Source organism: Erinaceus europaeus, chromosome 14, assembly GCF_950295315.1.
Source record: "Erinaceus europaeus chromosome 14, mEriEur2.1, whole genome shotgun sequence".
Lineage (NCBI taxonomy): Eukaryota > Metazoa > Chordata > Mammalia > Eulipotyphla > Erinaceidae > Erinaceus > Erinaceus europaeus.
Window position 1 is genome coordinate 63467417 of NC_080175.1, and position 72089 is coordinate 63539505.

The 72089-nt window shown below is 36.8% G+C and overlaps 1 protein-coding gene across 1 annotated transcript; it reads left to right on the plus strand.

The window, feature by feature from the left end:
- Positions 1-34217: 34217 nt before the first annotated feature.
- Positions 34218-34942, plus strand: LOC103111945 (BBSome-interacting protein 1-like). Its single transcript, XM_007521287.3, has one exon. It carries the CDS (start codon positions 34285-34287, stop codon positions 34492-34494), a length of 210 nt encoding a protein of 69 aa, XP_007521349.2. The 5' UTR covers positions 34218-34284; the 3' UTR covers positions 34495-34942.
- The last annotated feature ends 37147 nt before the right edge of the window (positions 34943-72089 follow it).

Below are 72089 nucleotides of genomic sequence, written 5' to 3' on the forward strand. Positions count from 1 at the left end.
GGATGCAATTTTATTTGATATGGATTGGGAGAGGCATACGGGAAAGTGGGCCCTATCCAAGGGTTCCAGGAGTGGGGGAAGTAGGGGCTCTATAGTGGAGATGTGAGGTTCCTGCTGTCTTAGGGTTCCAAAAGACAATCGATAGTTAATGTTATCATCACATTATTTGGTAATTGGGTTAACTTTGAAAAGTCCTTTTGTTAGGGTTTGCTGTACAGTACCAAGTATCTTGTATATAGCTGTGCTATTGGATGCTTCTAATCTACTTGGTCTAGGCTTTTAAGAGAGTCCGCATATCAAATACACAGCAAGGACTCCATAACACCCAACCAAAAAGAGGTGTGTACTCCTATGTTCATAGCAGCACAATTTATAACAGCTAAAACCTGGAAGCAACCCAGGTGCCCAACAACAGATGAGTGGCTGAGAAAGCTGTGGTATATATACACAATGGAATACTATGCAGTTGTTATCAAGAACAATGAACCCACCTTCTCTGACCCATCTTGGACAGAGCTAGAAGGAATTATGTTAAGTGAGCTAAGTCAGAAAGATAAAGATGAGTATGGGATGATCCCACTCATCAACAGAAGTTGAGTAAGAAGATCTGAAAGGGAAACTAAAAACAGGACCTGACCAAATTATAAGTAGGGCACCAAAGTAAAAGCCCTGTGGTGAGGGGTAGACATGCAGCTTCCTGGGCCAGTGGGGGGTGGGAGTGGGTGGGAGGGATGGGTCACAGTCTTTGGGTGATGGGAATGGTGTTTATGTACACTCCTAGCAAAATGTAGACATATAAATCACTAGTTAATTAATATGAGAGGGGGAAAATCAATTGTATGTCTCAGTTTTTCAAAACACAAACTGAATCTTTTTAATATATAGATTATATAAAATTTAAAATTATAGATGTATCTATCTTCCACCTAAGGAAGATGGGTCCTGAAATTGAGGCAGCTTGGAATGTTCTGACCACAGAATGTGAGCTCAGATCTACAGGGATGCAGATGTCACATAGGCTCCTAAGCTGGATATGGGCCTTAAATCACATCAAATCTATGAGATTTAAAACCAACAATATTTATACATCTTTCCCATATTTGGTAGCTACTCTCTTCTCTGATTCAGCTTTCTGTTCCTTTTGCCAGCCATGGTATCATCTCCCACGATAATAAATTGGATCTACCTGTATATCAGATGTGAGGTTCATGAAAAAACAAACAAACAACAACAACAACAAAACTAGTATAGTCATGGTCTTCTTGGAATATAACTAAAATAGGACTACTAACTATCTACAAAACAGAGACCTGCAACTCTTCATCATTGCAATAGTCCAAACAATTTTTCTGGTTCTGGATTTTTTTTTGGTATTTTTTTATTTAATTTTGTATTTATAAAAAGAAAACATTGACTAAACCATAGGATAAGAGGGTTACAACGACATAATGCCCACCATCAGAACTCTGTATCCTATCCCCTCCCCTGATAGCTTTCTTATTTTTTAACCCTCTGGGAGTATGGAACCAAGGTCATTGTGGGATGCAGAAGGTTGAAGGTATGGCTTCTGTAATTGCTTCCCCACTGAACATGGGCATTGACAGGTTGGTCAATCCATACTCCAAGCCTGTCTCTCTCTTATTCTAGTGGGACAGAGCTCTGCGGAAGTAGAGCTCCAGGACACATTGGTGGGGTTGTCTATCTAGGGAAGTCTGGTCAGCATCGAGCTAGCATCTGGAACCTGGTGGTTGAAAAAGGAGTTAACATACAAAGCCAAAAAAATTGTTGAACAATCATGAACCTAAGGCCTGGAATGTGCAGATGAAGACCTGGGGTGGGTGTCTTCCATTTTGAAGATAGCTAGTTGATAGTTATATTTTAGTTATATTCCAAAGGGCCTGTGGCTATACTAGTTTTGGTTTTGTTTATTTCCTCTCTGAGCCTGAAATCTGATATGCAGGTGGATGCAAGTTATTATCCAGGGAGATGATGTCATGGCTGGAAAATGGACCAGAAAGCTGGATCAGGGAAATGAGTAGCTCCCTAATATGCAAAAGGGGTGTAAATATTGTTGACTGTAAACCCCATTGATTTGATGTGTTCTGGGGCCCATATTCAGCTTAGGAGCCTATATGACCTTTGCATCCCTCTAGATCTGAGCTCACATTCTGTGGTCATGAGTAGGAACATTCCAAGCTGCTCCAATATCGACCCATCTTCCTCAGGTGTAGCATAGAGTATGTTGTCCAGCCTCCCTTCAGAGGATGGAATATTCTCTACCATTGTTGATCCAATGAGAAGGCAAGGTCCTTTGGAGGGCCCACAAAGCGATCCATTTTGTTCTTCCTGATAGAGATGAATGGTAACAAATGAGAAAGGGATTTATTCAAGGCCTTGGCCCATCATGTCTGTTTGGGAATCTCAGGACTCCCCGAATAGGGCCCCAGCTGATGGGGTGGCCTGACAGTCACTAAAGAGGAATTGATAAAGTATGCCAGTCCCTTGCCCTTATTCAGCTTTTTCAGTCATTACTTTGATAAAGTTAGCTTTGGAGTGAGTGATAGAACTGTAATAGGAAGTAGGTGAGGAGGGTATTGAAGTCTAAGTAGACACTATTTCTTTTTTTGTTGTTGTTGTTCTATTTTATTTACTTATTTTTTTGCATACACTTTTTCATTATCAACTTTATACTGACTCTCTATAGACTATTGTGTATTTTTGCTTTCAGGTATATATTTTGTCCTAATTTTATGGATACCTGTGAACATATGCTCTATTTTATGGGACCTGCTCTATATCTAGATTTTGGGACTTTGTTAGGAAGTGAACCACCTGGAATGGAATTAGAGAATACTATGAAAGGAAAGGTCTCACCGGAGTAATGAGAGTAAAGGGCTGACATTCCATGCCTCATGTCTCTGGAGTCAGAGTCTGAAGTGAAGCACGCTGAAGTGGTACTTGTTGCTTTGATTAGAAGGTCGGGATCAGCGGTCGCACTATCATTTGGTATGAATTGAGAGACACATGCAGGAAAGTGAGTACACTCTAGAGGTTCCAGGACTGGGGAAATATAGGCTCTATAGAGGAATTGGAGGTTCCTGCTGTCTTAGTGTTTAAGAATACAATAGATAGTTACTGCTATAAGCACATTATTTGGCAATTGATTTAACTTTGAAATATCTCTTTGTTAGGATTTGCTGTATCATACACAACATCACCATAATATTTCAACCAAGAAGATTTAACAATTATTAACATCTATGAACCCAATGAGGGACCATCTAAATACATCAAACACCTACTGGAAGAACTATAGAATTACATCCATGGTAGTATATTAATAGTGGGAGACTTCAACACCCCACTCTCACACTTAGTAGATCTACCAAACAAGAGTATTAAATGAAGAGATGGACAGACTAGACATCCTGGACATTTTCAAAATTCTTCACCCCAAAAAACTGGAATACACATTCTTCTCAAATCCACACAGCACATCCTCAAGGATAGACCACATCTTAGGTCACAGAGTCAGTATAAACAAATTCAAGAGCATTGAAGTCATCCCAAGTATTGTCTCAGACTACAGTGGAGTACAGCTAACATTCAACAACAAACAGAAAATTACTAAAAGTCGCAGAATCTGGGAACTTAACAACATACTGCTTAAGAGCCACTGGGTCAGAAAGACATTCAGGCAAGAAATTAAAATGTTCCTGGAAACAAATGAAAATGAAGACACAAGCTTTAAAAATATTTGTGCCACAGCTATAGCAGTACTGAGAGGAAAACTCATAGCCATACAATTACATATTAGAGAACAAGAAGAAGCACAAATAAATGACCTTACTGAATGCCTTAAGGACTTAGAGAAAAAGGAACAAAGGAACCCTAAAGCAACCAGATGGACAGAAATCACTAAAATTAGAGTAGAAATAAACAACATTGAAAATAAGAGCACCATAAAAAAGATCAATGAAGTCAAATATTGGTTCTTTGAAAAATTAAACAAGATTGACTAACCCCTTGCCAAACTCACTAAAAAATAAAAGGGAGAAGACTCAAATAAATAGAATTGTAAACATTAAAGGATACATCACAACTGACACCAAAGAAATCTGAAAACCATCTGAAACTTCTATGAAGAAATATACACAACCAAGCTAGAGAATCTGGAAGAATTTCTAGAAACATATCCCCTTCCAAAACTGAACCAAGAAGAATTTCAAAACCTAAATGCACCAGTCACAGACAAGGAAATTGAAACAGTTATTAAGAATCTCCCCAACAACAAAAGTCCTAGACCAGATGGCTTCACAAACTAATTCTATAAAACCTTTAGAAAATAGTTAATACCTATATTTCTAAAGCTTTTCCACAAGATTGAAGAAACAGGTTCTAGATGTTAACACTTTTTTCAGTCACCAGGTTCCAGATGCTAGCATGATGCCAACCAGACTTCCCTGGGCAGATGACCCCACCAATGTGTTCAGGAGCCTCACTTCCCCAGAGCCTTCCCCCCTAGGGAAAGAGAGAGACAGGCTGAGAGTATGGATTGACCTGCCAATGCCCATGTTCAGCGAGGAAGCAATTACAGAAACCAGACTTTCTACCTTCTGCATCCCATAATGACCCTAGATCCATACTGCCAGAGGGATAAAGAATAGGATAGCTATCAGGGAATGGGATGGGATATGGAGTTCTGGTGGTGGGAATTGTGTGGAGCTGTACTCCTCTTATCCTATGGTTTTGTTAATATTTCCTTTTAATAAATAAATAATAAAAATAAAACTATAGATGTCACAGTCAAAATAATCAAGTAGAAGTGATGTTGTACTATCTTGGCCTCACATCTCCAGGCAGACATGGAAAATACATACATATGAGCAGATATAGAAACTGAGATGATGCCAGGGCACCAAAGTTTTACCCAATGCTGTAGTGTTTGCATGTGTATAACAGTCCCGATATCAAAGGTAATATTATAGACTATATAGTTTATAGTCTATAAACTATAATAAACTATAATAAACTATATAGTTTATTATAGTCTATATATATTATAATATATATAGACTCCATATAGTGTCTAAAGCTGAGTTCAACTATATATTTTATCTTGTGCTCATTTGTTTCTTTATATGGAAAGTAATGTTTCAGCTGTGTGGTGGCTACCTAGTTGAGCACCTATGTTACAGTGCACAAGGACCCAGGTTCAAGTCCGCAGTCCCCACCTGCAGCAGGAAAACTTTGCGAGCGGTAATGCAGATCCTCAGAGCTATCTCTGTCTCTCTCCGTGTCTCTCCCTGCCCTCCATGTTTCTGGCTGTCTCTGTCTAATAAATAAAGATAATAAAAAGATTTTTAAAAGAAAGTAATGGTTCACTTTCAAGTACAGGATAGATTAGTGTTTTTTTTTTCTCTTTTATTCAAGAATTTATTTTATTTTATTTTATGGAAGTACTTCTCAGCTATGGTTTATGGTGGTTTGAAAGACTGAACCTAGGACTTTGGAGCTTCAGGCATTAAATTCTCTTTGCTTAACCATTATACCACCTACCCCCCTCCCAAGGATAAATTATTTTCTAGGCCATCAAATTCTTTGTTTCTGATGTATAGGTGATCCAGTCTGACCTCACAGAAGACATATGCAGTAAAAATATAAATAATATAAGAACCTGTTATGCTATACAGGATAAAGGTATTATGATATTTACTTTATCTTTTTGTCTTAGTAACTCCTTTTCTCTATTGTTTGCATATACTGTATACTAATATTAAAGATTGTAATTCCATAGTTTACTAGTATAAGAGAATAAAGTGGAGCACATCACAAAATATATATAAAAACATTTGGAAGACAAGTATATTGAAAATTGTGATTTATTTATTTCAGAAACTTAATCAAACTGAAATGCATTTTGCTCTTCCTTGAAGTTGGTTGTATTTATAGGTCTAGGTGTTTTGTTCAGTCTCCCACTTAATTGTCTACATGTTTTTTTTTTTCTTTTGGTTTTGTTTTGTTTTACACCTGACAGATTTTTCTCCAAATGCTCTGCCAAGATTGAATGCACTTTCTACTTATAGGCAGTGCTTGATTATCTCCCTGGATTGCTACATTACAGATTACCTCTAGCAGACTTTCCTTTACAGAACTTGTTGGCATTACTATCTCCTCTCGCAACTACATCATTTCCAGACATTCAGTCTGTTTCTCCAACCAGTGAAGTGTGTTTTAAAAGCCAAACTAATTTCTGACTGCCTTTTAAACAATTTTAAACACCAAGTAGTCACCATATCTTAATATTTTTTAATTTAAAAACATATAAGTTGGAATCTTCCTCTGTCCAAAAGATATTTTAACATAAATCAAAATGTTTAAGTACCCAATTCAAGTACATTTCATTATAAACCAGACTGAATATAGTTGCTGAAAGATAAATGCCATAATGTGTGAAAGAGCTAAGCAGTCTGCAAGCATGCAGTTATAGCAACATTTTATTCTTAAACATGTTAATTTATTTGATAGACCACTGAAAAATTGAGAAAGTAGGATATATAGAGAGGGAAGAGAAGGCGAGACACATCACAGTTTCTCCACTCATGATGCTACTCCCCTGCAGGTGCAGTTTGGGGACTTAAACTATGGTCCTTGCACAAACAAATTAATGATCCCCAAGAAATGTTCATTTCATATATAAGTGAAACTCCGAATATCTAAAGCTGACATGCTATAAAGGAGATAAGATGCATAATTTGTTGGATTAATTTACTTTCCCAGGTCTTCAAAAACTTGGGGTCCAATTGGTCCATGGCAGCATTCATAAGTCAGTCCTGCTAACTTGAGACTCTTTTTCTTTCTTTCTTTTGTAAAATGGTTTTTAAAATATGTTTTTATTTTCCCTTTTGTTGCCTTTGTTGTTTATCATTGTTGTTGTTATTGCTGTCATCATTGTTGGATAAGACAATGAGAGAAATGGAGAGAGGAGGGGACGTCAGGGGGGGGGGAGAGAAAGATAGACCCACTTCAATGCCTGTGAAGGGACTCCCCTGAAGGTTGGGAGCTGGGGGCTTGAACCGAAATCCTTATGCCAGTCCTTGAGCTTTGTGCCATGTGCACTTAGCCCGCTGCACTACCGCCTGACTCCCTGAGACTATCTTTTTCACAGTGAGAATGGCATCTTTGTAAAAGTACTAACAAAGTACTGTGAATGACAGTTTACATTTGTTGGTGAATTCCATTTACAATTTTATTTCACTGAGGTTTATACAATTACATAATGATTAATCCTTGTGTCTTTCCAGATTACTCACACCAATTTCTCCAATGTCTAAGATGTACAAGATGTCAAATAATGCTATGCATCAATAAGTTATCACTAGCTGGAGCTAAACAAAAACATATATGAATACATTGAATTGTCAACATAGACACCTATGAGTTAGAAAAACAATAACAATGGCTTAATTTCTGTGATTAAAATGCTCTGAAAAAATTTATAATAGTTATTTCTACATACATAATGTACATATGTACATAACTATATGAATATATAGTTGATACATATGTATATGTGTAATCACATACAAACATATAGACATTCTTAGTACTAGCTAGTAAATGTATAACGTTGGTAGACATTAAAGTACAAGTTGTATTAAAGGAGGCATTTAGATAAGTAAAAACTTTACTGACAGGAAAAAGTGGGTATATATTAGTATTTTATGGAGTCAGTTTGTGGTTTTCATCTTCTCTTTTATAACTTTTTGCTTGCTTGTTTGTTTGTTTGTTTGTTTGTCTTTTGCCTCCAGGGTTGTCGCTGGGACTTGGTGCCAGCACTACGAATCCATTTCTCCTGAAGGTCATTTTATCCATTTTACTTTTTCTTTTCTTTCTATTTATTTATTTATTTATTCCACTGTGTTGACCTTGTTTTTTTATTGTTCTTCTTATTGATGTCGTTGTTGTTTGATTGGATAGAGAGAAATGGAGAGATTCCTATATAGGCTAGACCATGGCAAACATTCTTCAACCAATATAGTCAGTATTACATATTATGTGACACACCATTCCATGCTATCAACTATTATCAATTATTTTTATACTTAGAGCCCTGACTCAAAGATCTTCCATTAGCTTGTTACCTCAACCAAGGTGACATCTATCTTTCTTTCTTCCTTTCTTTCTTTCTTTCTTTCTTTCTCTCTCTCTCTTTCTCTCTCTTTCTTTCTTTCTTTCTTTCTTTCTCTCTCTCTCTTTCTCTCTCTTTCTTTCTTTCTTTCTTTCTTTCTTTCTCTCTCTCTCTCTTTCTCTCTCTTTCTTTCTTTCTTTCTTTCTTTCTCTCTTTTTTTTCCCCATACAGCTATACGAGTTAGCTTAGAGCGACTGAGATTGAACTGAGCGGCTGCGTCCCACTCATTGGTCTGGCATCTCTCATTTGTGTTCAAACTCACTGTACTTCTTCTTCTAGCATTTGCCCTTCTTCCGTAGCCAGTCAACAGCGTCAGGTTGAAAGCTGTCAGGAGCTGCTTGTTGCTGGCTTTGAAAGTGACTGGGATCCATGTGGATTCAGTCGGCTAGGAAGGATCATCAGTTTCCCCAATAAATGGGTACTCACGGGATGCACCACGAGAAGGTCGATCCAATGCATCCCACTCACTGTACTAATATCCCATAAGTCCATGAAGTCAGCACCAATTCCCCATGATGGATGCTTTGAAGGGCAGCCTAATAGCCTACAAGTTTTTTCCTCAGCAATAAATTAAGTAAATGAACAAACTCTGGCCAGTCATCTCTAGGATGCTGACTGGAGAGTGGAAGGCCACTGGGCTGTCAGATATGGCACCATTATTGCTCTCCTTTTCCTCTCTGCTGAGAACACTACATTCTTTTCTCTCTGCTTAGGAAGGAAAGGAGGGATGGGGAGAGCTACTACTGTAGAGATAACCCTCAATTATTATGAAAAATTAACAAGAGAATCCTCTCTGAAACCCTCCTTCCCATTGGTAGTTTCTCCCCTGCCCCACACACTCTAAGTATTGCTACTGGGGTTATTGCTGGGGCTACATGATTAATCTACTGATCATGGTGGTCATTTTTAAAAATGTTTTCTTTGATAGGATGGACATAATTGAGAGGGGTAGGGCAGATTAAAGAAGGAGAGAGAAAGATCAGAACTTCACCACTTGTGAAGCTTCTTGCCTGCAGGTAGGAACTAGGGGCTTGAACCTTGGTCCTTGTGCATGGTAAAGCAAGTGCTCAAATACATGCACCACTGGCCACTCCTCCTCCCATTGATAGTCCTTTAATGTCCAAATCCCTGTCATCTTCTGTGGAACAGGGTAGAAGGAAGATACCCTTGGTGAGCTAGCTTTGCATTCCTCCATGGTCTTTGTGTTGGGGTAGTCACATGTCTATACTTTGTGTCTCTGTGCCAGTCTCCTTCCCTGGTTGGCTTAACCAGACCATGGAGGTGCTGAAGAGGAGGAGAGTCCAGTGCCCAATGTTGACACCTGGAGTGAACATCCAGTGACTTTCTGTACACACTAAGGGGAAGGCTGAAAGGCTCTGGAAGCTTTATGGGGAGAGGCATGGAGTGACAATAACTGCATACTTGACCAATTTTGCCTTGGGTTAGGCACTGCCAGTTAAGAGGCCAGACACAAAAAATTTAGTGATAAGTTATTTGTTTGCATGAAGGAATAGGGGAAGGAAGAGAACTAGTGAAGAATATGCCATCAAGTCAGTTCCCTACTGGGCAACTCCTGGTGGGGAACTTGGAGAGAGAGTGTAAGATACATGCCTTGATTTCCCCATCTGAGTGGTGAGGGCACTGGGTTATTTATACACTGCTAATGGCTAGTATGGACTGAGGGCTCCTGCTAGAACAACTAATTCTTAAGCACTTCAGGCTTGTTCTTTGAGTGGACTGAGTGAGTTTCCACAGTCAAAAATGCCCACAATGAGTGGGTCCACATCTTTCTTTCTATATGAGGAGTAGTACACGTTTGTAGCTAAGCAGTTCTAGCTGTCTAATTTTTTATTACAGAATTTTGGAAATCTGTCTGATTTCTTCTTTTTTGCTACTTAGTTTTCTCTTTCAATACAATCTGTGTTATTTTCCATCTATATCAGAAATTTACTAAATTAAACAAGTGCTACTCTTGTATTTCTTTTCTAGAAAGCCTACCTCAAATTTTAGCTTCTTCTGAGCTAACTGAAAGCCATTCAGTCAAATGTGTAAATATCCAAAATAACCTTCAATGTAACCAAATACTTACCCTTTATTCAATCTAAAGCAATAAAAAAATGTATTGTCATTCATTTAGCATCTTCTCTAGAGGACACAATAAAGTTGTTTCTAATCTTAGTGTGTTTTACATCTGAGTAAGCTAAATTTTTTCTCGAAACATCAAGTCCAGTTTCTTTTTTCTCTTGATATTTCTTCCCTCAGTTCACATTATTTTCTCTAACATTTTCCTGTAAGCAGCAAAAATCAAATAGACTACATCATCAACACTTGTGTTAAAATATCATCTCCCATATATCTAAATTTGTTATTTACAAATTTTGTCTTCCATGTAACTGTGGGATTTAATTTGTCTTTAACCAAAAATAGCATATTAAGAATTTTTGAACGCAGAAATTTGACGCAGAACTAAAAAGTTGGAAAACTTCAAGTTTCATAGTTATTATTAAGGAATGATGCATATGTAGCAATTTTTTAAATGAATCACTTTACAATATCAGAACAAACATTGCAAAAATAGCATCTCCAAATAATTTAATTTTGTTACTCTCTAGAACTTGTAGTTTAAGTATACACTTTTTATTGTATGTGATTAGCTATATTTTCTAAACTTTGACTTATTAATGGTTTATATGACTCTGAATATTTAACATAGCTCTACACTGTTTGGGCTGATCCTCTAAATCTGCAAGAAGATGCTAGTCAGAAGATAAACAAAAATGAAAGAAAAATGTTATTTTCCCATAATTATGCAAATATAAAATCACTAATATAGTTATCTTAAACTTTCATACATGTCAATCTAGAGTAGTGAGATGGTATGAAGAACATTTTGTATGATAGTTATGGAAACTTTTGTGTGTGTGTGTGTGTGTGTGTGTGTACCCACATCCCATTAAGTAGTGAAATGTGGAAATAAAAATGAAAAAGTCAGTACATTAGTGTGATTGAATTACAACAATTGGGATAACTATAGAAGCAAAAAAGTGGGATTAGGTGAGGCTATGTCACATTAGTAGTGACAATGACAAATATTTGCAAGATTGAAGTCCTAGACATTTGATGTTTCTCATCAGAAATATATGTCAGCAACATAAATGAAAAAGAAACTAGGTTGAGGAAAATAATTTTGCAGATACACTCATTTGGAGATAAGTACTTATGTGTCAACAACTATAATGTAAATTGCTACACACATACATACATGAGGAGGAATTAGAGCACATAATAAAAATACATGGCAGAATTTGGAGACATAACCTATGTACCAATTACCTCATAAAGAACACTTTAAATAATGGAAGATATTTTAATTGCATAAAATGGATAAGGGCAAAATATTGAAAACAGTGACAAACATTGACCTAAAAACATTTTTATTATAATGTGAAAATATAGAGAAGGAAGACCAGAATCAAAATCTAGGTGAAATCCCATTATTTATATTTTTTCATTGTTGAGCTGTATTAGTTCTTTATCGATGTTTGATATCAAATTCTTGTGTAATATGTAATGTACAAAAAAAATCTCCCAATTACTGGATTTTGTGGTTGTTATTTCATACTTTCTTTTCAATATGTAGAAGCATTTTATTTGTTTGATGCAATCCTATTTATTTACTTTTCTTTCATTTCACAAAAACAAAGTGTTTTAAAATAAGAAATTATGAATGAAGGATTTAAGAAATATGGGCGGTTTTCTAACTTTCAATAATAATATTTGTAAGGCCTGTGGAATTACTAGCTCCAATTCTTTGCAATTCCATTTATCTATACCCTAAAGAATGCAACATTTAATGCATTCTATTTTAGGGAGTTGTCTCTATCATCTCTGGTTTCTGGAAGCAGTCAGCTTCTTTTCATCATAAAATATTAAAACAGATGAAAACACCAATGCAGAGCACTAGACTATTTCTGTTCTTGTTTATATCTTGTGTTGTCAGTGTGGAAGAACATGCCAGAATGGTCCCAAATGAAGTATGAGAGTTATCAAGACCAGAGTTTTAAGGCTCCAGATGTCTTGGTCAGTCAAAGTCATAGAAATCAGTAAGAGTCCTATGGCCTCTCAGATGTCAATCTTAAGAAAAAAGAACATGACCAGAAGCTTTACACTGTCCTCAAGTTATAATACAGAGCTACTGTAATCAAAACTGCCTGGTACTGGAACCAAAATAGACACATAGACCAGTATAATAAAGCTTAAGATCCAGAAATAAGCCCCCAAATCTATAACCAGCCAATTTTTGAATAGAGCCAAACCATTAAATAGAGAAAGGAGAGTCTCTTCAATAACGGTGCTGGGAAAATTGGGTTAAAACATGCAAGCAAATGAAATTGAACCATCACTTAGCATCATGTACAAAAGTTTATTCCAAGTGGATCAAGGACATGGATATTGAGCCAGGAACTATCAAAAACATAGAAGAAAACACTGACATAACCTACACTTAAAAAAAACTTCCAATAATTCAAATCTAATAGCAATGGAAACTAAAGCAAAAATAAGCCAATCAAATTTAAGAGCTTCTGCTCAGCAAAGCAAAGATACCACTACCCAAATAGACACTGATGGTATAGGAGAAAATCTTTACACAAAACATGTCAGACAAAAGGCTAAAAGCCAAAGTACATAAAGAGCTCAGTAAACTAAACACCAAAAATAAAAATTAATAATAATAAAACTCCATTGCAAAATGTGGGCCAGGACATTGACAGATATTTCATTAAGGAAGAGATTGAGAGGGCCAAAAGATATATGAGATATATATATTGAGAGGGCCAAAAGATATATGACTCAAAGTCATTTATCATAATTTTTACACCTGTGAGAATGTCATACATAAGAAAGGACAGAAATGACAAATGTTGGAGTGGATTTGGAGAAAAAGGAACACTTGTTCTTGCCGGTGGGAGTGCAAAATAGTCCAACCATTGTGGAAAGCAAATTGCAGACTTATTGGGACATAAGGAATGGACCTACCCTACAACCCAGCAAATTCCTTTTCTCGGGAATTACACAAAGGAGACAGAAACACATATCAGAAGAGATCTGTGTATCCCTATGTTCATAGCAACACAGTTTGCAATTGCCATAACATGGAAGCAACCCAGATGTCCAGTATCAGATGAGTAGCTAAAAGAAATTGTGGTGTATATACACAATGGAATACTACTCAACTGTTAAAAAGGATGAGATTGTCTTCTTTGCATCCTCTTTGATGAAACTCGATGACCTCACATTGAGTAAAATAAACCAAAAAGAGAAGAGTAAATGACAAATGGTCTCAATTATTAGTAGAACTTGATAAAGTAGGGACAGGGAGAGAGAGCACAACATGAAACTTGACTTTTACATGGTGTACTGAATCAAAGCGCAGGACTTTGGAAAGGGAGGGGAGAGGAGGACAGAAATAAAACTTTGGGGGTTTATTACATAATATGACTGTATGCACATGTCAATGATTGCACTGTTAAGTGTTAACCACCTCAGTTTTTGAAAGCTATTCTTAACCAACAGAAGATATAATAGGCATATCAGAAGGGAATGAAAGAAAGAGATTGGACAGCATATTTGAGTGCATGTCTCACTGGTTACTGCATGTTTAAGAAAAGTTGTGGGGTCCAGTGGTGGTGCACCTGGTTGAGTGCACATGCTGTAGTGTGCAAGGACCAGGGTTCAAGCCCTGGGTCCCAACCTACAGGGGAAAGCTTTACAAGAAGTGAATTAGTATTGTAGGTGTCTGTCTCTCTCCTTCTCTGTCTTTCCCCTCCCTCTCAATTTCTGACTGAATCTATCCAATTAATAAATGAAGATAATAAGAAAAAAGAAAATTTGTAAGAAATTGGGAGATTGTATGCTTGAGTTGATGTAAAACTGAAACTAATGTGAAGAATAATTATATATGTATATATATGTATATATATATGTATGTTTAAGAATGTGTGTTATTTTAATAGACAAATGTTTATGAAGATGTGTGTAGTGAAGAGAAAAGTGAGAAAAACATGATATATTAGAGAACAGCAGTACTTTTCCTTAGCTACAACATATCTCTTTGCTCATTTTTTAAAAGACTTGTTTACTTTTAATGGCAAATCTCTCATTTGCAGTGATAGAACAAAGGATCTCAGGTTTTTTTTAAATAATATTTATTTTATTTATTCCCTTTTGTTGCCCTTGTTGTTTTATTGTTGTAGTTATTATTGTTGCTGTCGTTGTTAGATAGGACAGAGAGAAATGGAGAGAGGAGGGAAGACAGAGAGGAAGAGAGAAAGATAGACACCTGCAGACCTGCTTCACTGCCTGTGAAGCGACTCCCCTGCAGGTGGGGAGCCGGGTTCGAACCGGGATCCTTATGCCGGTCCTTGTGCTTTGCGCCACCTGCGCTTAACCCGCTGCGCTACAGCCTGACTCCCTCTCAGGGTTTTTAAACAATCAAGTTTAGTGAGCTGCTGGTTGTGCTGTTTCCATGATACTTATGATTCCTTTATTTAAACAAACATCAAGGTAATTCAGTGAAAACTTGAGCATCTATTCCTTTTTTTTTTTACTTTGATACGACAGTCTGCAATGTTATAAGTAGTAATTATATGAGGAATAATATCATGCAATAACTTTGCAAATGCTTAAAAAATCAGTACAAATTAAACTTGGGTTTCTTGAAGTACTATAAGATCTTTCCTACAATACTCATACATAGACATGACAGAAACAGTATCTTCTCTCCCTTTCTCTTCTCTCTCTCTCTCTCTCTCTCTCTCATTCTCTCCCTGCCTCCAGGGTTATCGCTGGGGCTTAGTAATTGCACTATGAATTCACTACTCCTGGAGGCCATCTTTTTTTTTTCCATTGTTGCTGCTATTATTATTGTTATTGCTGTTGTATTGGTGGATAGGACAGAGAGAAATTTCAAGAGATGGATAAAACAAGGGAAGGAGAGAAAGACAAACACCTGCAGACCTGCTCCACTCCTTGTGAAGTGACAACTGCCTTTCCAGTGTGGAGCTGTGGGCCCCAACTGGGATCCTTGTGCTTAGCACTATGTGCGCTTAATGGGGTGTATTACTACCCAGTCCCAGTATGTTCTCATTTTAAACATAAATTTAAAACAGGGTTGCAGCTATTTCAGAGAATCCTCCATTCACTTCTTTCTATTGCAGATATTGCTAGCAGAGCAGCTCCCAGAAAACATGACAAACTTTTCAATGATACAAGTTCTGGATTTTTATTATTATTTTTTCCATTAAGGGAATTTGGAGATTGAAGCTGAATTAAATATGTAAAATATCCAGATTCATTAAAAACAGAACATGGGGAGCTGGGCGGTAGCACAGCGTATTAAGTGCAAGTGGCACAAAGCTCAAGGGCCAGCTTAAGGATCCTGGTTCCAGCCCCCGGCTCCCCAACTACAGGGGATCACTTGGCAAGCAGTGAAAGCAGGCCTGCAAGTGTCTATCTTTCTCTCTCCCTCTCTTTCTTCCCCTCCTCTCTCGATTTCTCTCTATCCTATACAACAACAACAGCTATGAGAACAATAACAACTACAACAAACGCAACAAGAGCAACAAAGTGAGAAAAATGGCCACCAGGAGTAGTGGCACCGAGCTCCAGTGATAACCCTGGAGACAAAAAAAAAACAAAAAATATGAAAAATATAAAAGGAACTAGAAGAACTAGAATATGCAAACACTTCTCATCTCTGACAACTTTAGGGAAAAAGGTAGAAACTGCAGAACTACCTGGGAAATTGATAGACTCAAGAAACCTCTATTAAATGTGTAGGAACCATTTGTTTCACATTTATGTTTTGCTTATATTCAGGCTCCTTAGATACAGTGATGGACTAACATAAAAAAAAATGAGAAATCCACCATTTAGAACATTATAATGTTTCCTTTTATATTGTTCCATCCTCTATATTTATTCCATACATATGTATTACAGATCAATGATGAAGCAATAAAATGCAAACCAATACTATTCTCACAAGGCTGATATTTTCTTGACTCCAAATAAATCCCACCTATCTGTTCCAGCAGATACGTGAAATTGATTTGGCCTCACTGATACCTAAAATTTGATTTCACATTTGTAAAATGAGATATTAATATAAGCAACAGACATAAGAGTTTTTAATTATGGAAGTATCATGGGTGTTACTAAGTAGGGATATTACTGACTTGTTCTCTATAATAATACTCTGACATATTCATTACTTTTAAAGCCATGTTAAAGTAATTATCCCTCCTAAATCTCTGGTTAAATATAATATCATTTGGTATTTATAGATTAAAAAGGACACATTTATTGTGAAAATAATTAAAATCCATATTTTGGATACAGTGAACCCATAGTTATTGACAAGATCTCTCTAGATCCAGTTATTCACTTAATTACTGTCAGCTCGAAGGATCTGACTGCTAAAGCATAAATAAATCATTTATTCACTAAACCCTAGACTCTGTGTCAGTCAAAAAGCACATCTTGCTTCCTGTGTCCAACTTCCTCTGCAAGAATAAGTGAACAGCTTTTATTCAGCCTTCGATATTGTTACAGCCATCATCATTTCACAGATTTCTCATCTTTGGACAGCTAAGGCACATCTAATTCTCTGCAACTTGCAGAGACTCTCTACTAGAATATAAAGTGGAGTCATCAGTGAGAAAGATACCTATTTTTCCATCAGTGGAATTCTATAGAAATGAAGTCTACTGTAAAATTGTGTTTCTGTCACTCAAGGTCAAGTGATAGTTCAGTAACACCACTCAAAGGGTTCTGAAAGTGGTCTTTTATTCTCTCTTTCTAGAATTTAGGAGATTATTTCTTCCTTTTATGTTCTTTTTATAGGGGAGTGGTAATACAAGGGCACTGTAAAGGGAGATTTTATTATTGCAGAAAATGACCTCTATTTTGTATCCTCATGCTCACCTCAGAGTTCACTTCCTCTCCTCCACTTAATTTTGGGCTATGGGACACTAACTTTGCTATTCCCTATATACTGCCATCCCTTGCAGCTTCCAGTTTGACAGTAATTATTTGAAAGGTAATTTTTACATGAAGAGATGATGATGTTTTTATAGTAAAATCTGATCAAAGATACCTTCATCAAAATATAAATATATTAATGTTAACATTCATATGTATATTATTTATAATAATAAATTTCATGTGTATATTTTGAAGGGTATTCAAAGGACTACAACTTATTTACCTTGAAATGTTTTTTTTTTTTTTTATTTTTTATTTAAGAAAGGATTAGTGAACAAAAGCATAAGGTAGGAGGGGTACAACTCCACACAATTCCCAACACCCAATCCCCATAACCCACCCCCTCCCCTGATAGCTTTCCCATTCTCTATCCCTCTGGGAGCATGGACCCAGGGTCGTTGAGGGTTGCAGAAGGTAGAAGGTCTGGCTTCTGTAATTGCTTCCCCGCTGAACATGGGCGTTGACTGGTCGGTCCATACCCCCAGTCTGCCTCTCTCTTTCCCTAGTAGGGTGTGACTCTGGGGAAGCTGAGCTCCAGGACACATTGGTGGGGTCTTCAATCCAGGGAAGCCTAGCCAGCATCCTGGTGGCATCTGGAACCTGGTGATTGAAAAGAGAGTTAACATATGAAGCCAAACAATTTGTTGAGCAATCATGAATCCCAAGCTTGGAATAGTGGAGAGGAAGTGTTAGGGAGGTACTCACTGTAAACTCTAGTGTAGTCCTGCTTTCAGGTATATATTTTGCAGTAGTTTATGGATACGTGTGCACATAAGCTCTCTCTCACAGAAACTGGTGTATATCTAGGTTATGGGACTTTGTTAGAAAGTGAACTACCTGAGATGAAATTGGAGTGTACTATTAAAGGAAAGGTCTCACCCGAGTAATGAAGCTGAAGGGTTGTCATTCCACACGTGAAGTCTCTGGATACATTCTGAGGTGAAGCATGTTGAGGTAGCAATCGTTGCTTTGGTTAGGTTGTGATCGGCAAATGCAATGTTATTTGGTTTGGATTGGGAGATGCATACGGGAAAGTGGGCCCTATCCAAGGGTTCCAGGACTGGGGGAAGTAGGGCTCTATAGTGAAGATGTGAGGTTCCTGCTGTCTTAGGGTTCAAAAAGACAATCAATAGTTAATATTATCATCACATTATTTGTTAATTGGGTTAACTTTGAAAAGTCCCTTTGTTATGGTTTGCTGGACAGTACCCAGTATCTTGTATATAGCTGTGCTATTGGAAGCTTCTAATCTACTTGGTCTAGGCTTTTGAGAGAGTCCGCATATCAAATACATAGCCTATATATTAAAAAGATTCTGTTTGTCTTTTGAGAAACTTTAAGACATGCAATTGATTTCCCCCTCTCATATTAATTAGCTACTGATTTATATGTCTACATTTTGCTAGGAGTGTACATAAACACCATTCCCACCACCAAAGGACTGTGACCCATCCCTCCCGCCCACTCCCACCCCCCACTGGCCCAGGAAGCTACATGCCTACCCCTCACCACTGGGGTTTTACTTTGGTGTCCTACTTACAATTTGATCAGGTCCTGCTTTTAGTTTCCCTTTCAGATCTTCTTAGTCAGCTTCTGTTGATGAGTGGGATCATCCCATACTCATCTTTATCTTTCTGACTTAGCTCACTTAACATAATTCCTTCTAGCTCTGTCCAAGATGGGTCAGAGAAGGTGGGTTCATTGTTCTTGATAGCTGCATAGTATTCCATTGTGTATATATACCACAGCTTTCTCAGCCACTCATCTGTTGTTGGGCACCTGGGTTGCTTCCAGGTTTTAGCTATATTGAATTGTGCTGCTATGAATATAGGAGTACACACCACTTTTTGGTTGGGTGTTATGGAGTCCTTGGGGTATAACCCCAGGAGAGGAATTATTGGGTCATATGGAAGGTCCATGTCTAGCCTTCTGAGAGTTTTCCAGACTGCTCTCCACAGAGGCTGTACCAATTTACATTCCCACCAGCAATGTAAAAGGGTTCCTCTGTCCCCACATCCTCTCCAGCATTTGTTGCTGCTGTCCTTTTTGATGTATGCCATTCTTACAGGAGTGAGGTGGTATCTTAGTGTTGTATTGATTTGAATTTCTCTGATAATCAGTGACCTAGAGCAGTTTTTCATATGTTTCTTAGCCTTTTGGATCTCCTCTGTGGTGAATGTTTTGTTCATTTCCTCTGCCCATTTTTGGATGGGGTCATTTGCTTTTTTGGTGCTAAGTTTGCTGAGCTCTTTATATATTTTGGTGATTAGTTTCTTGTCTGATGTCTGGCATGCGAAGATTTTCTCCCATTCTGTGAGGGTTCTCTCTGTTTGTTTAATAGTTTCTTTGGATGTGCAGAAGCTTTTCAATTTGATGTAGTCCCATTGGTTTGTTTCTGCTTTGGTCTTCCTTGCAATTGGGTTTGATTCATCAAAGATGTCCTTGAGGTGTATGTGGGAAAGTGTTTTACCAATGTTTTCCTCTAAGTATTTGATTGTTTCTGGTCTGACATCTAGGTCTTTGATCCATTTGGAGTTGATTTTTGTTTCTGGTGAGATAAAGTGGTTCAATTTCATTCTTCTGCATGTTTCAACCCAGTTTTCCCAGCACCATTTATTGAAGAGAGCCTCCTTTTCCCATTTAATCCTTTGGGACCCCTTATCAACGATTAGATGCCCATAGGTGTTGGGATTTACTTCTGGGCTTTCAATTCTGTTCCACTGATCTGTATGCCTATTTTTGTTCCAGTACCATGCTGTTTTGATGATGATGGCTTTATAATATAGTTTAAGGTCTGGGAGTGTGATGCCTCTATTTCTGTTTCTTTTCCTTAAGATGGTTTTGGCAATTCTAGGTGTTTTCAGGTTCCAGATAAATGATTGTAGTGTTTGTTCTATTCTCTTAAAGAAGTCTGGTGGAACTTTGATGGGTATTGCATTAAATTTGTATATGGCTCTGGGGAGAATATTCATTTTGATGATATTTATTCTTCCAATCCATGAGCATGGGATATCTTTCCATTTCTTGGTATCAGTTTCTATCTCCTTGAGTAGCAACTCATAGTTTTCAGTATACAAGTCTTTCACTTCTTTGGTCAACTTTATTCCTAGGTATTTGATTGATTTTGCTGAAACAGTAAATGGGAGTGATTTCTGGATGTCTTCTTCTTCAGATTTAGTGTTTGCATAAAGAAATGCCACTGATTTTTGTACATTGATTTTGTAGCCTGATACCTTGCTATATTGCCTAACAACTTCCAGTAATTTTCTACTGGATTCTTTAGGTCTTTCTATGTATACTATCATATCATCTGCAAATAGTGAGAGCTTGACTTCTTCCCTTCCAATCTGTATCCCTTTGATTTCTTTCTCTTGCCTGATTGCTATGACAAGAACTTCCAATACTATGTTGAAGAGTAACGGTGACAGTGGACAGCCCTGTCTAGTCCCCGATCTGAGGGGGAATGCTTTCAGCTTCTCTCCATTGAGTATGATGTTGGCTGTAGGTTTGCTATATATAGACTCCAATATCTTGAGGAATTTCCCATCTATTCCAATTTTCTGTAGAGTTTTGAGCATGAATGGGTGTTGGATTTTGTCAAAGGCTTTCTCTGCATCTATTGAGATAATCATGTGGTTTTTGGCTTTGCTTTTATTGATGTGATGAATGACATTGATTGATTTACGGATGTTGAACCAGCCTTGCATTCCTGGGATGAATCCCACTTGGTCATGATGAACAATCTTTTTGATGTGTTGCTGTATCCGGTTGGCCAAGATCTTATTTAATATTTTGGCATCTATGTTCATCAGAGATATTGGTCTGTAGTTTTCCTTTTTTGTTCTGTCCCTATCAGCTTTTGGTATCAGGGTGATGTTGGCTTCATAAAAGGTGGAAGGGAGTATTCCTGTTTCTTCAATCTTATGGAATAGCTTAAGAAGTATGGGTATTAACTGTTTCCTGAAAGTTTTGTAGAATTCATTTGTGAAGCCATCTGGTCCAGGACTTTTGTTGTTGGGGAGATTCTTAATAACGGTTTCAATTTCTTTGTCTGTGATTGGTGCATTTAGATTTTGTAGTTCTTCTTGGTTCAGTTTTGGAAGTGCATAGGTTTCTAGGAATTGTTCCATTTCTTCCAGATTCTCTAGCTTGGTGGCATATAGTTATTTATAGAAGTTTCGCAGAATTCTCTGGATTTCTGTGGTGTCAGTTGTGATATCTCCTGCATCGTTTACAATTCTATTAATTTGAGTCTTCTCTCTTTTTTGTTTGGTGAGTCTGGCTAGGGGTTTGTCAATTTTGTTTAATCTTTCAAAGAACCAACATTTGGCTTCATTGATCTTTTGTATGGTTTTTTATTTTCGATGTTGTTTATTTCTGCTCTAACTTTAGTGATCTCTGTCCTTCTGGTTGCTTTAGGGTTCCTTTGTTCCTCTTCCTCTAAGTCCTTGAGGTGTGTAGTAAGGTCGTTCATTTGGGCTTCTTCTTGGTGTTTAATATGTGATTGTATGGCTATAAGTTTCCCTCTCAGTACTGCTTTCGCTGTGTCCCAAATATTTTGATAGGTTGTGTCTTCATTTTCATTAGTTTCCAGGAACATTTGAATTTCCTGTTTGAGTGAGTCTCTGACCCAGTGGTTCTTAAGGAGCATGTTGTTTAGTTTCCAAATTCTATGTCTTTTAATAATTTTCCGTTTGTTGTTAAAAGTTAGTTTTACTCCACTGTGGTCTGAGAAGATACTTGGGATGATTTCAATGCTCTTGAATTTATTGATGCTGTCTTTGTGGCCTAACATGTGGTCTATCCTTGAGTATGTGTTATGTGGATTTGAAAAGAAGGTGTATTCCAGTTTTTTGGGGTGGAGGAGTCTGAAAATGTCCAAGAGGTCTAGTCTGTCAATCTCTTCATTCAATTCTCTTGTATCTTTATTGGTTCTCTGCTTTGTTGATCTGTCTAAGTGTGAGAGTGGGGTATTGAAGTCTCCCACTATTATTGTATTACTATTGATGTATTTTTGAAATTCTTTCAGTAGGTGTTTAATGTATTTAGATGGTCCCTCGTTGGGTGCATAGATGTTAATAATTGTTAAGTCTTCTTGGCTGATTGATCCTCTAATCATTATGTAATGTCCTTGCCTATCTTTTATTACTTTATTTAATTTAAAATCTATCGTGTCTGAGATGAGAATGGCTCTTCCTGCCCTTTTTTGTGGACCGTTAGCCTGTATGATAGTTTTCCATCCTTTCACTTTAAGTCTGTGTTTATCTTGTTGTGACAGATGGGATTCTTGCAAGCAGCATATGGTTGGGTTATGTTTTCTGATCCATCCCCCACCCTGTGCCTTTTGATGGGTGAGTTTAAGCCATTGACATTTATTGATATTATGGATTTAATGTATTGTAGTGCCATTGTTCTAAAAAAGGATTTGTTTACTCTGATATATTACAAGTATTATAGTGATGTTCTTGTTTATAAGAGGTCTTTTAGTACCTCTTTCAGGGCCGGCTTGGTGATAGTTGCCTCCTTTAACTGTTGTTTGTCTAAGAAGGTTTTGATCCCTCCATCTAGCTTGAATGAAAGTCTAGCAGGATATATTATCCTTGGTTGAAACCCTTTTTCATTCAGGGCTCGATAGATATCTTGCCACTCCCTTCTGGCTTTTAGAGTTTGAGTTGAGAAATCTGCAGAAAGTCTTATGGGTTTTCCCCTGTATGTGACTTTTTGTTTCTCTCTTGCAGCCTTTAGGATCCTTTCTTTATCCTTACTTCTTCTCATTGTGACTATGATGTGTCTTGGTGTTTTCAGGTCTGGGTTGATTCTGTTTGGTACTCTCTGGGCCTCTTGCACCTTGATATCCTTTCTGTTATTCAGGTCTGGGAAATTTTCTTGTATTATTTCCTCTAGAATGTTTGCTTCCCCTTCCTCTCTTTCTTCCTCTGGCAGGCCAATTATACGAATGTTACTTCTTTTGAGATCATCCCATATGTCTCTGTTGTTGTTTTCAGTGTCTCTCAATCTCTTTTTAAGCTCTTTCACCTCTTTCTTCGTTTTCTCTAACTCATCCTCTGTCTGACTAATTCTGTTTTCTGCTTCTGTTAGTCTGCTTTCCCTTGCCTCAGCTTCTTTCTTCATTACAGCTATTTCAGCTTTCAGTTCTCTAATTGTCTCAAGATAATCAGTATTTTCCTTGGGGGTCTCAACTGTTGTTTCCCTAATACTGCCATTCCTTTCCTCCAATGTTGTTTTCATTTCTGTGATTAATAAGTTTATTATTGCTTGCATACTTTTCTTATCTATGGTTACTTCTGACTGATTTATATTTTCTTCTGGGCTCTTGTCTTCATTCATTGGGGTAGCAGTTTTATTTGTTTTTAATCTACCCATTTTTTTTTTGTTTATGTGTTTCTCTCTTTTTTTTTTTTAATGCTCTGTTGTTCCTCAGTTGTTGTGTTTTGAGCACAAGTAACACTGTACTAAATACCTTTATGACAATTGCACTCACCAACCTCCGGAATTACAGTAGCAACTGAAGTAAGTATTGAAGGAGTTTAATCGTTACCAGTTAGCCAAACAATTTCTCCAGTCCGTGAAAAAATAGTAACCAAATCCCAGTGAAGAAAGAGAAAAGAAAGAGAGGATAGCAAGAATAGACAGTTATGCAAATCTACTATCCAGTGTATATTCTAGGGGTAACAAGAGTGTAAAGGGAACTAGAGCAGAGATACACACATAGAGAGTCCACTCTGGGTCAGATTTCTTCCCCAAAGTAATTCACAAATTCAGAAAGGCAAAGAAGAAAGAAGTGTATGACAAGATAAAAAAAAAATAAAAAATAAAAAAAAGAGATAGAGAGAGATAAGAGAGAGGAAAGGGAGAAGATAAGAAGAAGGGTTGTAATTAAAGGGCAGTGCGAGGAACTTCCCAAATGTGTATCAGTGAGTTTAAAAAAAAAAAAACCCTGTTTGGTGGTATGGGGTATCCTGCTAGTAGCTGGTCCCAGGCACTGCTTATGGGGGGGGGGGGGGCGGCGGGAAGGATGTATGCTTGAAAATTAAAAGGAAGAAAAAAGAATTTTTTTCCCCTATTCTAATTCTTAACCCAAATTAAGTTATAGACACCTCCTTGGTATGACCGCTATGGCCCCTTATTGGCTGGCCTGCTAAAGGCAGAAAATCCTATTGTTTACACGAGATGTGTCAGGAGCTCAAAGGCTAGCTGCTTCTCCATCCGCCATCTTCTGGGAAACCCCCCCCTCCAGACTTTTTTAAAGGATTTCTCAAAAATGAAAACTAGCTCCTAATCCTTTGATCCAATGAGAGCTATACTCAAGAAGTCTTTGGATCTGCTCTCAGGGTCGTGGTGGACCCTGGATTCTCCCAAGAGGAAGCCCCCGAGCTATAGTGCTCTCTCCGGGTCCTCTGCCCGCCGCGCTCTGCAACCGGCGGAGGAGCCGCCTTCCTGGGCAGGCGGAGGACAATGCCCGGCGCACTCGCCTTGCCCGGCGCCCTGGGAATTCTGGAGCCCCGCTAGTCCGTGTCACCTTTACTCTAATTCTTAACCCAAATTAAACTGTAATCACTTCTTTGGTGCCCCCCCTTATTGACTGGCCTGCTAAAGGCAGAAAATCCTACCGTTGCCAACGATGCGGTCAGAGCGCTCGCTGTCAGAGACTTCTCAGGCCGCCATCTTCCTCTCCCTCCGAAATGTTTTTTATTTAATATTTTATTTTTGAGAGATAAACATCAGAGCCCTTGAAATGTTTTTGATGCTCTTTTTTTCCCTAGTTCATTTTATTTATTAATCCTCTGTACAGAATTTTTTCTTTTTATTTTCCTTCCTTTCTTCCTTTCTCTCCCTTTCTTTCTTTCTTTCTTTCTTTCTTTCTTTTGCCTCTGAGATTATTGCTGGGGCTCAGTGCCTGCACTACAAATCCACTACTCCTAGAGGCAATTTTTCCCCATTTTGTTGCCCTTGTTGTCCTTATTGTCATTGTTGCCATTGATGTTGTTGGATAGGACAGACAGAAATCAAGAGAGGAAGGGAAGACAGAGTGAATTCCAATATGTCTATATAATATGCCACCAAGAGACTACTGTGTTTGAGGGCATATTCACTAATAAAGGAATGAATACAGTCTCTACAAACTAAAACATGATGATAACATTTTTTTTTCCATTTCAATGTTGAGCATAACCCAGAAAGGAAAACTGTGCATGATTTTATTGACCCCTTCCCTATGCATATTGTTTCAAATCTGCAAAAATATATGATATGCATGATTTTTGTTGGAGGGTAAATTGGAATGCAAACTTTCATTTTCCAATAAGTAATTTATAAGAGTGCTATTTTTAAGAAACTGTTTTTTTTTTTTAGAATCAATGTGGTTTTGGAGTGCATTTGATTAGCAGAAACCATTGCTCAAGCATGAGCTGTTGATTTTTCTGTAGGTAGAGTCATTATTCTGTCTTTAAATTCTCACACAGATCCATTTTATTTCACCTATTCTTTAAAAACTCATGGGTTAAACAAAACATGTAAAGAAATGTCTTCTCTAATGTCATTCCCTGAGTTACATTATAATAATATCCTCAGAAGAAAGCAGTTTGCTTACCAAACCATGAAAACTGCTTCTCAGCTAGAAATACAAATGTTCTCCTTGATTGGCTTTTAATGAAGATAGATATATACTGTCGTATGCTTTACATTGGTTTGTTCTAGCCCTCCCCCGTCAAGAGAATTGGATGAGTCCTGTTAATTTCGCGGGCCTGCTTGGCCCCGCCCCAAGGAACCCCGAGAGGGTTCCTGAGTCAGAGAGTTCCTGAGTTCCATAGTTTGAGAGTGCCAGAGTTCCTGAGTTCGAGAGTTTCAGGGTTACAGAGTAAGAGAGAGTTCCAGTGTGCCAGAGTTTCAGAGGACTCTCAAGTAAGAGAGTTCCAGAGTTCCAGAGTTAGAGAGTTCCAGAGTTCGAGAGTTCGGGAGTTCGAGAGTAAGAGAGGGTGCTTGTGCCGCCGCAAAGAGACAGCAGAGTTCTGTTTGGTGATTAGTTTGTCTTAGTTTATAAATCGTTGGTCCTAAATAAAGAAATACAGCTTCCCTGCCCAGTCGTTGTCTCTGCGTCTCTGTTACCCGCCCGTGAAGCAAGCCAGCACGGCCGGCAAGAGCCTCCGAAATTTTAACAACAAATGGCGCCCACGTGGACCTGACCTGCGCATCTCTCAGATAAGTAAAGACAATTTGGCTACCTATCCACTATGGCCTTCTCTTCTGCTTGTGAAGAGATCTCCAAAGGCCTCTGCTCTTTCTTCACGAGACTGTTTTGCTGTTTCTGGAACATTTATCTCTGGACCACTCTGTGGTTTCCACTCGCTCTAGTGAACTCAGAACAGCCAGTGGGAAGAGCCAGCGGGCGGGAGGCGAGGCACAGAGCTGCCGTTTCCACCTGGTTAAACAGCCAGCCAGCCGGCTGCGCCCAGACAACCCCACGCACTGCGCCCGCAGCCCCGCAGCCCCACAGCCCGCAAGAGACTGACGCCAGCCCGCAGGAGCCCGACGCCAGCACGCAGGAGCCCAATGCCAACACGCTGGAGCCCGAAGCCAACACGCTAGAGCCCGATACCAACACGCTAGAGCCCGATGCCAACATGCTAGAGACCGAGGCCAGCCCACAGGAGCCGGCTCTCCACTGCATGGTGCAGGGCACTGGACGCGTGATCCCTCCACACTGCTCGGCCACTGCGTACAGGGCAGCAGACATGGCAGGGCCATGGGGCAGGGCCGCGGCGGCCCATCATGGCCGCCACCCCTGGGCACCTAGGCTCACGCCTTCTACAAAGATGGCCTGCCTGCCCTCTTTCTATGAATTCTGGAACCATCCCGGGCCTCCCGGACCCCCGGGCTCCCTGCCGAAACTGGGCACACGAGATCTCCAGCTGCCGGTCGGGTCTGAAGACAGACAAGCTGGAGTACGCAGAGACTTGTGCAGAGATCGCAACCTGCAATTCCTAGAAGTGGAGCTGCGCGGGAAGCCACCTCCAGATGGTGAACCCCACCCCCAACAACTAAGACAGTACAGATTTAAATTCGTGTTTAAAATGACATGTCTTCGTAACAAAGGTTTCTCTCCTTGTGTATTAATGACCATGTTTATGTGTATGTTTAAAGTTTGGTAAACAGTAGCTTTAAGGCTAAATTCTTGCTAGTCAAAGTTAAATGAAAAAGGTTTTCAATGTAATTCTCATAAAGATAAAATTAACTTACATTTAAAGTCTAAGGTAAAAATTAGTTAACAATCAATATATTTTAACTAAGTTGGTCTAAACAAAAGGTTAAATAGACTTGTTGATATGTAAAACACTACCTTCTCTATTAGAAATGGTAGATCGCACAATGGCTATGCTAATTATTCTCGTGCCTGAGGTTTCCTCTCCGGCCCACACCTAGGGTGTGTCTCCATCTTGAATGGGTGTAACAAAAGGTTAAAAGACGTTGTTGATATGTAAAAGTCTCAAATTCCTTCTCTAGTAGAAACTTTGGACCGTGCAGTAGATATGCTAATAACAAGTTTTGTTTCATAGTAAGTAAGTTGCAGCCAGCTGCCTGTGGAACTCTAGGCTGTTCCCCGCCCCCATGCAATTGCCCATCGAGGCAAGTAGCCCCCCAAAGGCAAGAAATGTTTTTTTTTCAGATATGGCCCCCTCAGGCCTTCCCTTGACAACATGCTGGTTTTTGTTATATATGTTTCTGTTCACCCCACACCCTTGATACTATAGTCATTTAGTTAAAAAGAAAAGGGGGAATTGTCGTTTGCTTTACATTGGTTTGTTCTAGCCCTCCCCCGCCAAGAGAATTGGATGAGTCCTGTTAATTTCGCGGGCCTGCTTGGCCCCGCCCCAAGGAACCCCGAGAGGGTTCCTGAGTCAGAGAGTTCCTGAGTTCCATAGTTTGAGAGTGCCAGAGTTCCTGAGTTCCTGAGTTCGAGAGTTTCAGGGTTACAGAGTAAGAGAGAGTTCCAGTGTGCCAGAGTTTCAGAGGACTCTCAAGTAAGAGAGTTCCAGAGTTCCAGAGTTAGAGAGTTCCAGAGTTCGAGAGTTCGGGAGTTCGAGAGTAAGAGAGGGTGCTTGTGCCGCCGCAAAGAGACAGCAGAGTTCTGTTTGGTGATTAGTTTGTCTTAGTTTATAAATCGTTGGTCCTAAATAAAGAAATACAGCTTCCCTGCCCAGCCGTTGTCTCTGCGTCTCTGTTACCCGCCCGTGAAGCAAGCCAGCCCGGCAAGAGTCTTCCAAAAATTTTAACAACATATACATCTCCAAATGCTCAGAAAGAACGGAAGAAAAAAGAAAGCTGAAGACAGAGTGTAGGCGAATGAATTTATGAATAAGCAGAGGCTGCAGATTTGCTTTGTCTGATAGGATTGTTTCCCCTGAGTTTGAATGTAAGTGAAGAGCTCTGCTTGTAGAGTATCTTTTCCTATCATTTCAATTTCCTATCTTGTTTTCTTTCAGTTAAGTATACAGCCATTTAAATGAAGTCTCTATTTCTGGTGTTCTGATCTAATTATATATAATACAGCCTTTTCCAAGAAATCAACATCAATGTTATATTACATGAAATTGTCTTGTGTTTTTAAATAGTGGTATTTGCTACCCACATTCACTTTTGGTTTTTCACTTAGTCAATTACAACTGCAACTTAAAATCTGTACAGAAGAATATCTCACTGACCATCATGAATAATGTTTTCATTTAAAGATTTTGCAACAGAATGATTGGACCTGTTCCTTTTACTGATATATTTTTAATTTTGGACTCTACACTGAGAATATTACACCAATTTTATATCTAAATAAAAATAAACTGTGTTCTATATAGTGCTATTTACTTAAAAACAATATATTTCCCCATCCTAAATCATATTATGATGATATTGTTTAGTCCAAAATTTACCCCCAAATATCTCCAAATTCACAGAGTAGTCCTTAACACTAGTGCATAGTTAATACTTAAAAGTTGATCTCTTCAATCTTTGGCTGTGTGTGTGTGTGTGTGTGTGTGTGTGTGTGTGTGTGTTTCCTTGGCAATCTAATTTCTTCCAGACAGTTCACTGAGGCTGTAAACTGTAAGTGGAGTGGAAGGGCAGAGCAATCAAAATACGGAATATTGAAAAGGTTGAAGTAGTAAAGCAACTTTCCCTGGATATATAAGACATTAAGATTTTGATAGTTTATATAAGTGCAGATATTGCATTGGGAAGGAAAATAGCACAACCAAAAATCACTATTTTCAAATGAGTATTTCATGAGAATTTGATAAGAGAATATTGGTCTCAGGGTTAAGAACCCTAGGTAAAGTTTTTTTCTACAATTTTAAGTTTAATTTAATTAAACTTGCACATACATAGAGTTGGGATTTGTATACTTACTGATATTTTTATATAATAAAATCCCTGTTTATATGAACTATGATATATGTATTCATATATAGTACCTGGCTAATAAAAAGTCATTTATATAAAGTCAGTTTTTTCCGGTATTTGATGGCTACATGCTGTAGGCTAAAATTATAGATAGTCATACTCTTAAGAGTTCAAAAACTATTATAAGTTAACAGTTACCTTTCGACATTTTTGTGCTGAGGTTTTACATTGCTGATTCCTTCCTTCTACTTTGTATGCTGTTGTTTTGTAAGATTCACATCATTATAACAAATAGAAGTGAATTCTCTTAAAAATTCTTAGACTTCCCTAATTTTAGTTATTTCAGTTCACCTGGTTGCTTTAGGATACCTTTGTTCCTCTTCTAAGTCTTTAAGATATGCAGTGAGGTTGTTTACTTGAGCTTTCCCTTATTTTTATATGAGTGCTTGTGTGGGTATACATTTCCTTCTTAGTACTCCCTTAGCTGTGTCTCAGATATTTTGATAGCTTGTGTCTTATTTTCACTGAATTCTTAAAACATTTTGATTTCCTTCATTATTTCTCTTTGACCCAGTAGTTGTAAGGTAGTGTAATGTTGATTTTCCATATTTGGGGACTTTTACTAAATTTTTGTTCGTTATTAAGTATAACGAACAGTGGTATAAGAAAATGCTTGGGATGATTTCAGTGTTCTTGAATTTGTAATACACTGTCTTTGTGGCCTGAGACATGGTCTTTCCTTGAGAATCTCCCATGGACTTGAACAGAATGTGTATTCCAATTTCTTGGGGTGAATAACTCTGAAAATGGGTAATAGTTCCAGTTTATCTCTTCATGTAATTTCCTCATTTCTTTATTAATTCTCTTCCTAGATGATCTGGAAAGTTGAGAGAGTGGGGAGTTGAAATCTCCTACTATTACTGTGTTGCTATTAATATATTGTTGTAGCTCTTCCAGTAGATTTTTGCTAATGTTGAATTCACCTTCTTCAGCTCATCTTGGATGGAGCTTGAGGGAATAATGCTAAGTGAGATACACCAGAAAGAGAAAGATGAATATTGGATGATCTCACTCATTGACAGAAGGTTAGAAATAGTAACAGAAGTGAAAACACAAAGCGGAACTTGGGCTGGGTTTGGTGTATTGCACCAAAGTAAAAGACTTTGGGAGAGGGGGCTCCTGGGTTCTGGATCCTGGTGCACAATGATGAAGGAGGACCTAGATGGTGGATGAAGGGCACTGGGGGGGGGGGTATTGTGTTTTCCAGAAAAGTGAGAATTTTTTGCACATATACAACTGTATTTATTGTTGGTTGTAAGCCATCAATACCCTCAATTTAAAAAGAACACTCTTTCATTGTATGGTGTATCATGTAATCCACATTAATACCAGAATAAAATCTTTGAGATGAAAGAAGAAGAAACTGGTGAACCCAAAGATTTACCTGCAAATATGGCAGAAATTATGTAAACTACACACAAAGGATAACTCTTTCTAGACATTAATTATTTTAATTTATTTTATTTCTTTTATTATCAGTATAATAAGATAATTTACGAGAATTCCATTGTTTAAGGAAGTACTATTGTTGACCTCATAGTTGAATTCAAAGATAGGTACTGAGTTCCTGGTTTAATCAGAGGATACTGAGTGTTTTCAGGGAATGATTTGACCAACCCATGAGAGAGATACAATGGGTGAGACCATGTTTAGAGACTAGGAATTGATAAGTTATGATCTTAATAAATTATGGTATTAATAGGTGCACTATTGGGTTATAGATAAGAAACAGTGATATCTTATTATCCAAGACAGCATTGAATTAGAATTAATTTTCGATGTTTCTTTTATTCATTTTATAGAACTTATTAATGATATACCTTTTCATGATATATTTAATATTTTAAAATGTTAAGAACTTTGTGTTATAAAGTATTTGTAATTTTGTCTTTAAATATTATAAAAGAACATTTATGATGTTTATGAGTGTTTCAGTTAAATTTTAGCAGACTTTTTAGTTCTATTCAAATAAAAGACTGTCATTGTAATGCTATAATGTGACAACCTCTGTTGATATATTATTATTCATTAAACAATATGCTTCCTTCTATAAATGGGAAATTGTTTATACTAAAAGTACAGAATCGTATGCAAAAGCATCTGGATTATTTTTCACCCAAGCTATCTATTCATTTATTTGATAGTCAGAAATGATGATTTATATTTGTCTGAATTCCCTGTGGATCTTGGAAGTATATCTGTCTATATACTAATAAATATAATTTGCAATTTCTGTCCTTAAGCATATGTGTTCAGTTAAATAAGTCATTTCATTCAGTGTCATGACTGAGATTTTGTGTAATACTGCTTTATACTATATTCTTTATACTAGTTTCTGAATCAGTCAACATAGAAATGTTCTGGGAATTATTATTATTATTATTATTATTATTATCTTCCAAGATAATTGCTGGGGCTCCGTTACTGCACAATGAGTCCACTGCTCCTGGCGGCCACTATTTCCATTTTAGTGGATAGGACAGAGAGAAATTGAAAGGGGAAGGAAAGACTGAGAGATGGAGAGAAAGACACCTGCAGACCTATTTTACTGCTTAGGAAGAGACTTCCCTGCAGGTGGGAAACCTTGACCTGGTCTTTAGGCTTTGCTCTATGTGTGCTTGACCTGGTGCACTACTGTCTGTCCCCCAATTAAATATTTTTACCACAATAGGCATAGTTTGACTGCTTACTATGTGCCAGATTCAACTTCAGTCATTCACAATAGGAAGTATAATAGAGTACATCCAGTGTAGATTTAATACTGCAGATGATAATAAATTATATAAAAAAGAAGGGTACTGGATATTCAGGTATGAGTTTCTTTTTGTGATTTGACTCAAGCAGTGATTTGAAAAGTTCTATTAAATGGGATGAGTTTTAGCACAGAAAGCGAGAAGCAAGTCATTTAACGCTGTGGGAGAAACATTGCTGACAGACTTCAAAACATATGTAGAAGCCTTGAGGAAGGATAAAGCCTGGTGTGTTTCATAAGGAATATCGAACAGAATACAGTGACCACATATTAGAAGTTTGTTATATATGAGAAGTGTATTGGAAGTGAAATAGTTAAGATTGGAGATGGACGAGTCTCGGTAGTGGAAACATTACATAACTTAGATTTTTGCTCCAAATCTGACTCCAGAAGACACTGAAAGGAGAAACATGAAAAGCACATCACAGCCTACTACCCATTAAAATCGTGTATCTCTGATTTTATTTTATTTCTAAGAACAAGAAATCACTTATATTTTTAAAATTCAAATTAGTAAAGTGAAAACCTCCTACATTCTTAATTTATGATAGGATAGGCCTTTATCTTAGTTTAGATACTTGTTTACATTCCTCTCACTTGTCTCCACCCAGTTAAGTCTATTTTCATCCATATTACTGTCATTTATTTTCTCTTTATTTTCCCATTTTCTCCACATACTCTTAATACGTAAGGAACAAAATTGATTACTTGTAATTAAACTAATCTAGAAAAATTTATTTTTATCTAAAAGTACTTACAGCAATTGTATGTAATGCTTACCTCTAGAAATATTTTTTAAGATTCAGATTTACATTTAAATTTATTAAGGTTTGTATGAAATGTAAGAATTTTAACAAGATAATTATATATTTACATATACCATAGCTTTGATATGTAGACACTTGCATTAATTTGAAAGATGTGTGTATTTTATTTGAGTGCTCATATCTGTATATGACAAGGGAGGAACCAAGCATGATGCAATCACAGGTACTGTTTGACAGAACCAGTGATCCCCCACATAACAAGTCCTGTGTCCTACCAGCCATGCTGCTTTCCTAGCTGTCTGAATGTTTTTCAGATGTTGCCTTATGTAAATTATTTTCTAATATTTTATGGTTTGTTTATATTTTTGTATATTAGAAATATAATTTGAATTATATTTCTAATATACAAATGTTTATCTTTCTGTGTATGTCACATCTAAACATATACACGGCCCGAACTCACGGTTGCCCAGGGCAACAGTTGAGCCATCAGGGAAGAGACACATCTTTCCTTCTGTAGGCTTGAGTCAAGAACTGTCATTGGTAATACCTGGACGAATGTTGTTTTTGCTGGGCTAGGTTGTTTTCACCGGGCTGGCTTCAAGGGTGGGTAACAGACGACTGGGGACTCATGGTTGAGCTGTAGGCAGTATCTCTTTATTCATGCAGGACGCAGCACAATCTAAGCAGAGCTAAGCTAAACTCAAGTACCCTAAAACTCACAATGCTGTATTTATATATACTTGCCAAGTAGGGTGGAAGCAGGATGTGACATAGAGAGGGTGGAGAGAAAAGTGACTGGTGAAAATCAGAGTGTGACAAGGAGGGGGCAGAGCAGGGGAGAATCCACCAATGCCCTGGAGGGAGGGTGGTGCTTGTTAACAGTGGTTATGTAAATAGAATGCAGTGGTTATGTAAATAGAATAGTGTTAAGCAGGGGGGATTTAAACCAAATGAAACAGAAGGGGTCTCATGCATACCAACAGACGAATGCTTAAAGCAGCGGGGAAAAGAACAGTAAAACTGTCAGGAAAAAGCTATCATCCAACAACTGAGATATGGCAGAAATGAAGTCGATATTCCGTGAAGTTCTTCCAAAACAAGGACAGTTGTCTGCAGAAGATATAACCACACTGGTGTTGTGTAAACCCAAACTTTTACCCTTAAAAGCTCTGACCCTGGAAAAACTGGAGAAAATGCAACAAGCAGCACAAGATACAATTTGGCAACATGAAATGGCAGAAAAGGCAAAGCAGATAATCCACTGAATGATAACACTTCTACAGAATACCCTCCTTTACCTACTATAATAGCAAAAAAATAATCTGTATGCTGGAAGTAGTATGTTAGGAAAGTTGATTCACATATATAATATAAAAATACTCAACTAATAAGACTAGTATTGAACATAAACTATTATTGAATATATCCAATTTCAAAATATTGAACCCAAATTTTATGAGTTTTACCCAAGTTTTTTGAACAGCAAATTATTGTTCCCAATTCTTATCACTGTCAGTTTCCAGGTAACATTCTAGGCCCAAGTTACAAATACAACTTTTATATTCAGAGACTCTACACATCAAGACCAATGAATCGAAGGAAATGGAAAAGTCAATTTATGGTGAACAGTATAATTGAACATTTAGTGGTAAATTGAATGTCATATATACACACTGACTTTTAATGATTAAAATTTACATATTATAACATTAATCTTAAAGTTTTTGCATGTGTTTTTTTTTTTGGTTTTGTGTTTTACATTATCTCATTTTAACTTTTTGGTCATCACCTGCTAAGGAGACTTTCTTCAGAGAGGGGAGCAGGAGAGGAGGAGACACCACACCACACCACAGCTTCCTCCAATGCAAGTGGGGGCCAGGCTCTAACCTGAGTCACAGGCTCGGCAAAGTAGGCATGCTTGTCCCAATGAGCTGTTTTTCTGGCCCTAAAACTACTTTTATGAACTTAAATACATCATGTCATTTTTAAGGCTCTCCTATCCAATCAGTCCTAGCATTGATAACAAAACTCTTACAATAACCAAATGTGGTTAAGAAACCTTCACCTGGGAGTCGGGCAGTACACAGCAGGTCGAGCGCACGTGGCACAAAGCACAAGGACCGGCATAAGGATCCCGATTTGAGCCCCCGGCTCTCCACCTGCAGGGGAGTCGCTTCCTAGGCGGTGAAGCAAGTCTGCAGGTGTCTTTCTCTCCCCATCTCTGTCCTATCCAACAACAATGATGAAATCAATAATAATAATGATTACAACAGTAAAACAACAAGGGCAACGAAAAGGAATAAATAAATAAATAAATAAACCTTCACCTGTCCAGTTCTCCTCTGAGCTATAATTATACTGATTTTTAAATTTTTTATTAGAGCACTGATTAGCTCTGGCTTATGGAGGTGCAGAAGATTAAGCCTGGGACTTTGGAGCCTCAGGCTGAACATATTCTGTATAACTCTTAAGATATTTTCCCCCTGCCCAATTATGCCAATTTTTAGGAACATAAATTCCATGTCTGCCTATGTCATCCAGGTATTAAAACACACAACTAAAATCTCTGAAACCAGAAAACAGCATGGGCTTGAAAAAGCATATGTGGTAAATAAGAATATTAAATTTGGAGTACTCTAAAAAAAAAAGTACCTAAACCTAGGAATACCTTTATAAATAATTTAATTCTGGGTTATCTTACGCAGTCAGTAATAGACAAATTATAGACCTTGAGGCCTTGCTGCAAAGGAGATATAGAAATGTGAACATTCTTTAGCTAACTGATGTCTATTAGTAGCTACTATTATATTCACACTAGGTTTTCGGGGTGTCTCCCTCCTTCTCCAGCATGGTGTCCTCCAGGGGAAAGGTAACAGGCTGGTTCTTTCTCGCTCACAACAGGGGTGACACGAAGTAAAAGACACCAGGGGACTCTTAGCGTGAATCTAAAAACTGAGTCCTTAGAGTCCCAGAATCCTAGAGTCTGTTTATTGGCAAAGTGGACATGAGTTAAATAGAAAAGCAATGGAGGTAATTATTGTTGCAATATGACAGAAATTACAGGTTTCTTAACAGTCCATGCCCCTAAGGTAGGGGGTTGGTATGACAGGAATTGATGAGATACAAGACAGTTATTTTCCATAACACAAGCAACTTAATTATCCAAAGGTATTTGAGAGAAGCATAGGGGTTAAACCCGTAGGGTGAGACAGAGAGAAGATGGATATCAAAAGGCCATATAGTTTGGACTTTCTCTTGTCTGGGCTCTGAGGTGTGTGATGAAGTGTGTGATAAGCTGTGTTCTTCTGTGATCAGAAGGTGACTTTGAATAAGTGAAACTGCAGCCATGTGGCCTGCAGTTAATGGAGGGAAGTACTGGGGTATCTGTGGGCCAGAGAGTCAAGAAGGAAAGAACCAAGTCTGAGTTTCCCCCCTTATACTCACCTCGGTTGAGAGAGACTTACCAAGAGGTTATCTTCTCAGACCTCCATCCAAAGATGGGGGTGGTTCTCCCTAAGCTCTATCAGGCTCACATATGTTCTCAACATTTCCTCCTAATTTCTTTAATTAATGAACTGTGTTTATGGATCAATGTCAGTTAGAGCATTTCTTTCCTCTAAAGGAATACGAGTGTAAGCGTGAACTGAGACTCTCTGTACTGTAACACTAATTATGTCATGTATGCGTTTCTTGAGGAATTGAATGAGGCAAGGAATAATCATCGATAGAGCTACCATAGCTAGCAAAGGGCCTAGGAGAGGCAGAAGCCAAGTAGTTAAAGGAGAAGAGAACCAGGAGTTAGTAGCGAAAGAGGAAAAGGAATTCTTAATATCACAGCTAAGTTTGTGCAAGATATTAACATTTCGGTTTTACAAATCTAATTTCATTTATAAAAGAAACAACATTTTTCTAGACAAAGATCACACTATTTAGCATAAATCAAGTCCAAACCATGGCAGTTCTGGAGTACCACCTTGGCAAGGGAGTTCATCTGTCTCTGGAGAGACTCCAAGCTATCAGAGGTAAAGTCAACGGACTGTTGGAGCTGATTTTCAATGCGTCCAGCAGCATAGAGAGATTGTCCCAAAGTCCACCAGCAAGTTTAAGGGATGCAGTCAGTTGATGTGATGTCCAGGGGAAGAAACAGCAAGTCTGGTCCTCTGGTGGGTCAGCGCCAGCTGATGAAATTCTTCTTCTTCATAGAGGGTCAGCTGTGGAATAAGAAAAACTAGGAGGCAAGGACCAGGTAGAGAAGAACTGACACGAAAATTAGGTCAGCAGAAAGAGAATTGGGTAGGCTGGTGAGGTTAGCTGGAGTATATACTGGCATGGTGTCCTTTAATGGTAAGGACTTGCCAACAGGGACTCTGTGGATTTTCCAAGAGCAGTAATGTCATCCACCATAATAAAAGGAAAACAAACATTCCAGCATTGAAAAAAGAAAAAAGAAAAAAAATGTGTCTCTATCACTATGTGTCTCTATAAATTGGGTGGCTTTGTCAATGAGATATAATAAATGGACAATTCGGATTTCCGTAAATATTAAGAAGGTTTGGTAAAGTTACTTCATTGATACTTTAGCCAACTGAATACTGGGGGGTGCATTCCCCTTCTTTTTTTATTAATTGAGCTTAAGGGTTATAGTTTTTCTTGTTTGAGTTGTAGCCCACATAAATTTAGAAAAAGTACCAATTGAGAAAAAAAAAATGTTTACCAAACATGGGCAGGTGAGTTATATCGATCTGCCAGAGAGCACTGGCTTTTATCAATGGGGATTAGTCTTCAAATTCTGCATAGCAGGATCTTAATTAAACAAAGCAGGAGCCAGTAAAGTGCTCTCACTATGGCAGGTCAAGCGTTAAAATTTAAGACACTTGTAAAAAATGAAAAAAAAATTTTAGGATATGAATGACTTTAAGAGTCATCACACACCCATAAATAAAAAAGAAAAATGTTTAGCTTTAAATCTTACCATATGAGCAGTCGGTTCTTCATCTGTAGATTGTACCTATAATTATTTACTTAAGAGAAAATAATGTGTACCAAGTTAGAAGTTTAATGGTTAGAATTGGCTTGAGTTCCTTCATATGATTTTAGAAGGCTCTTTATTAAAATATACCAGTATGTTATAGAAAGTCAATACCTAATGTGTTAACATGATAAAATGCTTACTATTTTTTTTTAATCACTTAAACAATTTTAAACTTAGTTTGTTAGAATCTTTATTTATCACAAAGCTTATCACACCCTTAGGGCAGCTATAAACAAGGGTGGGTACACAACTTAATTGATCTTTCACTTAAAAAGCTAAGATAAACCTCATAGCTTAAATGTTTAAAAATAAATTTTTACTGTTACATTTATTTTAGATGACAATATTAGACTAAATAATTTTGTTGAATCACATCTGCCGAATTAAAAAAAATTTATCAGGCCAGGAATATCATGTTTAACCCTTTATTCCTGGCAAGGCCACTGTTCTACCCTGACTGGGTCATTAGAAAGCCAGACTAAGCACGGAATTTGTTACAGTGGCAGTTGGTATTGGGGTGCTGTTAAGGTTTACAATTCTCACAAGAGTGAGAGAGACTGTAGAGGCATTTTACCATGCCTAGAGATCTCAGAAAATCTTTTAACTAATGAACTGATACTGATATTAGCTATCAGAAGGATGAAACTGTCTTATATTTTAGTCTGGTAAAGGTGTGCCAACTCTACAAGTCAGGATCCTTAAAATCACATTCAGCTTAACTAAATCTTATTTAAAACTTAAAACAAAATCTAGTTATTTCAGAGGGTTAACACACATTAGTGAAAACAAAGTTAGCACACAAATTTAAAACAGACATTCTTGGTGAAAAAAATTTTTTTCCTTAGCTCACAGCCACTCCCCCGCCACCCGGACCCCAGGAGGGGCGGGTGTGGCTAGAGGAATGACTGACTGCAGTCTTTGCCAATCTGTGGAGCAGGATCTCTGTGATGTGATTGGCTGCACGGATGGAACAAGCGGGCTTAGTTTACCACCCCGCCTAGAAAAAAATTTAGGAAGTTTCTTTTCTGGGCTAAGGTACATTTTAGATTTTTAAAGAAACAAATCATTGAATTGCTATCAAAAGTGTGTGCTGGTTCTCTAATAACCTTTAAGTTAAAGAGACCGTCTTGTTTGATTGATTTCTTTCTTTCTTTAAAGAATAACTTGCTAGCCAGGTAATATCTCACTCAGAACTGGTTTAATCGTTTTCTGAGGGCTCTGGCTGTCACAAAAAAGCTTTATCTTTTGCGTTTTCCTTTTAAGCAGTAAATAGCAGTTTTAAGACCATGCCTAGGTCCACTTTAATGTCTGATTGACTCAGAAATTAGGAGAGGGTATAGAACAAAATGCCACAAAAGTGGGAGAGGAAAAAATTAGGTCAGACCCGTTTAAGATTAAACAGGGGAAGGACACTCAGTTTCTCAGAGCCTGGCCAGGGTTCTGATCTGCTGAGGTTCCTTCTCTGCGTCCACTCCACGAGCTTCCCTGGAGCTTGAAGGATAGGGAGAAGGAGAGAAAGATCACAGGGACTCAAACGAGAGCCTCAGGGTTACTTTCCATGTACTTTGGTACTGCTTCTTCATTTCTGGAGTCACGGTCCCGATCCTCTACGGTTGGGCCAGCATTTTTTTCAACCGGGTGCTTGGGGTCAGGAAATTCTGCCCCACGCTATGGGCGCCAGATTTCGGGGTGTCTCCCTCCTTCTCCAGCTGGTGTCCTCCAGGGGAAAGGTAACAGGCTGGTTCTTTCTCGCTCACAACAGGGGTGACACGAAGTAAAAGACACCAGGGGACTCTTAGCGTGAATCTAGAAACTGAGTCCTTAGAGTCCCAGAATCCTAGAGTCCATTTATTGGCAAAGTGGACATGAGTTAAATAGAAAAGCAATGGAGGTAATTATTGTTGCAATATGACAGAAATTACAGGTTTCTTAACAGTCCATGCCCCTAAGGTAGGGGGTTGGTATGACAGGAATTGATGAGATACAAGACAGTTATTTTCCATAACACAAGCAACTTAATTATCCAAAGGTATTTGAGAGAAGCATAGGGGTTAAACCCGTAGGGTGAGACAGAGAGAAGATGGATATCAAAAGGCCATATAGTTTGGACTTTCTCTTGTCTGGGCTCTGAGGTGTGTGATGAAGTGTGTGATAAGCTGTGTTCTTCTGTGATCAGAAGGTGACTTTGAATAAGTGAAACTGCAGCCATGTGGCCTGCAGTTAATGGAGGGAAGTACTGGGGTATCTGTGGGCCTGAGAGTCAAGAAGGAAAGAACCAAGTCTGAGTTTCCCCCCTTATGCTCACCTCGGTTGAGAGAGACTTACCAAGAGGTTATCTTCTCAGACCTCCATCCAAAGATGGGGGTGGTTCTCCCTAAGCTCTATTAGGCTCATATATGTTCCCAACACTAGGTCAAATATGTTCCCTGGTATGATTTAAAACTTGCTGTGTGAAGTTTATTTGAAAGACAAATAAATACCCAACAAAGAATAAAAAAATAAATAAAATAAAATAAAATAAAATAAATAAACATATACACATGCTCACAAACTTAACCAGAGACAACAAAGACATAGTAAATAGCAGGTAACCTTGTGGATATGAATACATGATTCCTAAAAATGAATCATTCATAACTAATTCAATGCCACCAACATTTTATTGAGATGGATATTGGGAAAAAAATTGAGGTGTCAGAATGTAGCAAAACAGCTTACTCAACTTTTTTTTTTCTTAGCACTCATTTATGGTGGTATTAAAGGTTGAACCTGAGACTCTGGATAGCAGTTGTCCATCTTTATCTTCCCCTCTCGGTCTCCCTCTCTCGATTTCACTCTGTCCTATCCAACAAAAGCTACAGCAATGAAAACAATAATAATAATGACAACTACAAGGCAACAAAATGGGGAAAATCACCTCCAGGAACAATGGATTTGTAGAAGAGGCACCAAGCCCCAGCAATAACCCTGAAGGCAAAAAAAAAAAAAAATTGTAAGACATCATCATTTAGATTGCATAGTAATGTTCATCTGTGTAAAAAAAAAATTAATTCAAGGGATCAGGCAGTGTTGTACCTGGTTGAGAGCATATGTTACAATGAACAGGGACTGGGGTTCAAGTCTGGGGAACTGCAGCGGAAAAGCTTCACAAGTGGTAAAGCAGGGCTGTAGGTGTCTCTCTGTCTCTCTCCCTATTTCTCCCTTCCTATCAAAGTCTGGTTGTCTCTATCCACTAAATAAATATAATAAAAATAATATTTAAACTATTTTCTTAAATTATAATTAATTCTCTGGTATGAATCACTCACATATATAACTGTGTAGTAAATGAAGCTTGATATTTTCCCAAAGAGATGTAAATAAAGTCTCCAGTCTTTCCTTGTATCACAAGGTTAAAAATTGTCAATTTCTTTGCTGTTACTCAAAGATGTCCTTGAGGTATAGGGTGTCGAAAGGGGGGAAAATGGACTTTGGAGTAGTGGATTTGTGGTGCAGGTACAAGCCCCAGCCTATAGCCCTTGAGGTGAAAAATGAATAAATAAATAAATACACTCTCACGAGTTACATTTTCTAAAATTATACAATATCTGGAAATCTTTATACATATCTTTTAAGGACTATATAAATGAAATACATACAAATTCAAAGCTATAATGATAATGCGCTGGTAGATTTGTTGTCTATGATAACTTACACCAGTTTATTATAATAGGAATGTATGCATATAAACAACTATATCAAACTATTCATGCATTATCTGTGTATGACATGTATGTTATATATAGAACAGTGCATACTCTTTATTCTAAAATGAAGCTATCATTCACTTAATGAGTTTGTATTAACTTACTGCATATATTCTTACTATAAATGTTATACAGAAGAATTTCTCTTAATAATTAATTTAAATATGCAGAATGTCCTATGAAATCGTTCTATTGGGATCTAATTTTATATCCAGAATGAAAATTGACAATATAAATTAGATTCTGATAACATTTAACCTTGAAATATAAATGGAATAATTATTTCATTAAAACATACAATATGGGAGTCGGGCGGTAGCACAATGGGTTAAACTCAAGTGGTGCAAAGCTCAAGGACCAGTGTAAGGATGTCAGTTCAAGCCCCAGGCTCCCCACCTGCAGGGGAGTTGCTTCACAAGCTGTGAAGCAGGTCTGCAGGTGTCTGTCTTTCTCTCCCCATCTCTGTCTTCCCCTCCTCTCTCCATTTCTCTCTATCCTATCCAACAACGATGACAAAAATAACTCCAACAATAAACCAACAAGGACAACAAAAGAGAATAAATTAATAAGTAAATAAAATATAAACACATACAATATTTGATTTATAGAAAGAGAACACTTCCAAATTTAAAACAGTATAAAATGATAAAGTTTAGGAAAATAGGTCATCTCGGTAATGTACTGCTTTGTCATGTGATCCACCCAGGTTTGTGCTGCCCCATTCCCCTCCACTGCCTTGAAGGAAGTTTTGCTTTGTAGTGTGGTCTTTATCACTCTATTTCTATCTTGACACAAAATGATAAACAGAAAATAGAAACAACCAAAATAGCAGACATTGGATCAAACTTTTAAAGCTGATATGGTGCTTGAATTAGACTAGTTTGTTACTTTCTCTGATTTATTGTCATGTCTTTAGTTTCAGTAGTATTTGCAACCTGGAACCTGTGAAGATTCCTTATGGAAAGCAGATGCTGTCAGGTTTTTGTGAGATATTACTCATCTGATGAAGTGCCACTGCTGAGGGAACTAGTCTATATCAAAATGATACTGTTGTTTTTCCAAGGACGCTCCTGAGAAAAGAGGAAAATTCATGGCAAACATTTGTAGAGAACTGAGTATTATTTTATATTATTTTATTTTCATTTATTTATGTTGTGTAATTCATTACTATTATTTGCTACAGGTTACTGCTGGAGCTCAGTGCCTGTACTAAGCTGGTGGCTATATATTTCTTTTCCTTCCTTCCTTCCTTCCTTCCTTCCTTCCTTCCTTCCTTCCTTCCTTCCTTCCTTTCTCTCTCTCTCCCTCTCTAGAGCTCTCTCTCTCTTTCTTTCTGTTTTGTTTGATAGGATAGAGAGGAATTGAGAGGGAAGGGAGAGGCAGACTGGGAGAGAGAAAGACACCACTGCTCCTGACATGTCCTGCTACAGGTGGAGAATGGGGGCTGGAATCCTGGTTCTTTTGCATGATAATGTGTGTGCATCAATACCTGGCCCCAGCACTGGAGAGGATGCTAAAGAGTTCTTTAAACAATATTTTTGATATTGTTATATTTTTTAAAGCTTAGCTCCATGATACAGATTTTTTTTCCTATACAAAAGTAATGGATATGTACCAGGTTCTTGTGGAAAATTTTTATAAAGCACAAAAATGTTTTACACTAAGTTAATTGTTCCATTTGGTAAACTTAACAGAACTCTGCTTCTGTATGTGATATTCTTAGAATTATTTATATTTCTCAATATTGATTTGAATTATATCATTGTAATAAATTATCTTATATTTCTTTGTGGGTGCTTTTAAAGAAAATATTTTGGCAAATATGGAGGAAAATAGAGTACTTATTCTTTAATACCAGAGGAAAGATCATATAAAGTATACAGATGAGGGTTGTTGAAATACAATAATGGTTATACTAAAAGGCTTTCATGCCTGAGCATCAAAAGTTCCAGGTTCAGTTCAGCTGCAAGCCACACTTGAGCAGTTATCTGGAAAAAATAAATAAACAAATAAATGATACAGACTTATTTATAGAATAAAGTTACTATATAGAATCTCTCTGAAAGTAATCATACGTACTGCTGTTTTAAATTATTCTTTAGTAATTATAGTGGTAAATTATATGAGAACTTTGGTAATAAACATGATTGGCATATACATTTCTGCAAGTGTACAACAACTCACTGTAATTTTATTTATTTATTTTTACTAGAACATCACTCAATTTAGTTTTTGTTAGTTTTTTTGTAATTCCAAGAAATATACAATGGAGGTATCCTATGTGTCAGTGGTGTTTTAAATAAGTTACACATATTTTGGGACTATTTTGTTGAAGATATATTTGAAAGGTTCATAGGAACAAATTGTGGGTAAAAGTATGCTATTTTCCTTAAAGGAAATAGACTTTCAATGGAAAATTTTTATTTCTAAGTACACTAATGTATAAATCATACTTTGTGAAAACAAAACACTGCAGATTGAAAGGAAAAATATCGGCCTCATATTACAGGTGCATAGAATTACTGATACTTTCTTTGGCCCAGATGCAAAAAAAAAGGACCAGACAGAACTTACAAGCATTTGCATATCTGTGGTATAAGTTGTGCTATTTTGCTAGTTAGAGAAATACAAAACATCAGATCATGAATTGTCCTGAGAAAGAGAATTATGACAGGGTTAAAACGATGGAGTGTTTTTAATTAGCTTTCATTTTAATTCTTCTCAGCAGTTGGCAAGTCTTTAGCACTGACTCATTAAGTGAACTAACTTTGATCTATTTTTTTCCTAAAACTAATTGAGAAGATTCATATGGTTAAATATGGAGTGATAAGAATGAGATAGACACAGTAGAACCATGACTTCATCCTCAGGATCTTATACATCAAAATGTCAATTCAGCTAAGAATCCAAAAAATGAAAATTATATGCAACCAAATTCTTTAACAATTATCCTCCATCCTCACTGTTCTGAAAAGAAAGATAATATCTACACAGAGGTAGCAGGCTAAAGAACGGAAATGTAATAGTATCATTGTAAGATAATTTGCCTATATGTTAAATAAATTAGATAACAAAGAAACCTTGTTTAAAAAAATTGACAAGTGACTTAAAAAGCTGTGTACACCAAAATTTCTTGAGTAAGAGAAATGTCAAAATGACAGTCCATAAACTTTGAAGGGAATAGCTCAGTATTAATTAGCTTTTCAAAAATCTCTATACAGCTCAATGCAGGAGAAGAAGAAAAAGCGTTATTAATGGACATACCTATGGGGTGATAGTGTGTTTGCAGACACCAATCACATTGAGTTAATAAATCATATCCATGTATCAATAACTACATTGTAAACCTCTAACATCCCATTAATAATAAGATATTTCCATGTTAATGGATAAGATGATTTCTTATTGTTGAGATGTCATCTCTTCCTGAAATGACTGTAGAGACTGAAAAAAAAGATTCTTTTTTTAAATTTATTTTTATTTAAGAAACGATTAATTAACAAAACCATAGGGTAGGAGGGGTACAATTCCACACAATTCCCACCACCCAATCTCCATTTCCCACCCCCTTCCTCTGATAGCTTTCCCATTCTTTATCTCTCTGGGAGCATGGACCCAGGTCATTGTGGGTTGCAGAAGGTAGAAGGTCTGGCTTCTGTAATTGCTTCCCCGCTGAACATGGGCGTTGACTGGTCGGTCCAACTCCCAGTCTGCCTCTCTCTTCCCTAGTAGGGTATGTCTCTGGGGAAGCAGAACTCCAGGACACATTGGTGGGGTCTTCAGTCTAGGGAAGCCTGGCCGGCATCCTGATGACATCTGGAACCTGGTGACTGAAAAGAGAGTTAACATACAAAGCCAAACAAGCTGTTGAGCAATCATGAACCCAAAGCTTGGAATAGTGGAGAGGAAGTGTTAGGGAGATACTCCCTGAAAACTCTAGTGTACTTCTGCTTTCAGGTATATATTTTCCAGTAGTTTATGAATACGTGTGAACATATGCCCTCTCTCTCACAGAAACTGGTGTATATCTAGGTTTTGGGACTTCGTTAGAAAGTGAACCACCTGAGATGAAATTAGAGTATACTATGAAAGGAAAGATCTCACCCAAGGAATGGAATTGAAGGGTTGTCATTCCACACGTGAAGTCTCTGGACACAGTCTGAAGTGAAGCATGCTGAGGTGGCAATCGTTGTGTTGATTAGGTTGTGATTGGCAGATGCAATATTATTTGATATGGATTGGGAGAGGTATACGGGAAAGTGGGCCCTATCCAAGGGTTCCAGGACTGGGGGAAGTAGGGGCTCTATAGTGGAGATGTGAGTTTCCTGCTGTGTTAGGGTTCCAAAAGACAATCGATAGTTAATGTTATCATCACATTATTTGGTAATTGAGTTAACTTTGAAAAGTCCTTTTGTTAGGGTTTGCTGTACATTACCCAGTATCTTGTATATAGCTGTGCTATTGGTTGCTTCTGATCTACTTGGTCTAGGCTTTTGAGAGAGTCTGCATATCAATTACACAGCCTATATATTTATTTATTTATTATTATTTTTTTAATTTTTTATTAAGAAAGGATTAATGAACAGAAACATAAGGTAGGAGGGGTACAAATCCACACAATTCCCACCACCCAATCCCCATAACCCACCCCCTCCCATGATAGCTTTCTCATTCTCTAGCCCTCTGGGAGCATGGACCCAGGGTCGTTGAGGGTTGCAGAAGGTAAAAGGTCTGGCTTCTGTAATTGCTTCCCCACTGAACATGGGTGTTGACTGGTCGGTCCATACTCCCAGTCTGCCTCTCTCTTTCCCTAGTAGGGTGGGTCTCTGGGGAAGCTGAGCTCCAGGACACATTGGTGGGGTCTTCAATCCAGGGAAGCCTGGCCAGCATCCTGGTGGCATCTGGAACCTGGTGATTGAAAAGAGAGTTAACATATGAAGCCAAACAATTTGTTGAGCAATCATGGATCCCAAGCTTGGAATAGTGGAGAGGAAGTGTTAGGGGGATACTCACTGCAAACTCTAGTGTACTTCTGCTTTCAGGTAGATATTTTGCAGTATTTTATGGATACGTGTGCACATAAGCTCTCTTTCACAGAAACTGGTGTATATCTAGGTTATGGGACTTTGTTAGAAAGTGAACTACCTGAAATGAAATTAGAGTGTACTATAAAAGGAAAGGTCTCACCCGAGTAATGAAGTTGAAGGGTTGTCATTCCACGCGTGAAGTCTCTGGATACAGTCTTAGGTGAGGAATAAAGTTGACCAAAGAAGTGAAAGACTTGTATGCTGAAAACTATGAGTCGCTACTCAAGGAAATAGAAACTGATACCAAGAAGTGGAAAGATATCCCATGCTCATGGATTGGAAGAATAAATATCATCAAAATGAATATTCTCCCCAGAGCCATATACAAATTTAATGCAATACCCATCGAAGTTCCACCAAGCTTCTTTAAGAGAATAGAACAAACACTGCAATCATTTATCTGGAACCTGAAAACACCTAGAATTGCCAAAACCATCTTAAGGAAAAGAAACAGAAATGGAGACATCACACTCCCAGACCTTAAACTATATTATAAAGCCATCATCATCAAAACAGCATGGTACTAGAACAAAAATAGGCACACAGACCAGTGGAACAGAATTGAAAGCCCAGAAGTTAATCCCAATACCTATGGGCATCTAATCTTTGATAAGGGGGCCCAAAGGATTAAATGGAAAAAGCGGCTCTCTTCAATAAATGGTGCTGGGAAAATTTGGTTAAAACATGCAGAAGAATGAAATTGAACCACTTTATCTCACCAGAAACAAAAATCAACTCCAAATGGATCAAAGACCTAGATGTCAGACCAGAAACAATCAAATACTTAGAGGAAAACATTGGTAAAACACTTTCCCACCTACACCTCAAGGACATCTTTGATGAATCAAACCCAATTGCAAGGAAGACTAAAGCAGAAACAAACCAATGGGACTACATCAAATTGAAAAGCTTCTGCACATCCAAAGAAACTATTAAACAAACAGAGAGACCCCTCACAGAATGGGAGAAGATCTTCACATGCCAGACATCAGACAAGAAACTAATCACCAAAGTATATCAAGAGCTCAGCAAACTTAGCACCAAAAAAACAAATGACCCCATCCAAAAATGGGCAGAGGATATGAACAAAACATTCACTACAGAGGAGATCCAAAAGGCTAACAAACAGCCTATATATTTAAAAGATTCAGTTTGTGTTTTGAAAAACTTCGAGACATACAATTAATTTCCCCCCCCTTGTATTGATTAACTAGTGATTTATATGGCTACATTTTACTAGGAGGGTACATAAACACCATTCCCACCACCAAAAGACTGTGACCCATCCCTCCCACCCACTCCCACCCCCCACTGGCCCAGGAAGCTGCATGTCTACCCCTCACCACAGGGTTTTTACTTTGGTGCCCTACTTACAATTTGATCAGGTCCTGCTTTTAGTTTCCCTTTCAGATCTTCTTACTCAACTTCTGTTGATGATTGGGATCATCCCATACTCATCTTTATCTTTCTGACTTAGCTCACTTAACATAATTCCTTCTAGCTCTGTCCAAGATGGGTCAGAGAAGGTGGGTTCATTGTTCTTGATAGCTGCATAGTATTCCATTGTGTATATACCACAGCTTTCTCAGCCACTCATCTGTTGTTGGGCACCTGGGTTGCTTCCAGGTTTTAGCTATTATGAATTGTGCTGCTATGAACATAGGAGTACACACCTTTTTTTGGTTGGGTGTTATGGAGTCCTTGGTGTATAACCCCAGGAGAGGAATTACTGTATCATGTGGAAGGTCCATGTCTAGCCTTCTGAGAGTTTTCCAGACTGCTCTCCACAGAGGCTATGCCAATTGACATTCCCACCAGCAATGTAAAAGGGTTCCTCTGTCCCCACAACCTCTCCAGCATTTGTTGCTGCTGTCCTTTTTGATGTATGCCATTCTTACAGGAGTGAGATGGTAGCTTAGTGTTGTCTTAATTTGCATTTCTCTGAAGATTTCTAACAATTGTATGGATGTGTAGAGACCCAGGATAGCCAACTCAAAGGAAGAAAATCTGCAAATTTGGAAGAATGCCAATATCTAACTTCTTGAACTTCAAGTAAGCTATTGTAATAAAAGCATCCTAGCCTAGATTCAAATAAAAAGACTTGCAAGTGAATGCAAGAGGAAGTAAGAGTCAAGAAATACACTCTTACGGTACATGCACATGTGACAAAATACTACTCATCTATCAATGATGATGAATTCACCTTTTTCACCACATCCTGGATGGAATTTCAAGGAATCATGTTAAGTGAGATAAGCCAGAAATAGAAGGATAAATATGGTATGATCTCACTCAGACAGAATTTGAGAAATAAGAACAGAAAGGGAAAACAAAAATTAGACTGGAGTTGGTGCACTGCAACAAAGCAAAGAATTATAGAGGGGAGGGAGGGGGCACTTTCAGGTCCTAGTGCATGAAGGTAGAAGAGGACCTATGCTGGGATTTAGAGGGTTTTCCAAAAAAAAAAAAAATACTGAGAAATTTTATACATGTATCAACAACCATATATACTGTAAACCATTAAAGAAAGGAAGGAAGGAATGGAGAGAGGGAGGAAGAGCAATAACTCTGATGGCAACAACAAAGTTGGCTGATCACTCATAAAAGAGAAATTATATTACAGTGGATCAAACAATATTTACAAATCATTGGACAAAAAGCATATCACATCAATTGGACATCTCAATGTAAACTAATGAATATAGAAATTACCACTTTACCTTTCATAAAAACTACATTTTAAATGAATTATGTGTCTCTGTAAAAAATGTGAAACCACAAAATTGAAAAAAAAACATAAGAAAAATATTGTATGGTCTTATGTCTATAATGATGTGATTGTAAATTTACTAAACACATAATTAATGAATTAAATAAACAAGTTGAACTCAATTATAAAAGGAGGGATTGGAGATACAGCATAATGGTTATGGCAAAAGACTTTCAAACATGAAACACTGAAGTCCCAGATTCAATCCCTAGCATCACAATAAGCCAGAGTTGAAAAATGCCCTGGTATCTGTCTCTCATCTCTCTCATTGTATCCTCAATAAAAATTATATATATATATATATGTATATATATATATAATTTTTAAATTCTGTTCTGCAAGTCACAATATCAAATGAATGAGAAATATGTTACATATTTAGAAAAGTAATTGCACATACTATTAAACTTTTAACATTCACAATATACAGAAAACAAGAACAGCTCTACATCTCAAAAAAAAGGAAACAAAATCATCTAAAGAGTAAATATCTGGACAGATTTTTCTCCATGGAAGATATACATATGTCAAATAACCGTATGAAAAGATTAGAGATAGGCAAAACATCTCATTCCTGAGTTGTATTTTTTCAATAGATTGGTTAATCATAGTAATAACAAGTTAAATAAATATACAAAAATAATTTTATACATATATATATATACTAAAATTACCTAAATTAGGATATTTTACTCCAAATGCTTATGAAGATGTGAAGCAATATGAACTGTCATTCATGGCAACTGGAAGTTGAATGGTAGTCACTTTGAAAGATGGTTACTTCCCACAAAACAGAACATAACAGTACCATACAGTATAACAAGTATTCATCAAAAGGAACTAAAATTGTATATCCACACATAAATCTATAATATAATGTATAATAAATATGTATTTATAAATACTGATACTTGAAACTGATCAAAATGTTCTTCAGTGGATGGATCATTTGTCAAACATTGGGATAATGAAATAATATTCAATTCTAAAGAGAAATTATGAAGCCACGAAAAACATGAGAAAATTTTAGTACTATTACTATGTAACAAAAGCCAATGTGAAAATTTTGCATTGATTTATTCTTTTTTTTTCAAGTGGCTTTCATATCATTAGAAATTTCTTTATTTTTTAATAAAATTGTATTATTAAGAATTTGTTACAGTATTCTAAGATTACAACCTATAGTTAGTTCCACACCTCCCTTTCTATCAAGTTTGTCTCCAAGAACAGAATATGATGTCTTTTTATTTCAGAGTAGTATACCATGGAGTGTATGGCTCATAAATTCTTTATCCAGTTATCTGTAATAGGTATTTAGGTTGCTCCCATCTTTGAGTATTGTTAATAATACAGTTATGATCATGCAGATGTGCATATGTTATTTTGAATTAGCTCTTTTGAATTGGGTGCCCTTTAGATAAATGACTAAGAGTTGTATTGCTCAATCATAAGGTAATTTCATTTTTGTTTGTTTTCCACATGGGTTTCAAAAGTTTGCGTTTCTACCAATAGTGTAGAAGAGTCCCTTTTGTTGTATATCCTTACCAAATGCTTGCCATTTCCTGTCTTAATGATGTTATGCCATTATCCTTATTTGTTAAAATCTACCTATAACTGAGGTTATTCAGTATTCATCCTTCTTGTTGCTTATCTTACTTAACAGAACTCTGCTATTATTCCTTGTCTGTATTAAGCAATTTTGCGAATATATTGAACTGAGGCCATTGGGATAATGTAGAAATTTCCTCTCATAAGATGTTAGATAAAATCACATCCACATATCCTTTCAAACAAATAGTGTGATTCCTGCACTGATTGCAGAGTTTAGAACACATTTTAGAGAGGCACTATATAATTGCTAAAAGTTTCAAGTGTCATCTGTTTTATCCAAACTAGGTTTATGGGATCTTGCCTCAAGGTAAGGATACACTTAGTATTTTAATGGGGTCTAAGCTAACCTTGAGTTTTACTGCATTTACTTGCTTGGCAGCTATAATAAAGGTTGCCATAGAGATAATAAGTGTTCTTTAGTTGATAAATATTTTTTGTCAGTATGTCTCTTGGCTAACAAATGATGTTGAAAAAATATTCAAATATATTATGTTAAGTGAGATAAATCAGGAAAAAAAAAGGATGAATATGGGATGATCTCACTCATAGACAGAAATTGAAAAACAAGATCAGAAGGGAAAACTCTAAGCAGAACTTGGACTGGAGGTTGTGTATTACACCAAAATAAAAGACACTGGGGTGGGGGGGGTAGGGCTGAGGTCCTGAAACATGATGGCAGAGGAGGATCTAGTGGGTGTTATGTTGTTATGTGGAAATGTTATGCATATACAAACTATTGTATGTTACTGCTGACTGTAAACCATTAATCCCTTGACAAAGAAAGAAAAACACATTCATTTTGATGTAGTGTTCATAATAAAATTAATAGTTTTTTTCTGTTTTTTTTTCAAATGACATTGGAAAATTAATAGAAATAAAAGAAACAGGTTGAAAGAAAATATTTTCAAGTAACATAAAAGAACTTGAATATAAAATATAAAAAGGTCTTTTAAAATACAATAAGAAACAAATACCCTAATTAAAAAGCAGACAAAAGATCAGAATAGACACATAAGCAAACATGTAAAAATGTCAAGTAAGAATATTAAAAAAAAAAAAGCTAAGTACAGATTTTGGGAAATGTAATAATAAACAGAGTTTTAGCATATGAACCAGTAGTTGTCCACCGACAGACATAAAACAGTGTTAGGAAAATTGTGTTGAATCATGAAGAGAAAAAAAAACTATATATCACAATTCACAAAAGGAAAATCCAAATAGATCAAAGAAATGGACATTAGACCAGGAACTATCAAATGCATAGAAGAACATTGGCAGAATACTGCATGCTCTATGTTTTGGATATGTCTTTGAAGACTCAAGCCTAATAGCAAGAAAAAGAAAGACACAATATGCTGATGGGCCTATATCAAACTGAACAGCTTTTGTGTTTCAAAGGGATCCATCACCAAAAAAAAAAAAAAAAAAGAAATATCCTAGAGAATGGAAAAGACCTTCATAAAAATGCAGCAGATAAATGGGTAATAAAGTACATAAAGAACTTCCCACGCAAGGAGTTAAGCACACATGGAGCAAGCGAAAGGATGGATCAGCATAAGTATCCCTGTTTGAGCCCTTGGCTCCCCACTTGCAGGGGAGTCTCTTCACAGGCAGTGAAGCAGGTGTGCATGTGTCTATCTTTCTGTCCCCTTCTCTGTCTTCCCATCTTCTCTTCATTTCTCTCTGTCCTATCTAACAACAATGACATCAATAACAACAACAATAATAACTACAACAATAAAAAACATGGGCAACAAAAAAGGAAAATAAATAAAATATAAAAAAGAAAAAAATTAAAAAGAGCTCCCCAAACTCAACAACAATAAAAACAACAATAAAAAAATCATATTAAAAAAGGAAGCAAGGAAATGGACTTTTTTTCCCAGAGACCCAACAGACACATAAGAAAGTCATTGATTGCAAGAGAAATGCGAATAAAGGTAAACATGAGATATTAATTTACACCAGTGAAAATGTCATGTTGGTGAGGCTACTGAGGAAAAAGAACACTGTTAAACTGCAGGTAGGAATCTAGATTTGTTCAGCCCTTGTGGGAATCAGTCTAAAGTTTTCTCAAAACATTATAATGGACCTACTATATTATCCAGCAATCCTTCTCTTTGGTGTTTTTCCAAAGTAGGATCTATATACACCTACATTCATAACAACACAATTTTTAATAATAAAGGGAAGATGGGGGGTGAAAGTCAGTATTGCAAAAGGGGATAGTAAACATTTCAAAGGAAAATTTTGTGTAAGTATCTTAATGAGGACAATTATGTCATTTAATTCTTAACATATGCCCTAGTGAATATTTCAAATTACTTTCAATTATTCTATGTAAATGTGCAACAGAATCACAACTTATTGATATGTTTGGGATAATGAATAAATATGGGAACCTGCCAAAGATCACTCTGATGTTTAGAATGAATTATGCATCTTTCTAAACTAGGGAAAGGATTTTGAGTTTCTGATTTAATGCACTATTTGAATTTTAGGTGATATCAATAAATAGGATGATCTTAGGTATGTCTTTTGCTCTTGACTGTTATGTGGAGGATTTGATGAATATTGAGAATAAAAGAGACCAGAAACATGAATACCTACTACAGTCACTCAGGGTAAAATTGGTGAGTGTTAGAATTAGGAATACGGTGATAAGAAAGAAAAGGAGAAGTAGGTTTTTTGCTTATTAAACAGGTGAGACCAATATAATAGGATGACAAAAATATCTAAGGAGAAAGTGCTAAAAGAAATATCAGACTTATGTCACATCATTTATAAAGTCAAAAAATTACCAAATTTCTTTCAGCACATGAAATTAGAATGTTCTGCACATTCCAAATTGCAAATTGCATATTGTGCTATAGAATTTGCTGAACAAGGAGCAAAACAATAAATAAATAAATGTGTGTGAAATTTCAGTAAATACTAAAAACATGAGACAAAAACACAATAACAGCAGTTAAATATCAACATATTTGTTATATAAACTTCAGTTTAATGAGAGAATTGCATAGTTTTCTGAAATAGATTAAACAAATCAATTCCTGATTAAACAAATCAATGAGGAATAGTATTTAGTGTTATGTCCAGTAAAACATATTTTACCATTATTTCAAAATGTCAAACGATTTTAATTAAATATGAAAATACTTTCTAGTTAAGTTAGTATTCATAAAGATAGTGACTTGACCAGAGTTGTCCTTTTAATATCATAGTAAAATGGAAATAAAAAGGGAAAAAAAAATTTTAGCACAAAGAAAATGATAATTAGAAACTCCATGGGTTTAAACTCTAATGTGTTTGAATCACAAAATGGATTTTTACTTTCTGTTCAGAACTAGCTTAGAAATCTATCTATTAAAATATTATCAGAAGATTACTCTGTCAGAATTGGAGAGGAATAAAAGATGTGAGCACACAAAATTACAACTTTGTAATTTCAGAATTAATTTAAATCTGGCATTATTTCTTTTTTTCCACAAATTTTTATATTGAAAATGGTTCTAAATTATATCTTTTTTAATAGCAACCTCAAATTTTTGAGATTATATTATCCAAATCAATCGATGCATATATATGCATATATATTGAAGAGACCATAGTTTATAAGCTCAGTTTCAGACACTATGATAACCCTAAACTGAGATATGCTGTTGTAAGGAAATGGGGGGGGGCTGACAGAGAGAGAGAGATTTTTAAATCAGATATTCCCACATGAAGATATTGTGTATTCCTAGAGTTTAAAATTTATATTACAATTAGTGTAATACATGGTTTCTATCTTCAACTCAAATGTTATCCTTTTCTACATCTGGTAGGCACAATTAGATAACATTTACTGAACAGCAGCACTGTAAAATATTCAAGAAGATGAATTGCTTCCTATAAATTAGAGATGGTAAAGCTTGATTAGTTCACTTTAGGTTAATGCATCTTGAGAGTCCCTCTGTAATTCTGTGAAAAATAATATCTGTGGTTATATATTAGAAGTAAATCACCCTAGAAAATGAATAGCATTAAAATAGCATGTCACTGATTGAGTCCCATTAAATAAAGCCTTGGTTGTAGCTTGGCAATATGGATTTTATAAGGTAATTTAAGACCACATAAATTCTAATTTTTAGCTACTATTTAAATTAGACATTTTATTCAGTATATCTCATGCAGCTGTACTTTATTAAATAGGACAATCTAATAAATATTTAAATATTTAATAGTATAAGATTTTCATAGACATGTTATTATATTATTTACTAGTATTATAGAGAAAGAATGCAAGTATAAATCAGGATGTATACACTATTACTTAGCTTTTGAGTCAATGTAGTTTATCATGGAATAATTATTGTATCTCTTTAGACTTTTTTAAAATTTTATTTAGCCATTTGGTAGCACACATTCCCTGATAGCTAAGTCACAGTCTGTATGATGCCATTAATTATTAGGTTTTGTCTTATTTCTACTCTTTTTTAAATCTGTTATGAAAAATGTGATTTTAAATGGGGTTTTATAAATAAAGTTAAATATCAGAAAATTTAGCCATACTTCCTAGGATGTTTCCTGGTTAGGAATGTCATTCTTTTTTTTTTTTTTTTCTTTTTTTTTAGGAGTGATCTAGTTTACTAGTTATTTAATGAATATGGGATTTTACCTCCTGTTTACTTGATCGGAGTGCAGGAACATACAGACACACACACACACACACACACACAACTTCAACAACTGAAAAAAAATAGAGTTCAACATAGAAGAACAGTTGAAGACATAAATGTCCTGGAAATGAGCTACTTTAAAACTACAGTGTATAGTAATATGTAAACAAACTCAGCCTAGATCATATGTGAATGCTAAAATACACTTACCCACAGAAATCACCAGGACGTCTGGGGGAAAAATATCAGCCAGTAAATGAACACCAGACAGAACAACACTGGCAGAACGGTAGCAAATATTATTTGAGAGTTTGTTATTGCTTAAAGCTGAATGGAATTTCCAGTCAGTGTGCAGTTTAGAGACTGAAAGCTGAAATATTCTTCAACTGATGCCCTGCAGGTCAAAATCTGATATTGGGAGTGCTACTTAAAATTGGGAGTAGACTCTCCAGAAGCAAGGAATTTACTTAGAATGTGAATAAGTGCATATCTGAGAATATACTCTGTCAAAATCTATGACTGAAAGCCAAAATACATATTCATTATGAAAGACATCAAGGGAGACAAGTTAAATATTGATGCTTGGGAGTATAAAAAAGATTACAAGAAAAAGAACATAAATTATAGCAATTAATTATTTTTACAGCCAAATATCAATAAAAATTATTGGAAAACAAACAGAAATGAAAACTATATAATTGAAAGCAACTAGCTAATTTACAACATTGAACACAATTATACCATTAATTTTGTGGAGTATAATAAGAAAGGCATAAAAAGGAAAAATAGATTAGATTGAAAGTTGTACACACTAAATAATTAAACGCCACAATGTGGGTGAAAGAAAGCTTGTGATATTATATATATATATATATATATATATATATATATATATATATATAGTTTTTTTTTAATTCCAGCAAGGTGGTTGTTAGTGCTTGTTGTCTGCACAATGAATGGATACAAAAAATAGACAAAAACGAAAAAGGTCATTTTCCTTTTATTTATTTTGATAAATAGAGAAAGAAATTGTGAGTGCAAGAAAAGACAAAAAATGGAGAGAAAAAATGATGCCTGCAGTACTGCCTCACCATTTGTGAATAACCTCTCCTTGTAGGTGGGGTCCATGGGCTTGAGCCTGGATCACTGCAAACTATAATTCACACCATCTACTGGTGTCCAGCTGTTCAGCTCTAGATTTACTGTTAATGATATTAAAACTGGAATAGTATTAATGTAAAAACACTATCATTAATGTAGGAATAACTAAGAAAAATAGAGACACTTCACTAGGTGTGGTTTATGGCATAGAAAATCCAAGGGCTCTCAGAGAATGGACAGAGAGGTTTGAAGGGGCGTAAGTGGGAGGCCAAGTGAATGATGGGGTACTGAAGTTGGTGATGGAAATAGTGTGAACATACTATTTGATGATAGAAATATCTGTTGTGGGGAAGATTAAAAAAATATATTCTTTTTGCAACAACTGTCTTGAAACATACATTTTTATGACTGTGTGAGTACTACAAAATGCTGTTCATTTCTATTTGTTTCATTTGATTTGATTTCATTTGATAAAGACAGAGAAATTGAGAGCACAGTGTGAGAGGCAGAGAGAATGAGAAACTACTACAGTGCTGCTTCACTGCTTGTGAATCTATCCCTCAGCAAGTAGGGGGTCTGAACCTCTAATCCAGGTCTATGTGCATGATAAACTGAGAGCTCAAACAACTACACCAATACCAAGTCCAGTAGTTCAAAATATATGAAGAAAAATGACAGAATTCAAGAAATAAAGGGATGTGAAAGATTGGATGTTGTTGATACCTCATTCTGTTTACTGATTAAAGAACTGAACAACACTTCAGAAAGTTATAGAAAATGTAAATTTTGGGCATGGGTAGATAGCATAATGGTTCTGCAAAGAGACTCTCATGCCTGAAGTTCCAGGTTCAATCCCCCAAACCACAATAAACCAGAGCTGTGCAGTGCTCTGGTGTTTCTGTGTCTTTCTGTCTCTGCATAGCTCTCAAAAATAAAATACTAAAAAAAAAAAAAAAAAAGAAAAAGAAAATGTATATGTCTCTACATACCTAGAGTAATGGTCAGTTATACCTGATAACATTATTTCACAGTGCATATAATATCCACAACCATAAACTCTATAGTTAAGTCACAGTATATCAGTAGATTTCACAAATTAAACTATTTCAGAATGTTTTTATTCATATGAATGAAACAATCTTAATTAGATTTTTATGGTGGTAATTTGACAACAAAATATTAAATCATTACATTTTATACCTAAAACTATTACATTGGTATGCAAATCAGACCTTATTTACATACATGTAATGCATGGTATGCAGATCATACTTTATTTACATACATGTAGTGTACTGCAATGGTAAGCAAATCATACCTTATTTAAGAAAAATGAATTAGATAACTTTAAAAAATCACCTAGGATGGGCCTGGTGTTTTAAAATTAAATATTTCATATCTAAACGACACAGAGATAAAAGAAGAAATGACAGAGAAAAAATGTTAAACTAAATGCCGCCTCTCCTACATCCTTCATCACACTGGAGAGGATGAGATTTAACCTTGTAGCCTCAGGTCTATCAACCTAGAGGTCTATCATTGAGTTGCTAGCCTCCGCCAGTGAGAGAATCTCATATTGCACCAGTGGCCAAATATAAATGAGTGAATGCTGTGAATTTGGTTTCTTTCTCTCCTTTTTTTTTTTTTTTGACAATTTTGTATTTTTTATTGTTTAGTGGTTTAATAATGATCAACAAGACTATGGGAGAAGAGAACACAACTCTATACAATTCCCACCACCAGAATTCCACATCCATGATCTCCATTGGAAGCTTCCATTTTCTCTCTCTTTTTATTAATTTTTATTTATAAAATGTAAAAATCAATATGATCATAGGATAAGAGTGGTACTTTCCACACAATTCCCACCACCAGAACTTCGTATTCAGTCCCCTTCCTTGATAGTTTTTCTAATCTTTATCCCTCGGGGAGTATGAACCCAAGGTCATTGCCGGATGCAGAAAGTAGAAGGTCTGGCTTCTGTAATTGCTTCCCGACTGAACATGGGCATTGGTAGATTTATCCATACTCCCAGCCTGACTCTATCTTTCCCTAGTGGAGCAGGGATCTGGGGAGGTGGGGCTCCAGGAATCATTGGTGGGGTCATCTGCCCAGGGAAGTCAGGTTGCCATCATGGTAACATCTGGAACTGGTGGCAGAGTAATAAAGCTGAAGGGTTGGTATTCCATACTTGATGTTTCTGGACGTAGTCTAAAGTGAAGCATGCTGAGATGGTATTGGTTGCATTGACCGGGTTGGCATCAGCAGATGCAGTATCAGTTGATATGAATTGAGAGCATCATGCAGAAAGTAGCCCCAAACTAGAGGTTCCAGGACTGGGAGAAATATGGGCCCTATAGATCAAGGGGAATTTTCCTGCTGTCTTTGGGTTTAAGAAGTTTAATAGTTATTGCTATAACTAAATTATTTGGCAATTGGGTTAACTTTTAATATCCTATTCTTAGGATTTGCTGTATCATGCAAGATTTCACCATAATTTGTATGGGATCTTTATCTTTGGGATAAAGATTTTGACTTAATTTCCTATAAAGACAATGTATCAACAACTTCTGACATAATACACAAATATATTTTCTTATCTTGGTCAACACCCTCGGTACTTTCAAATAATAATTATATTTTAGCTTGCTTCTGTCTAGATGTTCCATGAGAAACAATTATTTAAATTTACTCTTAATGTGACAGATATGAAAGTGCTTAAAGTTTCAATACTTCCCAGCAATTACAAAAGCCAAAATTCTCACCTTCTGTATGCCATAAAGAACTTTAGTTCATACCCCCAGAGGGGGAGAAGTACTGGGGGAAAGAAGACCAGAGTGCTCTGAATGTCAATTATTCAGTATCTGGAGAGAGAAAAGAAACAGAAAGAAAAGGAAGGGCATTTGGATGCAGCATTAGGTATAGGTGTGACTTAGAAAGGAAGAGAAGGCAAGACAGAGGACATATAAATATGGGTAGTTGTAGAAATAAGTGTCACCCCATATCTGTGACCTTGGGAGAACTACTTTAGTTTCCAATGAAGGGAATGGGGACACAGAACTCTGGTGGTTGGAACAGTGTGGAATTATACTTCTGTTATCCCATAACTTTGTAAATCAATATTAAATCACTAATGAAAAAGTTTCAACACGAACTTTGAACAGACTTAAAGTGAACTATTTTCTAAAGAAGCACCTCAACATGCTTCACTTCAGACTGTGTCCAGAGACTTCACGTGTGGAATGACAACCCTTCAGCTTCATTACTCGGGTGAGACCTTTCCTTTCATAGTATACTCTAATTCCATGCCAGGTGGTTCACTTCCTAACAAAGTCCCAAAACCTAGATATACAGCAGGTTCTGTGAGAGAGAGCATATGTTCGCACGTATCCATAAACTACTGCAAAATATATACCTGAAAGCACAAGTACACTAGTGTATGCAATGAATATCTCCCTAACACTTCCTCTCCACTATTCCAAGCTTTGGGTCCATGACTGCTCAACAATTTGTTTGGCTTTGTATGTTGACTCTCTTTTCAGTCACCAGGTTCCAGATGTCATCAGGATGCCGGCCAGGCTTCCCTGGACTGAAGACCCCACCAATGTGTCCTGGAGCTCTGCTTCCCCAAAGACCCACCCTACTAGGGAAAGAGAGGCAGACTGGAAGTATGGACCAACCAGTCAACACCCATGTTCAGCGGGGAAGCAATTACAGAAGCCAGACCTTCTACCTTCTGCAACCCTCAATGACCCTGGGTCCATGCTCCCAGAGGGATAGAGAATGGGAAAGCTATCAGGGGAGGGGGTGGGATATGGAGATTGGGTGGTGGGAATTGTGTGGAGTTGTACCCCTCCTACCCTATGGTTTTGTTAATTAATCCTTTCTTAAATAAAAGAAAAAAAAAAGAAGCACCTATGGATAGGGATTGATTTTTTTTTTGAAATCACAATAAAATACATAATATGTGTTTAAAATAGTTGCAAACTAGGAAGGTTTCTCTTTTCTTTTGTGGCTTTTAAGTCAGATACCTTCCTGCTTCCCAAGAAGGATATGTAACCTACTAGCTGTACTGGTCGTGACTTCTCTTAACTTTCTCTGACAGTTGAGAGTAAATCATGGATGTGGTGTTCATCTAGCCTGTCTTAATCACTTTTTGAGATAATGTTTTGGCCTAATTCTCTATGGATCAATTAGCAACTCTTGACACTCACAACACAATGATCAGTATGTTTTCATTCTTTGGTCAACACACTCAAGAACTTTTGAGGGATGTTTCCACTTTGGCTTGATTTCATCTGCACACTTACTGAGGAAATCACCCTTCAAATGTACTCTCAGTGTAACAGATTATGGGAAGTGCTTGAAAGATTCAAACACTAATGTTAGAGGGAATTAAAGTGGATGTGGTTTCAAAAGATGTGAAGTATGGTTATGAATTGGTTTAAAAAAGATCACAATATAATCTATACATGTATTTAAAACATTTGCAATATTAAAGGTTTCCCTCTGTCCTTTGAGATTTGAACCTGAGGATTTCTGGCTTGCAAGCAAAATCTTTACCAAGAACTATCATCCTACAAAATGCTTTCACTCCTAATTTAGGTCTTATTTTATCTTCATGCATAAGGTGTTCTCTTCTACTTACTGGTTTGAGTCTTCCTAGCAGATCCTGAACTTAGAGTTTATTTTTGTATATGTTTTGAGACAGTTTTCTAGTTTCATTATTTTTCTACTCTTTGGTCCTTTACTTCTCTACTCCTCTAATCTTCTAGTTATTAACTTCTAGTTCTGTTAATAGTAGTATGTATCTCTCTCACTTGTTCTGTTAATACTATTCCAATATTTGCAGAGAGTGAAAATAAAAGACAACAATTATTGAAAAGAATAAACAAAACTATCACTCCCTGATAGAAAATTATTTCCATAAACTCTACAGAAATCTAATTAGATAAGCTATTAAAAACAATCTGTGAATTAAAAAATTAATAAAGTAATAATGAGCAATTGGAAAAGAAACTAATTGAAACATTTAAAATAGAAAAAAAAGTAATTCTATAATCAATTTAGTGAAACAGCAGCAACAACTATACATTGAAATTGTAAGCATTACTAAAAATGTCATAGAAAACTATTATTGTGAGATACTCAGTGTTTTAGAATTAGAAGTTTTCTGATCTCGGAGTAGGCACAAATGATAAAAACATTACTATTTGAAATCTAAAGTCCCATGTTCAATTCTATGTCTTGAATATTTGAGAGTGATGCTCTGATTCTCTCTCTCTTTGGCTTTCCTCATAATAAATATTTAAAAATTAAAATTAGAAGGCTCAAATCCAATAAAATGTTTCAGATTCCCACATAAGTGTAAATATGTACTTCATCTTATTAAATCATCTGAAGTTTTTTACTTGGCAATGGAAGTAATGTTAGGATTTAAATTAATAAGAACAGTGTTATTAAAATAAAATTTTTAACTTTTAAAAATAAGATGCTATGTTGAATTAAATAGTAATATCAATATATTTAATTAAATTTAAGACATAAAATTTAGTATATATTAATTTATAATTTACTGTTGAATATTTGGTCAATACAATTTATACCTATATACTCTCATTTAATTTCGATGGCAAATTATTTAAGCTATATCAGTGTATACGTTTATATTAAGGGGATATAAAATATGAACATTACAGTAGGAGATTTATAAATTTTAATTGTATTTATTTTTTAAATTTGACTAATAATTTAACTATTTTACACTATGAAGTAAGGCATTGAATGATACAGTGAAGCTGAAGTAAATGTCGGAGCCTAATAGGAAGGTACTCCTGAGACTAGTGTTACTCCAGCAAACTGAAACATAACATTTTATCCCTGCTAAGTTTTCTTTGATCACAGGGGAATCCTCTTTGAAATATTACCCTTTTATCTTTAATTGCCGTGTTGAAACTTCTGAATGAATTTCTGAGAAAGTTTGTCTCAGCAATTTTGGACCAAGAAACTACTTGTTGGTTGTTCCAACAGACAACAAGTTGTAGTCTTTTTTTTTTTTTTTCAATTTATTTATTTACAAAATAGAAAACAGTGGCAAGACCATAGGATAAGAGGGATATAATTTCCATCACCAGAGCTCCATATCCCATCCCCTCCCCTGATAGCTTTCCTATTCTTTTTCCCTCTGAGAGTATGGAGCCAGGGTCACCATGGAGTGCAGAAGGTCAAAGGTTCTGGCTTCTGTAATAGCTTCCCCACTGAACAGGGGTGTTAACAGGTTGATCCATACTCCCAGCCTGTTTCTCTCTTTCCTTAGTTAGGGCAGGGATCTGAGAAAGCAGAGCTCCAGTACACATTGGTAGTGTCATCTGTCCAGGGAAGTCTAGTTGGCATCATGGTAACATCTGGATCCTGGTGGCTGAAAAAGAGTTAACATATAAAGCCATACAAATTGTTGTTAATCATGAACTTAAAAGCTGAAATATTGCAGATGAAAATTTGGAGTCTCTGTTTGGGAAATAGCTAGTAGGTCTATTCTAGGTGTATTCGAAAGGGCCCATGACTTTTATTAGTTTTTTCCTGAGCCAGACATCTGATATGCAGGTGGAGCCAGGTTATTGTCTGTGAATATGATGTCATGGCTAGAAAAAGGGCTTGAAAGCTGAATCAGAGAAGCGAGTGGCTCCCAAATATGGAAGAGTGTATAAATATTGCTGACTGTAAATGCCAAGGATTTGATCTGGGACCCATAGCATAGGAACCTATGTAACCTCTACATTCAGTTTCCATGACATAGGGAAGATGCACACATGTGTCCATAAATTAGAGCAAAGTATATACCTAAAAGAAAAAGTTCACAATATTTTTCAGTAATTCAATAAGTGAAGCAAGCAAGCAGAATGACTTAAAAAGACACCATAAAGTACCTAATGAAATAGTTCCTACTTAGGCCTAGATACCTTCCTATTAACCTTCCATCAGTCACTCCAAAGCTAACTTTATCAAATCTGACTAGAAAAGCTGAATAAGGACAAGAGACTGGCATACTTTAATGATGACTTTTTCATCACTATCAGAACATCCCATTCCTCTACTCAGGGAATCCTGGTATTCCCACTCAAACACTATGAGCCTATACCTCGAATAGATTCCTCTCTCCATTATCACTGGTCATCTTCATCAGGAAAAACATAATGGATCTCTTTGGAGGTCACCATAGGACCTTGCCCTCAATGTGGAGCAACAACCATAGAGAATGTTCCATCCCCCCGAAAGGGGGGCGTGGTGGGAAAACATACTCTATCTACCACCTGAAGAAGATAGGTCCTATAATTGGTGCTACCTGGAATGTTCCTACTGATGACCACAAAAAGCAAGCTATCATCTTATAAATCCAAAGACTTCTAACAAGCACTCCAAAATTTTTCATATGAAAGACCTAACTTCAGACCACTTCCCTACTCAGCCATTTATACTATACCTGGGCTTGAGCATAATTTGAGAGTACCTTTAGGTGATTGATTATTTCCATTTTCAGATAAATGTTTTCTTGACTATAGTAAGACCTTAACTTTTGAGAACCAGAAACCCTACAGTTAATTTATGAATAATGTGGTAGTTAAATATACCAACCTCTATACAGTGAAAATCTGCTTATACTACATTTATAGCTCCTCAAGTTTTATGAGCTGGTTTGATCCAAAGTCTTACTGATAACATACATAGTTAATGAACACATGATTTGTATGATACATATATATATATATATATTCCATTATATATTATTTCAAAAATAAATTGGAAAAAGAAAATGCTATGAAAATTACAAGGAATAGAAAATGCATGTATACTTCTCTACAGTAAATTTTTTCTATCTTTTTACAAAGTGAACCCTGTCAGTATAAATATCAATATTGCCTATATTATACAAAGTATTGTAAATAATATATATATATATATATATATATTTATATATGTCACAGAAGTGATAAAATATCAACATTTAAATTTTGGAAAACAAATACACCTTTATTTACATATGAAAACAAAGATGATGTATGCATTGATAATAAAGAAACAACAATACGATTGCTTTATGGTGACATAGTGTAATCAATATACTTGTTTCCAGGTATATTATACACTAATGAAATTTGCAACAAGTCAGTAAATTTAATTAAAAGAATCCATGTTTAGTGGTCCATACCTTTCTCAATATATATATATATATATATATATATATATATATATATTGATATATGTATACATATCAGCAAACAGCCAGTGACAAACATCACCAAGCTAACTCTGGGCATTTTCACCCAAAGTTGAATTCCTGAGTAGTCATAGTGGGCACCATCAGGCTTTCAAACCCATCTTCAAGGTGAATGAACGGATCCAGCTCCAGAGTCCACTGTAGCTCAGCCTGAGGCTGCAGATGGCTTTGGAAGCCTGATGTTGGGTTCCAGGAAGATGGCGGACTGAGAAGCTGCTAGCAGCGTGTGCTCTGATCACATCTTCTGGAAACGGTAGGATTTTCTGCCTTTAGCAGGACAGTCAATAAGGGGTCCTAGTGGTGACACCAAAGAGGTGACTATAATTTAATTTGGGTTAAGAATTAGAGTAAAGGTGGCACGGACTAGCGAGCAGGCTGCTCCAGACTTCCCAGGCGGCGGCGGGCAGGGCGGGTGCACCGGGCATTGTTCTCCACCCAGGAAGGCGGCTCCTCCGCTGGGCGGCCGGCAGAGGACCCGGAGGGAGCACTATAGCTCGGGGGCTTTCTCTTGGGAGTCTCCAGGGACCACCTCGACCCTGAGGGCGGATCCAAAGACTTCTTAAGTATAGCTCTCATTGGATCAAAGGACTTGGAGCTAGTTTTCATTTTCAAGAAATTCTTTAAAAAGGTCTGGAGGGGGGGGTTTCCCGGAAGATGGCGGACTGAGAAGCTGCTAGCCGCTGAGCTCCGAACACATCTCCTGGAACAGTAGGATTTTCTGCCTTTAGCAGGCCAGCCAATAAGGGGTTATAGGGGTGACAAGGAGGTGACTATAACTTAATTTGGGTTAAGAACTAGAGTAGGGAAAAAAAATTCTTTTTTCTTCCTTTTAATTTTCAAGCATACCTCCTTCCCCCCTTCCCCCACAAGCAGTCCCTGGGGACCAGCTCCTAGCAGGATACCCCACACCACCAAACAGGGTGCTTTTGTGAATTCACTGATACACATTTGGGAAGTTCCTTGCACTGCTCTTTAATTACAACTCTTTTTCTTATCTTCTCCCTTTTCTCTCTCTTGTCTCTCTCTCTCTCTTTTTTTAAATCTTGTCATATACTTCTTCCTTCTTCTTTGCCTTTCTGAATTTGTGAATTACGTTGGGGAAGAAATCTGACTCAGAGTGGACTCTCTATCTCTGTATCTCTGCTCTAGTTCCCTTTCCCCTCTTGTTACCCCTAGAATATACAGTGGATAGTAGATTTGCATAACTGTCTATTCTTGCTATCCTCTCTTTCTTTTCTCTTTCTTCACTGGTATTTGGTTACTATTTTTTCACGGACTGGAGAAATTGTTTGGCGAACTGGTAACGATTAAACTACTTCAATACTTACTTCAGTTGCTACTGTAATTCTGGAGGTTGGTGAGTGCAATTGTCATAAAGGTATTTAGTACAGTGTTACTTGTACTCAAGACACAACAACTGAGGAACAACAGAGCATAAAAAAAGAAACACATGAATAAAAAAATGGGTAGGTCAAAAACAAATAAAACTGCTACTCCAATGAATGAAGACAAGAGCCCAGAAGAAACTACAAATCAGCCAGAAGTAACCATAGATAAGAAAAGTATGCATGCAATAATAAACTTATTAATCACAGAAATGAAAACAACATTGGAAGAAAGGAATGGCAGTATTAGGGAAACAACAGTTGAGACCCCCAAGGAAAATACTGATTATCTTGAGGCAATTAGAGAACTGAAAGCTGAAATAGCTGTAATGAAGAAAGAAGCTGAGGCAAGGGAAAGCAGACTAACAGAAGCAGAAAACAGAATTAGTCAGACAGAGGATGAGTTAGAGAAAACTAAGAAAGAGGTGAAAGAGCTTAAAAAGAGATTGAGAGACACTGAAAACAACAACAGAGACATATGGGATGAAATCAAAAGAAGTAACATTTGTATAATTGGCCTGCCAGAAGAAGAAAGACAGGAAGGGGAAGCAAACATTCTAGAGGAAATAATACAAGAAAACTTCCCAGACCTGAATAACAGAAAGGATATCAAGGTTCAAGAGGACCAGAGAGTACCAAACAGAATCAACCCAGACCTGAAGACACCAAGACACATCATAGTCACAATGAGAAGAAGTAAGGATAAAGAAAGGATCCTAAAGGCTGCAAGAGAGAAACAAAAAGTCACATACAAGGGAAAACCCATAAGATTATCTGCAGACTTCTCCACTCAAACTCTAAAAGCCAGAAGGGAGTGGCAAGATATCGAGCCCAGAATGAAAAAGGGTTTCAACCAAAGATAATATATCCTGCTAGACTATCATTTAAACTAGATGGAGGGATCAAAACCTTCTTAGACAAACAACAGTTAAAGGAGGCAACCATCACCAAGCCGGCCCTGAAAGAGGTACTAAAAGACCTCTTATAAACAAGAACATCACTATAATACTTGCAATATATCAGAGCAAAAATTTTTTAGAACAATGGCACTACAATACATTAAATCCATAATATCAATAAATGTCAATGGCTTAAACTCACCCATCAAAAGGCACAGGGTGGGGGAATGGATCAGAAAACATAACCCAACCATATGCTGCTTGCAAGAATCCCATCTGTCACAACAAGATAAACACAGACTTAAAGTGAAAGGATGGAAAACTATCATACAGGCTAACGGACCACAAAAAGGGGCAGGAACAGCCATTCTCATCTCAGACACGATAGATTTTAAATTCAACAAAGTAACAAAAGATAGGCAAGGACATTACATAATGATTAGAGGATCAATCAGCCAAGAAGACTTAACAATTATTAACATCTATGCACCCAATGAGGGACCATCTAAATACATTAAGCATCTACTGAAAGAATTTAAAAAATACATCAATAGTAACACAATAATAGTGGAAGCCTGATGTTGCCCTCTGTGACTACTCAACAATTCCTTATGGAAAACGGCTCTGCAACTCCCACTACTCAGGCCACTAAATGTGTAGGAAACACTACCGAGTGGTCTTAAGTGATTCTTCCATAGAATCAGAAAATGACAAATAAATATTATATATTTAATGGCAAATGACCATATTTAAAAAGGTAAAAAAAGAAGAAAAACAAAAAAATGATTTTATAATATTTCCAACAAATCTCTTTATTTTCATTGTATATTTCCAGTAACCATCATTTATAGCTGTGTCTAAAAACATCATATAATCTTTAATGCCTCAAGCATATTTGTCTCATCATATCACATTTTCCCGAAGTCTGAGTTATAAGTGTGGAATAAAAATTAGCATATTTTCACACCTAAAAACATTTTCCCCCAGCCAGAATAATATTGGAGAAGGTAAATTTTAATCTATGAAGGAAATAATAAATTAATTAAATGTCGCAAAATTCAAAGGTATTTTTAGAACTCATTTGTTTACCTCTATGACAGAAAAGAATAAAAATGGCACATTGGAATAGAACATCTTAGATTAATTAGTATATGTAAAATAGACTGGTACAACTATTTTCATATAATTGGGTTATTTTTTGCTTGAAGAAAACCTTAACAAATTTTTAGTTAAAATCTGACGTTTAATGAAATAAACATATTCAGTTTCATATTTAACAACAGGCTCAACACTACCACTATTTCCTAATGAACACACATACATACATACATACACTGAAGATAGTCATAGTATAGATTATTTGATAAATTAAATGTCCACAGATTTTATCTTATAAGTTGTGTAATAAATTTTCTTTGTCATCTAGGCTATCCTTTGGGCTTGGTGTCTGCACAATGGCTCCATCAGCCTTGGATAACATTCTGCCTTTTTCTGTCTTTCTTCTTTTTTTTCTCTCTGCCTCTTTGTCTTTATTTATCTCTAGATATCTGGAAAAACAATCCTGGACCATTAAAGCTTTCAAGATGATTAGACAGGGAGAGAGAGAAAGAGAGAAAGGAAGAGTGAGAGAGAGATAACTGATTAAAAATGGTGGCAAAATATTGACAATGCACATTTAAATTCTACTCTTTATAATTTCTCAAATATCAAACCTACCTAATAATTATAAAATGAGTAAAATGTATGCTTTTTAGAATCCTCCCTAGAGTTTTATGACTTTAGATTAAGTGGGGATTAATGGGGAGAGACATCATATCTACTGTGCATACACTAAATATATTGTTTGGACTTCATATACAGATACAGTGTTTGGAAGTGAAGCTGACATGTTCAGAATTTATGATAATCATTTTCCTTTTCTGTCCTTTCTGGACATAAACAAAAAATATTCAGTTTATCTAAATATAGATACATTAAAAACATATTTTCTAGAGTGTGTGGTGATATGCATTATGTGCAGTAAATTAGTGAACTACAGAAGTGGACTCTCATGACTTTGTTTTTTTGAAGAAAAGAAGACACACTATGGATATTGATTCACTTTCAAAGGTGTTCCTGAGACATTAATTAAATTGTTTTAGGTTTTGATAATTATTTTTATCATTCACTTGGCTTTGAGTGCACGTCTGTGTTTTCATTCATGTGTGAGTGTGTGGGTGGGTAGGTATAATAATAACAACAGGGTTTACGATTTTATTGCCATTATTGTGGTAATTAAAAGTGAGACAAGTAGGAAAAGAATTATAGCTTCCTCCAATCAAATCTCTGCTCATTTTTTTTTTCAGTGTTACTTACAAACTACAAAAGAATATCTGGTAGTTGTTTGAATGAACTTCTCTTCCATAAAGCTAGTATAATATATTTATTTAGATTCTCATTTTTAATTGTTATTAATTCACTTATAAAGTTAAAAAATTATACTGACAAAGCCATAGGATAAGAGGGGTACAATTCCACATAATTTTTACCATCAGAGTTCCATATCTCATCCCCTCCCTTGAAGGCTTTCTTATTTTTTCTCTTTTTTTATTTATAAAAAGGAAACACTGACAAAAAAACCAAAGGATGAGGGTTACAACTCCACATAATTCCCACCACCAGAACTCCACCACCAGTCCATCCCCTCCCCTGATAGCCTTCCTATTCTTTATCCCTCTGGGAGTATGGACCCAGGGTCACTATGGGGTGCAGAAGGTGGAAAGTCTGGCTTCTGTAATCGCTTCCCCACTGAACATGGCATTGACAGGTCTAGCCACACACCCAGCCTGTTTCTTTCCCTAGTGGTTCTGAGGAAGTGGGGCTCCAGGATACATTGGTGGGGTTGTCTGCCCAGGGAAGTCCAGTTGGCATCTTGTTTGCATCTGGAAGCTGGTGGCTGAAAAAAGAATTAACTTATACAGCCAAACAAATTGTTGAGTAATCATGAACCTAAAGGCTGAAATAGTTAGGCTTCCTTGTTTTTTATCCCTCTCAGAGCATGGGCCCAGGATCATATGCGGTGCAGAAAGTGGAAGGTCTGGCTTGTGTAATTGCTTTTCTGCAGGTCGTGGGTCAGTCCATACTCTGAGCCTGTCCCTATCTTTCCATAATGGGTCAGGGCTCTGGAGAGGTCAGGGTCCAGGGTACATTGGTGAGGTCTTCTGTTCAGAGAAATCTATTTGGCATCATGGCAGATCTGTAACTTGGTAGCTGAAAAAACATTAAGATATAAAGTAGAACAAATTGTGTAATAGTCAGGAACCTAAAATCAAGAATATAGCTGATGACTTTTGGTATCTCCTTTTTGGAAAAAGCTAGTAGGTCTATTTTAGGTCTATTCCAAGGGGCCCATGACTTTACTAATTTTTGCTTGAGCAGGACAGCTAACATGCTGTTGACCAAAGGTATTGTCTAGAGAGATGGTGTCAGATTTGGAAATAGAACTAGAGAGCTAGATCAGGGCAGAGAGTAGCTCCTAAATATGGTAAAGATATATAAGAATCATTTTATGGTGTCTTTTATTTATTTATTTATTTGGCCTCCAAGGTTATTACTGGGGCTCGGTGCCTGCACTATGAATCCACTGGTCCTGGAGGCCATTTTCCCTTTTTGTTGCCCCTGTTGTTTATGGTTGTTGTTGTTGGATAGGACAGAGAGAAATCAAAAGAGGAAGGGAAGGCTCAGAGGAGGAGAGAAAGACAGACACCTGCAGACCTGCTTCACTGCTTATGAAATGACTCCCCTGCAGGTGGGGAGCGGAGAGCTTGAATCAGGTTCCCTACACAGGTCCTTGCACTTTGAGCATGCACTTAACCCACTGTGCTACCGCCCAATCCCCTCTTTTTTTCTTTTTAGGTCTTTCTAATTGCTTGCTGTTTTGGGTCACTGCAAACTGCTGTGCATTTTTGCTTTAAAGTGTATATTTTCCCCTAACTTATGGGTACATGTGTTCTGTCTCATGAATCCTGATCTATATATAGAGTCTTAAGAGGTGTACCACCTGATATGGAATGAGGAGTCCCATGAGCTTGGAATGGCTTCACCAGAGTGCTGGAGCTAAAGGGCTGACATTCCACACCTGGTATCTCTGGACACACTCTGGGTGGGTGGAGAGGGTAGCTTTTTAGCTTCACTGTAGGGGCAGGGGTGAGGGTAGGGACACAGACTGGTGGAGAGAACAGTGTTAATATGGACTCCTATTATCTTATAATCGTATAAATCACTATTTAACCATACGTAAGTGGAAAAACAGAT

What these genes read in the sequence shown, in the direction of transcription:
- LOC103111945 (XM_007521287.3), top strand. Translation starts at nt 34,285, where the DNA reads ATGGCAGAAATGAAGTCGATATTCCGTGAAGTTCTTCCAAAACAAGGA.